General features: G+C 45.4%; 9 protein-coding genes across 12 annotated transcripts in view; 6 read left to right on the top strand and 3 right to left on the bottom strand.

The window, feature by feature from the left end:
• Nucleotides 1-2,712, top strand: part of LOC133918160 (amino acid transporter AVT1C-like) — a 7,143-nt gene extending 4,431 nt beyond the window's left edge. The window contains exons 5-12 of the mRNA XM_062361896.1: nucleotides 303-483; nucleotides 619-838; nucleotides 930-1,065; nucleotides 1,353-1,376; nucleotides 1,656-1,794; nucleotides 1,896-1,939; nucleotides 2,020-2,082; nucleotides 2,300-2,712. Of these exons, the coding sequence (XP_062217880.1) occupies nucleotides 303-483; nucleotides 619-838; nucleotides 930-1,065; nucleotides 1,353-1,376; nucleotides 1,656-1,794; nucleotides 1,896-1,939; nucleotides 2,020-2,082; nucleotides 2,300-2,392 (900 nt within the window). The 3' untranslated portion in view covers nucleotides 2,393-2,712. The remainder of the gene's footprint in view (nucleotides 1-302; nucleotides 484-618; nucleotides 839-929; nucleotides 1,066-1,352; nucleotides 1,377-1,655; nucleotides 1,795-1,895; nucleotides 1,940-2,019; nucleotides 2,083-2,299) is intronic.
• Nucleotides 2,713-21,105: 18,393 nt separating this feature from the next.
• LOC133917332 (transcriptional regulator SUPERMAN-like) lies at nucleotides 21,106-22,129 on the top strand. Its single transcript, XM_062361232.1, has one exon. The coding sequence runs from the start codon at nucleotides 21,238-21,240 to the stop codon at nucleotides 21,733-21,735; it is 498 nt and encodes a 165-aa protein (XP_062217216.1). The 5' UTR covers nucleotides 21,106-21,237; the 3' UTR covers nucleotides 21,736-22,129.
• Nucleotides 22,130-27,348: 5,219 nt separating this feature from the next.
• On the top strand, nucleotides 27,349-28,816 carry LOC133917331 (uncharacterized). Its single transcript, XM_062361231.1, has one exon. It carries the CDS (start codon nucleotides 27,579-27,581, stop codon nucleotides 28,626-28,628), a length of 1,050 nt encoding a protein of 349 aa, XP_062217215.1. The 5' UTR covers nucleotides 27,349-27,578; the 3' UTR covers nucleotides 28,629-28,816.
• A 12,373-nt stretch (nucleotides 28,817-41,189) lies between these two features.
• On the top strand, nucleotides 41,190-42,194 carry LOC133918159 (uncharacterized). 3 transcript variants are annotated; one of them, XM_062361895.1, is made up of 3 exons: nucleotides 41,190-41,677; nucleotides 41,744-41,827; nucleotides 41,937-42,194. In XM_062361895.1, exons 1-3 carry the CDS (start codon nucleotides 41,476-41,478, stop codon nucleotides 42,179-42,181), a joined length of 531 nt encoding a protein of 176 aa, XP_062217879.1. In that variant the 5' UTR covers nucleotides 41,190-41,475; the 3' UTR covers nucleotides 42,182-42,194. The 3 variants fall into 3 exon arrangements, with proteins under 3 accessions (XP_062217879.1, XP_062217878.1, XP_062217877.1); XM_062361894.1 differs by having other exon boundaries at nucleotides 41,741-41,827; XM_062361893.1 differs by having other exon boundaries at nucleotides 41,729-41,827.
• An 886-nt stretch (nucleotides 42,195-43,080) lies between these two features.
• On the top strand, nucleotides 43,081-47,764 carry LOC133918158 (uncharacterized). Of its 2 annotated transcripts, none has more exons than XM_062361889.1 (8): nucleotides 43,081-44,149; nucleotides 45,189-45,260; nucleotides 46,024-46,115; nucleotides 46,206-46,338; nucleotides 46,437-46,710; nucleotides 46,801-46,885; nucleotides 47,000-47,124; nucleotides 47,207-47,764. In XM_062361889.1, the coding sequence occupies exons 3-8, from the start codon at nucleotides 46,048-46,050 to the stop codon at nucleotides 47,290-47,292; spliced, it is 771 nt and encodes a 256-aa protein (XP_062217873.1). In that variant the 5' UTR covers nucleotides 43,081-44,149; nucleotides 45,189-45,260; nucleotides 46,024-46,047; the 3' UTR covers nucleotides 47,293-47,764. The 2 variants fall into 2 exon arrangements, with proteins under 2 accessions (XP_062217873.1, XP_062217874.1); XM_062361890.1 differs by lacking the exon at nucleotides 43,081-44,149 and adding an exon at nucleotides 44,172-45,006.
• Nucleotides 47,765-49,896: 2,132 nt separating this feature from the next.
• Nucleotides 49,897-53,181, top strand: LOC133917280 (uncharacterized). The gene has a single exon (XM_062361194.1). The coding sequence runs from the start codon at nucleotides 49,897-49,899 to the stop codon at nucleotides 53,179-53,181; it is 3,285 nt and encodes a 1,094-aa protein (XP_062217178.1).
• Nucleotides 53,182-53,642: 461 nt separating this feature from the next.
• Nucleotides 53,643-54,936, bottom strand: LOC133917329 (leucoanthocyanidin dioxygenase-like). Its single transcript, XM_062361230.1, has one exon. The coding sequence runs from the start codon at nucleotides 54,894-54,896 to the stop codon at nucleotides 53,733-53,735; it is 1,164 nt and encodes a 387-aa protein (XP_062217214.1). The 5' UTR covers nucleotides 54,897-54,936; the 3' UTR covers nucleotides 53,643-53,732.
• Nucleotides 54,937-55,599: 663 nt separating this feature from the next.
• On the bottom strand, nucleotides 55,600-56,617 carry LOC133918157 (NDR1/HIN1-like protein 26). The gene has a single exon (XM_062361888.1). The coding sequence runs from the start codon at nucleotides 56,421-56,423 to the stop codon at nucleotides 55,779-55,781; it is 645 nt and encodes a 214-aa protein (XP_062217872.1). The 5' UTR covers nucleotides 56,424-56,617; the 3' UTR covers nucleotides 55,600-55,778.
• Nucleotides 56,618-58,228: 1,611 nt separating this feature from the next.
• Nucleotides 58,229-61,738, bottom strand: LOC133918155 (FAM10 family protein At4g22670-like). The gene is made up of 11 exons (XM_062361887.1): nucleotides 61,522-61,738; nucleotides 61,372-61,423; nucleotides 60,864-61,022; nucleotides 60,626-60,713; nucleotides 60,446-60,526; nucleotides 60,269-60,333; nucleotides 59,953-60,093; nucleotides 59,755-59,871; nucleotides 59,330-59,665; nucleotides 59,185-59,242; nucleotides 58,229-58,631 (listed from the first exon to the last, which is right to left on the bottom strand). The coding sequence occupies exons 1-11, from the start codon at nucleotides 61,629-61,631 to the stop codon at nucleotides 58,534-58,536; spliced, it is 1,305 nt and encodes a 434-aa protein (XP_062217871.1). The 5' UTR covers nucleotides 61,632-61,738; the 3' UTR covers nucleotides 58,229-58,533.
• Nucleotides 61,739-69,201: the final 7,463 nt, after the last annotated feature.

The following is a 69,201-nucleotide window of genomic DNA, read 5'->3' as shown; positions in this document are numbered from 1 at the left end:
ACGCTCAACTCTGATGCAAATATACGCTTGTATGCATGATAGTTCTTATGTCGTGATACTTGATATTTAAGTTGAAATTGCTAGGGTTAGACAAGAACCAAAATAACCAACCGCTTAAACACTTATACGGCAATGCAATGTAGAACTGACAAGATTTGGGGCAGTTTTTGTAGGGCATAGTGGGATTTTCCCACCTTAATCTTTTCATTCTTTCAATAAATGAATACACAAGAACCAGAGTTACTGAAACATACTAGTATTTCTTGCTGTCTGAATAGTAACAGTATCATTGGTTAGTGCAGGCCTGTTGCATCGAGTACTTGATATTGGAGAGCGACAATTTATCAAAATTATTCCCCAATGCACACCTGACCATTGGGAGCTTGACACTGAACTCTCATGTATTTTTTGCAATCTTGACTACCATCATTGTCATGCCGACCACTTGGCTCCGTGACCTCAGCTGTCTGAGCTATCTTTCAGGTATCCATTTGCCTTTGTTTGGCCTCGCTATTGCATGTCACACAGTTGTGTGTATGCTCTGCATGTAGTTGAGATAGATCTTGTACCCTATGCATGTACCACGCATTGATTATCACAACGTTGTTGTGTCTGTAGCTGGAGGTGTCATTGCATCAATCCTTGTAGTCATCTGCCTATTCTGGATTGGGGTTGTTGATAATGTTGGCTTCGAGAACAAAGGGACTGCGCTGAACTTCCCAGGAATTCCTATTGCGATTGGATTGTATGGTTATTGCTACTCAGGGCATGGGGTGTTTCCGAACATCTATTCTTCTCTGAAGAATCGCAACCAGTTCCCTTCAATTCTTTTTACTTGGTAATCATCTTAATCAGGATGGCCATATTAGCCCATATTCGATAATGTTGTGCATATGCAGCACTCAGATTTGGTTTATGTTTCTCATCAGCATTGGGCTATCTACCGTTTTGTTTGCCGGTGCTGCGGTGATGGGATACAAAATGTTTGGTGAAGCCACAGAGTCTCAATTCACACTCAACTTACCGGAGAATTTAGTGGTTTCAAAGGTTGCAGTTTGGGCTACGGTAATTACTGCTGCCTAAACCATTTCAAATTTCCTTTTTTTTAGGTCAAAGGGCTTGAACCCTGTGGGATAATCATATCATGCCAAAGGAAGTGTGCTGTTGTCTGTTTCGAATTAAAACACAAGTTTTCGTCTTGTACAACCTACAGTTATGTCATGATAAAGACTTTCCGAAACTGGTCTTATTAGAATCTTTTGTCTGATTTGAGTAATTCTTTTCTACAATTACTTTTGTTGCCGTCATGCTCAATCTTGTCGATAATAATCGCACCTTGATTTTGACTGCAGGTGGCAAATCCAATAACCAAATATCCTTGGTGTGCCAATTATTTTCTTGAAAGTGGTTTAGTCTGAAAATGGAACAGAGGAGTGCTTTCTTGTAGCCATTTGCACAATAGATTTTTAGTACAATTTTTTATGCAGCTATAGTTGGCTAGATTGAGGATGAACCAGATATTGGCTTAATCTCTGAAACATCTTACTTAAGATGCTCCAAAATACACTCTGGTTCTTTATTTTTTAGGATACCAAAGTGCTTTTTTACGTCCTCAAACTTTTGAATTAGCTACTCCTTAACGAATAATCACATATGCACTAACCATAATTCCACTGGCTATGAGTTTGGAAGAGTTACTACCACCACATCAACAGAATTACTCGAACATAATCATGCTTAGATCAGCCCTGGTTGTGTCAACCCTCCTCATCGCTCTATCTGTACCCTTTTTTGGTAAGTTCATTTCGTGGATCTACTGTTCATGAACATATTAATAGTTGCATAAGATCCAATCATGAAACCATCCATCAATCTCTGTTTTTGAGCTTTCACAGGACTTGTGATGGCCTTGGTTGGTTCTCTGCTCTCCATGCTTGTGGTAAGATTTCATGTTCGTTTCTGATCTTATATACTTCCTTGGTTATCAATCGGTGCAACTAAAATACTTTTCCAATGTAGACCTATATTCTACCTTGCACTTGCTTTTTGGCAATCCTCAAGAGGAAAGTGACTTGGTATCAGGTACGAAAATATGCACATATTTGCATTATTGCATTCTTTCACGATTATATTAGCGGAATTATTCAGTGATATCCCAAGTGAAATAAGCATAAGGTTAAGACAAAGATATGGATATGATTGCATCGAAACAGGGTTCAATTAGAACTGTGTAGTACTCCTATTTCAGTATGGTTTAGAGAATCATGCTTGCGATTAATCGGATCTGTTTGATTCACAGATAGCAGCTTGCTCATTCATCATCGTGGTCGGCGTTTGCTGCGCGTGCGTGGGGACATACTCATCCCTGTCCAGGATAATCCAGAAGTACTGAGTGGACATAACACAGCTGTTCCTGTTATCCTACATATACACCCCCTCCTCCCCCCCAATAATATTATGCGTGCGATATGAGCCAAACATATACAGTACAATTTTGCCAGCAATATAGTCAATTTGATGTATAATAAAATTGCGGCATGTCAAGCTGCTTGCATGTTAATGGATCAATAGTATGTAGTGTTGTAAATACTCTCTTTGGTTTTTATAAGATAGTGCAGTAGGGGACTCCCCTCCTGATTCAGTAAAAAACAAACAATATGAAGTGAGGTTTTATCATGCATAAATAATAATATCTATTTATTGGTGCAAAAATATCAAGTCAATTTGGCCTTCTTGTAATTCTGTTAATTGAGCCTAGCTCAATTGGCTGTGGGTGTGGATCTACAATTAGATCATCCAGCTTTGTGTCCTTGGATGCAAAATTGAGTGTATATTTCTTCTTATTTATAATATCACTTTTTTCTAGGTCAATCGAGTTTTTTCTTTCTTTTAAGGTAAAATTGCAAAATCCACCTAGGTTTGTGAAAAAAAAACTCGTACAACTATTTTTTTTTATCAATCTTCCACCTGCAGGTTTTCTTTGATGCCAAAGACCCACCAAGTGTTGGTGGATTCCGGAGTGGTTAGGCATGATAGTATTGATACTATAGTGGTATCATCTAATTCGTATGCCTTGCAGAAGGGTGAACTAAAATCTCAAGAACGTCTTTTCATATATTTGCTCTTGGTTATTTATTTTAGCATATTTAATATCATAGTTAACTCCCGTTGCTTTTATTTACTTGTTGCTTTATTTAATTTCAGCATAGTTCCTTTATTACTCAATCACCATATCTCGTCCAATCGTAATTTATTCCTCAATTACTGGAAAACACAAAAAACATAGATTAGTGCATTCATGGAAACATTCTGCTCCTTGTGGATAAGATACTTTTATTATTGAAATAAGCTATTGGCACTTACCTAGACACTTGCGGAGCCTTTGGCCGTCAGTTGCCTACATGTGAGGGTCTCATTCCATGAAGAGTCTCAAGTTTATATGCATTTCTTGCATGATTTATGCTTTACATTCATGTCTATGAAATGTTTATTCATGCAAGTTGATTACCTTCCTGGTCTAGAGTACTATTATATACTCTCTCTCTCTCTCTACTAACTTTTTTGTGTTACCTTCAGAGTAATTGATAGACAATCAATCATATATCGGTATTAGATGGCACCGTGCACGATGCATATATAAATTTAGAGCATCTCCAGCAGCTTACGTATAATACTTTCCCTATAAATCCATATAGTGTGGGCTCTTTTTATGCGCCTCCTGCTTCAGCAGCTTACCTATATGCTCACCATGTATTTCTTTTTCTTCTATCTCTCTTTCTATTGTGCATATATACTCTATATTAACTTCATTTTCACATCACAATAATTTAAAATTTTATGTTTCTACCGCATACAATTCAACAACACTTCAAATCCATAATTTTTGAAATTCAATTTCAATTTCAAACATAACATATGGTCCAAATAAACCGAATAAAACATGAAGAAACATGAACAAAATATTGGCCATGGAGTTGCCACATATGCTCCACAAGATCATCTCGAAGTTGTTCATGTGTTGTGCCCAAACATGCCTTGACGAATCCTGACATGTCTAGAAACAGAACCACCATGTTTTGGACGCTTGTAGGACTCAATGTTAGCAAGCAAAGCAGCCGCCATCTTGAAGTCATCATCATCATCTGACGATGAGTTGTAAAAAAAATATTGCACAAGTGAACTCATTTGCATAAAATCCATTCGCAATTCTATTCAACTACATCGCACATCAAAATTTCCAATTGTCATTGATCATAGCAATTGCAAAAAAAAAACCTTACGGGAATTTGGACAAACACCTTGCGGGTGTCCACCTCAACTCCAGCCAGGGCCGACAGCGAGGGCGGCGGAGGGTGTGTCTGGGGTGTGGGAGCTCGTGCCGGCCTCGCGACAATTCGCGCCGGCCAAGCTCGCTACGAGTTGCACAAGGCGAGGACGGGATGGAGCTCGAGGATCTTGTCGCAGGGGCGGGGCTCTCCTGGAGGGCTACGACGGTCTTTCAGGCGCCAGACGGATGGCGGTGGAAGAGGGACATGGCTCCGAGCTTGGAAGCGGGAAGCGGCGGGTGGTTGAGGCGCTGCTCCGGCTCAATTTCGGTGGGGAAACGGCAGCGACGAGGGTGGGATGAGTTGCGGGGATGAAGACGGTTATTCCGGCGGTGGTGGGTAGCCGGGGGAGGCGACATGCGGCTTTGGGGCATCGGACAGGTGGCGCGGGCGGCGGCTCTCACACCTGATTTTTTTAAAGAATAACCAGGTGTATTCCACATATATACTAGGATCAGTTTCATCATACATGCGATGATATTATAAGTGATATACTGTTCTATATTGAATAAAATAATTTATTAAAATAAATACCAGAGTCTACAAGACAGCGGTAGAAGAACAGAAGAGGACTCCTATGGATCTTTTGGGCACACCACATGCAATCGACTAGGGGCAACACGATCTGGAATGCTCTATCGCCAATCAACGGTCTTTAGCTTCTGTCACGTCCTAAAATCCGTAATTGTGTGTTTTAATCCTAAAAACATGCAATTTCAGCTTCATGTTCCAGTTTGGGTCACTGGAGCACCTCACTTTGAATCAATGAGGTGGGAGAAGGAAAAACTAAGAGAAATAAAAGAGCTAGAAGCAAGTCTGGACTTTCCTCTAGGTGAATGGGGCCCACTTGGGTGGAAAATATCTCTCTATAGGTGGGCAACAACACTCTCTCTCCCCCTAAAAAGCTTGCCCATACGTACTACTCACCCACTCCACCAGATAAGGCTTTTTGAGGAAGCAAGTTGGAGTTGGCTGTCTCTCACTCTCTCTCTTAGGCTCCCTTTTTCCCTTTTTGGATCCCTACCTCTGGGAGCAAGATCAAGGTACGTATGTGGTACTCACGTGACCACCAGCTCAAGGACTACTCGTCCATCCAATTCATTTTCAGTTTCCCCGAAAGAATTCGAGCTGGTTCTGAACTTGTTTGGTGTTCTTTGGGAGAAGCAAGGAAGCAGCATTTTTTCCTCTCTTCTCCAAGCCATTTTCCGTCGTTTCCTCCTTCAACTGGCGGTCACCAACCTCAGCAAAGGACCTTGGGTGAGTCTGCTAGGCTCCCATGGTAAGTATACTCATTTTTGGTTGGATAGATCTTGAATCTGGAACTAGGGTTGCAAAGTTCTTAAAGTTCTGCAGTCTGAGAACAAATGAGGATTTATGTGGATTTGAGTTAGGAATCATGTTGCTAGGCGGTTGAGCAAAGTCTAGACCCTGTACACCCTTCTAGGCATTTTTACTTTTGATTTAGAGAGACTCCCAGGTTAGTTTAGCCCAGTTTTTCCCTTCGTAATGGCTGCTGTTCTGGAGCTGCGCGAGGCTGATTTTACTGTAGCGCGAGTACTGTTCACCCGAGCACCCTGGTACTGTTCACCCGAGCACGAGCACAGTCGCCCCGAGCACTCCCGAGCACCCCCGGGTACTGTTCACCTCGAGCGCCCCCCGGTACTATTTATCCCGGGTACCCGCGATTACTGTTCATCCCGGCACCCCGAGCACGGTTTATCAGGCGTTCCCGATAGCTGATAGCTTGTAAAATTCGTAGTTAATTCGTAGGGACTCCAAACTTTTTGAGACCACTTGAAAAATTCTGGTTTGGACAGTACGATCTTGGTATAATGTTGTCATGTATTGTGGAGCATATTTTTCTTACATGGTCGCATTTCATACATGCTCATTACATTGCACGCGTTGCTTTCTGTAGTGAACGCCGATCCGTCGATCCCGGAGGCCGTGGGCGATCGTGAGGCGTCCCACCTTTCTGATCCAGGGCAGCAAGGCAAGCATCGTTCATATTGCACCGTGTCTACTTGAAAATTTAATATGTTATCTACGCTTATGTATACATTGCATGTGTCGGGTACCGAGTTGGGTAGAACCTATGCCGATGCATTATCCCATTTCGGTCACGTGTCATGTGTTGTTCCTAGGAGCCTAGTGGTGTCGTCGCGGTCTAATTTTAGTTTGCTATGCTTAGTGGTACTTAGGCTTTCCGGTAGAAGTCGACGATGGCGTCCACCGTTGTCGCGAGCCTAGGACTTATTACCTGTTCACATTTGTGGTTGCGTTGATGATGAGTCGGTTTGGTGAGTGGTGAGTTGAGACGAGGTGTGGGCGGTGTTAGGGGTGTCATCTGCTCACGAGGAGTCCTCAGGCAGTTCGGGGAGGGAACCCGGACACCGTAGATCGCTTGCACCGGTTAAGCACCGATCGTCGGTGTAGTCGGCTTTAGCACATACCTTACTCACCACATGCTGATATAATGGTAGGCGAGCCGATTACCTTCGCAGACGTGGTCATGTGGGCCTCGTCATAGACGGTGTGAGTCCGGTTTGAGTCCGGGCTTTTAGCGGTATTAGTTTGCTCGGGGAGTAGTTCTAATACCGCCGTGCCGAGCTATGGTTGATCCACATGGTTGGGCCTGGTTGGGAAAGGTTGTCACGGGTACCCCCTTGTGCGCATCTTAGCGGGTGGCACAAGCCGTATGGTCCCTGTGTCGTGTGGGTCCAGGAGTATCCCCTGCAGGGTGTATAATCAGTTCGAACTGCCGCGCTCTCGGTCATGAGCATCGCTATCGCTTATCTCCACCGAGCGACCATGTTTTGGTCGTAGAGTTTCGATGTGGGTTGTGGCATGGTTGGTTTGGGGTGGTTTGGTCGGTGTGTGGTTGGTGGTTTGGTGGGAAGGGTTTGCTTTTATACACTTGTTGTTCATATATCTGTTCTGATCAGTTGGTTGGCAGGGTTTGAGTCGGTGGTTGGTTAAGTCAGTTGCTTGCACTTAGAGTCTAGGTTGCTTACCGCTTAATGAACTTAAACATGTCTTAATCCTTGCTACAGCTTTAAATGCATGATCCTTGGAGTCGAGAATATATATACTCATACTGTGTAAGTCTTGCTAGTACCTTCGTACTAAGGGGTGCTGCCCTTAAGTTGTTTTCAGGTCCGCAGGTTGGCGAGGAAGAGGCGGTGTTCGGCTACTTTGTGCCTGCCGATCAGGGTGGCGGGCAGGAGTAGCACCTTCTACTCCGAACTCCGGCGCTTTTGGTATGGAGCCTAAGGGCATACGGCTCCATACTCTTTTGTTGTATAGGTTTTTCTTCCGCTGCATAGTTGTTGTTGTTCCTCTTTTGTTGTAAATTGTGGAAGCAGTTGCATGTTTAATAATGGTAATCCAGTTTAATTATTTGCTCTCTATTAAACTGTGTTGTGATATTTGAGTTGGAAGGCATGTGTTCCGATCCTAGGCACAAAACACGTGCCGGGACTACCGGAATGGTATTCTGGTTAATCGTTGAGGTTGTGATTATGAATAATGATCCTCCTGATGATTAATTAGAATACTATTTGGACGGTTCCTCACAGCTTGGTATCAGAGCCTGGTTTAATTTAGTAGCCTAAACATAATTAGTGCGTTGTTTAGTAAGTGGACAACTTCACCTAAATAACCCATGATTTATGTTTATGCCTCTTCATGTCTAATATGTATTAAACTGCTATCGTTTATGCCCCTAAGTTAAAATGCGTATTATGAGTGACGTTTATATGTCTTATACCACATTGTTTTGCTTTCGACCCTGCATTGATTCATGTTGAGCATTGCATCTTCGGCTTTGCATCGTCGGAAGGTAAGGTACGACGCTCGGTGGCGGTTAATCACCGAGGGCTCAGCCGGATGCGAGGCAGGGGCCCGGCATGTTCCGTACGGTGATCCGTACGGGAAGTGAATACGCTAGCAATAGCGTATGAACATCCACCATGCGATGGGAGACATGGTTGTCTACTCGTGTGGCGTTTACACGAGATGTCCCGTAGGGTCTACGGGAAGTGAATACGTCGTTGTCGACGTATGGATTGTCGCTTGTACGGCATGTGGTACAAGGGCCGTTCGCGCTCTTACTCTTTCTAGCGCGAAGGGTACGTTCTGGATGTTATAAACTGCCTGTGATTTTGATGCTTGCAGGTGCGGTTCTTATTTTGAGAAAGAAGCGGTAGCTAGGTTCGAGCATGCATCATTTCATGGCATTCATGCATGCATTCATGTTTGTACATGTATTACGGGATTCTAACAATATATCCGGCGAATGCATTGTGCTGAGTCGGAATTTGACGTTTCCCCTTTTAGTTTTACATTTCAGAATGGTTGTCACTCGGCGTGGTGGGGAGGTTCTGGAGGGTTCCGGTCAGAACAACCCTCCTCCACCGCCGACCATGGCGGATGTGCTCATGCAAATCGAGCAGAACCGCCAAGCGAATCACGCTCTCCTCCAGACGAACCAAGCGCTCCTGGAGGCTCTCGTGCGCAACGCGGCTCCTCATGGAGGAGGTGGGGCCGTGCGCCGAGACGACTTCTCGGACTTTTTGCGGACTCAGCCGCCGGTCTTCTCAGGAGCTGAGGATCCTCTCGATGCTGATCACTGGCTCCGGACGATTGAGCAGAAGCTCGCCCTTCTTCACTGTGAGGATCACGAGAAGGCGCTCTTCGCCGCCCATCAGCTTCAGGGCCCGGCGGGTGCGTGGTGGTCCGGCTTTCTGGCCATGCACCCCGCCGATCACCGCGTGTCATGGGCGGAGTTTCGCGAGGCCTTCCGCTCGTTTCACATACCGAGTGGCCTCATGGAGGCTAAGAGGCGGGAGTTTGAGGACCTCAAGCAAGGAGGTCGGGCGGTGATGGAGTACGTGCAGGTGTTCAACCACCTTGCACAATACGCTACCGAGGAGGTCGACACGGATGCGCGCAGGCAGCGCCGCTTCGTGAATGGCCTGAACTCGAAGATGCAGGACCGGTTGTCCGCGCATAAGTTCGCCGACTTCAACGAGTTGGTGAGCACGTCGATCACGGTGGAGCTCAAGTATAAGAGCCACCAAGAGGAGAAGAGGCGGAAGAGGGGTTCCTCGTCTTCTGTGGGCGGAAGCTCGCAACGCGCCCGCTCTGAGAGTCAGCCTCCACAGTCTCAGGTGCCGTCGGCTGGCTACCCACGACCGATGTGGTTTGTACCACGTCCTGCGTTCTCCGCTCCACAGGGGCAGGCTGCACGACCAGCCGGCTCCCAAGTGAGCGTGACCGGTGGCTCAGGCGGTCCGTGCTTCAACTGCGGTCGCGTCGGCCATTTCTCGAGGGAGTGCCCGTATCCGAGGCCGGGAGCCGCGGTGAGTGCCCCGCGACCACCGCCGGCTCAGTCAGCACCGCAGTCTTCGCAGGCGACTCACGTTCCCAAGCATGGTCGAGCTCGCCACACTACCGCCGACGAGGTTCAGGAGGGTGACACCGTCCTAATGGGTACGTTGGATATGAGTTTCAACTCTGACATCTTTTCTGCAGTGGTTTTGTTTGATTCAGGAGCCTCTCACTCCTTTATATCTTCGGGTTATGTTTGGAAAAGTGGGTTGAGAGTCAGTGCTACCCACACACCGTACCTTATAGACGCCCCAGGGGCCAAAGTTTTAATCAACCAGTGTGTGAATAAAGCGGCGGTAATTGTCAACGGAGTTCCCTTCTTTGTCAATCTGTTAGTGATGAACTCGAAGGGAATTGATATTATTTTGGGAATGAATTGGCTCTCCAAGAACAAGGCTGTGTTGGACTGTGCTCGGCGGACCGTCACCCTCAATGGTCTGTCAGGTACTCGGGTCCAGTTAAAGCTAGAGGATGTCAAGTCCTGCCTGTTCGCCGTAAAGGCTGTCCCCACCAGGGTTATGGAGACCATTCCTGTGGTGTGGGAATTTCCGGATGTCTTTCCGGATGAGTTGCCTGGAATGCCGCCTGGTAGGGCAGTGGAGTTCTCTATTGATCTCGTGCCCGGTGCGGCCCCGGTTTCGAAGAAGATGTATAAGATGTCGCCAGTTGAGCTAGTTGAGCTGAAGAAGCAGATCCAGGAGCTGCTGGCGAAGGGTTTCATTCGTCCTAGTTCCTCACCTTGGGGATGCTCGGCTCTATTCGTGAAGAAGAAGGACGACACTCTCCGGATGTGTGTTGATTACCGTCCGCTGAATGCAGTCACTGTGAAGAATGTGTATCCGCTTCCTAGGATTGACATCTTGTTTGATCTGTTGACTGGAGCCCGAGTCTTCTCAAAGATTGACTTGAGGCTGGGCTATCACCAGATCAAGGTCCGACCAGAGGATATTCCAAAGACAGCATTCTCTACTAGATACGGCTTGTATGAGTTCACCGTTATGTCGTTTGGCTTGACTAATGCGCCGGCTTTCTTTATGTACCTCATGAACTCGGTATTCATGGAGGAGTTGGACAAGTTTGTCATTGTTTTCATCGATGACATTCTGATATACTCCAAGACTGTACAAGAGCACATTGGGCACCTCCGTATTGTTCTGGGCAGGCTCCGAGAGCATCAGTTGTATGCCAAGTTCAGCAAGTGTGAGTTCTGGCTCAGGGAGGTGGCTTTTCTGGGACATGTTCTATCAGAGAACGGAGTGGCAGTTGACCCGAGCAAGGTGCAGGATGTGCTCGACTGGGTTCAGCCCCAGAATGTCAGTGAGATCCGGAGTTTTCTTGGACTTGCAGGCTATTACCGTCGGTTCATCGAGAACTTCTCCAAGGTTGCGAAGCCGATGACTCAGTTGTTGAAGCAAGGCAGCGTGTTTGAGTGGTCAGATGCCTGTGAGTCTGCCTTCTAGACATTGAAGGAGCTGCTCACGACCGCTCCAGTGCTTGCTCAGCCTGATGTGACCAGAGGATTTGATGTGTATTGCGACGCGTCCGGCATCGGTCTCGGCTGTGTTTTGATGCAGGAGGACCGAGTCATTGCATATGCATCCCGACAGCTGAAGCGTCACGAGGAGAACTATCCGACACATGATCTTGAACTTGCAGTTGTCGTGCACGCTCTGAAGATGTGGCGCCACTACTTGATGGGCAACTTGTGCCGTATCTACACGGATCACAAGAGCCTGAAGTACATCTTCACGCAGTCAGATTTGAACATGAGGCAGCGCAGGTGGCTTGAGTTGATCAAAGACTACGAACTGGAGGTTCACTACCATCCTGGCAAGGCGAATGTGGTCGCCGATGCTTTGAGTCGAAGGGCTCATTGTCACTGTCTTGTAGCCTCGCCGATGGATTCCACGTTATGCGACAATTTCCGGCGTCTTGGGCTTGATATGGTGCCGGACGGTTTTATTGCCAATCTCGAAATCAAGTCCACGCTCATTGATGAGATTAAGGCTGCACAGAGGGATGATAAGGGTATGGCCCGAATTCGAGAGAAGAGGAAGATCGGGCAGGCCTTGTGCTTTACTGAGGATGATCAAGGCGTTATCTGGTTTGGGGACCGTCTAGTGGTTCCGAGGGTCGAGGCGCTGAGGAAGAAGATCCTTGATGAGGCTCATGATTCGTTGCTATCCATTCACCCTGGCAGTACGAAGATGTATCAGGATTTGAAACCCCGTTTCTGGTGGACTCGCATGAAGCGGGAGATTGCTAGGTATGTGTCTGAGTGCGACGTCTGCCGAAGGGTGAAGGCTGAACACATCAAGCCTGCCGGCACACTCCAGCCTTTGCCCATTCCATCTTGGAAGTGGGAAGAAGTTGGGATGGATTTCATTACCGGCTTACCGAAGACTTCGAGTGGGTATGACTCTATTTGGGTCATCGTGGACCGGTTGACAAAGTCCGCGCATTTCCTTCCTGTCAGGACCACTTATTCTGCTAAGCAGTATGCGGAGTTGTACCTCACTAGAATTGTTTGTCTCCATGGAGTGCCGAAGAAGATCGTTTCTGATCGGGGTACACAGTTTACTTCTCATTTCTGGAGAAGTTTCCAGGAGGCTATGGAAACCGAATTGTTCCACAGCACGGCGTATCACCCGCAGACGGATGGTCAGACGGAGAGGGTAAATCAGATTCTCGAAGATATGCTCCGTGCTTGTGTGCTCACTTATGGGAAGAAGTGGGACATATGCCTGCCGTTCGCGGAATTTTCGTATAACAACAGTTTCCAGGCTAGTATTGGGATGGCGCCATTCGAGGCCCTTTATGGTCGGAGGTGTCGTACGCCGCTGAATTGGTCTGAATCCGGTGAGCGGGCTTTTCTGGGTCCGGATTTGGTCAAGGAGGCAGAAGACCATGTCCAGAATATCCGCAGGAGTATTCTCACGGCCCAGTCTAGGCAGAAGAGCTATGCGGATCGACGTCGCCGAGAGCTCACATTTGAGGTGGGGGATCACGTGTACCTGAAGGTCTCACCTCTCAAAGGCGTTCGTCGATTCCAAGTCCGAGGCAAATTGGCGCCTCGGTATGTTGGCCCATTTCAGATTCTTGCTCGGCGTGGGGAGGTCGCATACCAGTTGGACTTGCCTCCATCTCTCTCCGTCGTACACAATGTGTTCCATGTGTCACAATTGAAGAAGTGTCTCCGAGTCCCGACGGAAGTCGTTGATATTGCACCCCAAGAGTTGCAACCGGATTTGACATATTGTGAGCGACCAATTTGTATCTTAGATGAAGCCGAGCGCAAGACACGGCGCCATTCTATCAAATTCCTGAAAGTCCAATGGAGCCACCATACAGAAGCCGAAGCGACATGGGAGCGGGAAGATAAGCTCCGCTCCGAGTATCCTGAGTTCTTTGAGGACTTGTGAAAGATGTCGTAATATGGTATATTTGGAATCTCTCACATGAGTGTGCTCATCGTTCTCTCCCCGACTCATACTGAATCTCGGGACGAGATTCTTTTTAGGGGGGGAGGTTTGTCACGTCCTAAAATCCGTAATTGTGTGTTTTAATCCTAAAAACATGCAATTTCAGCTTCATGTTCCAGTTTGGGTCACTGGAGCACCTCACTTTGAATCAATGAGGTGGGAGAAGGAAAAACTAAGAGAAATAAAAGAGCTAGAAGCAAGTCTGGACTTTCCTCTAGGTGAATGGGGCCCACTTGGGTGGAAAATATCTCTCTATAGGTGGGCAACAACACTCTCTCTCCCCCTAAAAAGCTTGCCCATACGTACTACTCACCCACTCCACCAGATAAGGCTTTTTGAGGAAGCAAGTTGGAGTTGGCTGTCTCTCACTCTCTCTCTTAGGCTCCCTTTTTCCCCTTTTGGATCCCTACCTCTGGGAGCAAGATCAAGGTACGTATGTGGTACTCACGTGACCACCAGCTCAAGGACTACTCGTCCATCCAATTCATTTTCAGTTTCTCCGAAAGAATTCGAGCTGGTTCTGAACTTGTTTGGTGTTCTTTGGGAGAAGCAAGGAAGCAGCAGTTTTTCCTCTCTTCTCCAAGCCATTTTCCGTCGTTTCCTCCTTCAACTGGCGGTCACCAACCTCAGCAAAGGACCTTGGGTGAGTCTGCTAGGCTCCCATGGTAAGTATGCTCATTTTTGGTTGGATAGATCTTGAATCTGGAACTAGGGTTGCAAAGTTCTTAAAGTTCTGCAGTCTGAGAACAAATGAGGATTTATGTGGATTTGAGTTAGGAATCATGTTGCTAGGCGGTTGAGCAAAGTCTAGACCCTGTACACCCTTCTAGGCATTTTTACTTTTGATTTAGAGAGACTCCCAGGTTAGTTTAGCCCAGTTTTTCCCTTCGTAATGGCTGCTGTTCTGGAGCTGCGCGAGGCTGATTTTACTGTAGCGCGAGTACTGTTCACCCGAGCACCCTGGTACTGTTCACCGAGCACACGGATACTGTTCACCGAGCACCCCCGGGTACTGTTCACCCGAGCACGAGCACAGTTCGCCCCGAGCACTCCCGAGCACCCCCGGGTACTGTTCACCTCGAGTGCCCCCGGGTACTGTTTATCCAGGTACCCGCGATTACTGTTCATCCCAGGCACCCCGAGCACGGTTTATCAGGCTTTCCCGATAGCTGATAGCTTGTAAAATTCGTAGTTAATTCGTAGGGACTCCAAACTTTTTGAGACCACTTGAAAAATTCTGGTTTGGACAGTACGATCTTGGTATAATGTTGTCATGTATTGTGGAGCATATTTTTCTTACATGGTCGCATTTCATACATGCTCATTACATTGCACGCGTTGCTTTCTGTAGTGAACGCCGATCCGTCGATCCCGGAGGCCGTGGGCGATCGTGAGGCGTCCCACCTTTCTGATCCAGGGCAGCAAGGCAAGCATCGTTCATATTGCACCGTGTCTACTTGAAAATTTAATATGTTATCTACGCTTATGTATACATTGCATGTGTCGGGTACCGAGTTGGGTAGAACCTATGCCGATGCATTATCCCATTTCGGTCACGTGTCATGTGTTGTTCCTAGGAGCCTAGTGGTGTCGTCGCGGTCTAATTTTAGTTTGCTATGCTTAGTGGTACTTAGGCTTTCCGGTAGAAGTCGACGACGGCGTCCACCGTTGTCGCGAGCCTAGGACTTATTACCTGTTCACATTTGTGGTTGCGTTGATGATGAGTCGGTTTGGTGAGTGGTGAGTTGAGACGAGGTGTGGGCGGTGTTAGGGGTGTCATCTGCTCACGAGGAGTCCTCAGGCAGTTCGGGGAGGGAACCCGGACACCGTAGATCGCTTGCACCGGTTAAGCACCGATCGTCGGTGTAGTCGGCTTTAGCACATACCTTACTCACCACATGCTGATATAATGGTAGGCGAGCCGATTACCTTCGCAGACGTGGTCATGTGGGCCTCGTCATAGACGGTGTGAGTCCGGTTTGAGTCCGGGCTTTTAGCGGTATTAGTTTGCTCGGGGAGTAGTTCTAATACCGCCGTGCCGAGCTATGGTTGATCCACATGGTTGGGCCTGGTTGGGAAAGGTTGTCACGGGTACCCCCTTGTGCGCATCTTAGCGGGTGGCACAAGCCGTATGGTCCCTGTGTCGTGTGGGTCCAGGAGTATCCCCTGCAGGGTGTATAATCAGTTCGAACTGCCGCGCTCTCGGTCATGAGCATCGCTATCGCTTATCTCCACCGAGCGACCATGTTTTGGTCGTAGAGTTTCGATGTGGGTTGTGGCATGGTTGGTTTGGGGTGGTTTGGTCGGTGTGTGGTTGGTGGTTTGGTGGGAAGGGTTTGCTTTTATACACTTGTTGTTCATATATCTGTTCTGATCAGTTGGTTGGCAGGGTTTGAGTCGGTGGTTGGTTAAGTCAGTTGCTTGCACTTAGAGTCTAGGTTGCTTACCGCTTAATGAACTTAAACATGTCTTAATCCTTGCTACAGCTTTAAATGCATGATCCTTGGAGTCGAGAATATATATACTCATACTGTGTAAGTCTTGCTAGTACCTTCGTACTAAGGGGTGCTGCCCTTAAGTTGTTTTCAGGTCCGCAGGTTGGCGAGGAAGAGGCGGTGTTCGGCTACTTTGTGCCTGCCGATCAGGGTGGCGGGCAGGAGTAGCACCTTCTACTCCGAACTCCGGCGCTTTTGGTATGGAGCCTAAGGGCATACGGCTCCATACTCTTTTGTTGTATAGGTTTTTCTTCCGCTGCATAGTTGTTGTTGTTCCTCTTTTGTTGTAAATTGTGGAAGCAGTTGCATGTTTAATAATGGTAATCCAGTTTAATTATTTGCTCTCTATTAAACTGTGTTGTGATATTTGAGTTGGAAGGCATGTGTTCCGATCCTAGGCACAAAACACGTGCCGGGACTACCGGAATGGTATTCTGGTTAATCGTCGAGGTTGTGATTATGAATAATGATCCTCCTGATGATTAATTAGAATACTATTTGGACGGTTCCTCACAGCTTCCTTGATCTCCTTGTAGTTTTCTCCAACTGAGCAACATTTATTATTGAAAATAGCTAGTGTGAGTACATAATGTACTCCGCAAGTGTAGGAAAGCATAACATGGGGCTTAAGTCAAGAAAAGGTTAGACACTGGTTTACTGCACTAAGCAATCTTAACCTATAACTCCAACAATAGACATCCTAATTACTAAGTGTGAAGATACCACTTAAACAAGAAGAACAACTCATCAGATACCATCTGACTACCAAGACTCATCAAATAATTTCATTACCTGGCTACTCGACCATCCAAACCAGAACTCTGATCCCAACTAATCAAGAAGAAGTCCAAGCCGCTCTTGACTATGAGCATGGCTGATCGATCGGTTTTATACTCTGCAGAGTTTGCACACTTTACCAATGAGTCGTTATCAACTCTTTTACCGGTACCCGTCGGTACCTTTACACACTTTTGAGGTGTGCACCGAGAGATCACTATAAGACCTTTATAAAGCTCTTGTTGACCTGTAAGTACTCACTGAGGTTTCACCGCTAACAGTGATTCCATTACTACAGAAGCCCCATCTTATGCCACTCATCCGTCCACTGGTGCCCACAAAACCGGAGGGATCGCTAATTAATTGGCCAGGTCGTACTCATATAAGCCTCGTGGTTGTACTGTTTAGCTAGGTTACAGGCTTCAAGAACCGATCCTTAGGATCCCACACAGGAACAACCACAAACCAACTGTGCATCACAGCACACGTGCATACCCGCACCATCATCATATATCCATCCTGTTATAATTCCTATACCATGTTGCTATAAAAGATTACCATTCCCGGTTCATGTTGTATAACCATTAGTCAAGTTTAACTCATAACCCAACCATGACAACAACTAGCATATCTACCCTTAATTTCTCATGACTCATTCAACGACGACAAGGATAATCATACAAATGCTAATAAACCCTAATCATAGGTTCCAATTTAGACAAGCATGCATGACGGATAAACAACTAACATGTAAATCCTAAAATATGTGCAAGATGTTCAAGGATACTTGCATGACGGCTACTTAGTGATCTTCGTAAAATCATCTCTGGCATACCTCGAAGCCTCGGCCTTGTAGCTCATCAAACCTTGAACTGTTGCTCCTGGAGATCCTTGTACTACTTCGGAATGTAGTCGTCTACTCACAGGAATAACCGACAAAAGAGAAAACAGAAACAACTAAGAACAGTACATCAACAGAGACATCACATCATAACAACTCTATGGTTGGATATGATATGAGATTAAGCGAATTCATGGAGTGCTACTTGGATTTGAATGAAATTCGCTGAACAAGATTTGAATAAATGAATTTTATTTGAATTATAAGGGCTAGAATAGAATTAACTATAGAAGGTAGGGGCTAACGTGTAAACATCCTAAATAGGAAAGTAAAGATAGAAATAAACGATTTTGGGAGGGGTTGTTTGGAATTCTCACCAAGAGAGAGAGAGAGATCAGAGAGCAGAGCAAGGGAGTTTTGCGTGAAGGAGTCGGCCGACGGTGGACTCTTGGCGTCGCTGGTGGGGGAAAGGCCTGAGGTTGACGGAGATGGTGTAGACGGGGTCGCCGCGCAACCATGAACTCGTGGAAGGCTCAGCTTGACCTGGGGTACAAAAGGACATGCACACCGGCGAGCTGAAGGCGGTGAAGTGCACGATTAGATGGTGACGGCGATCATTGATGTTGACATTGGGAAATAATGGTGTTTCAACAAATCAAGGAGAGCACGAGTGTCAAACGCGAGAAGACAAACTTAGTTTTATGGTTGGTCTTGCCAGAGAAGTTCTGAGGTAGCAGCAAAATAGAGATGAACGTTCTCAGCTTCGATGATGGTTGCGCACAAACATAGCAAAGAAGATGTGCGTGTTCTCGGAGATTGGCTGAGAACTTTGAGAAACCAACTGAATAGAAATATTCATATTTCTTGGGAACACAATGATATCTCACAGGTTTGGACAGAACATCTCCTGAGAAGGAGATCAGCCAGTGGAGATGAGATTGATGACGAATGCATCATGCTACGGTTGGTAACCATGTTCCGGCTGCCTCGCTGCATGAATGGAGAAGTGGCCCTAGGGCTAGATACATGGCTTTATGGGACACACCATGACATGGTATGTGCACTCATATGGTCGCTAGATCAACGGAGAACACGAACTAAACTCGCAATGCACACGCAGAACTCATCCAGATAGGGGCAGCAGCAACGCCGATGTGGATTTCGGTTCGCGCCCTGGACGCGAGCAAACGCAGAGCAACACAGATGGTGACGTAGATCTCGGTGCCATCTGTCCTCCTCTGGACAAATTATCTTGGGACATGGTGGGGAACAACCTTGGGCACATCTTGGCAAAAGATCAAGATATTTGGCTGGACGGATTGCCGGGAACATGGATGCCAACTAGTGATGGCATGACTGTCTGTGATGACGAACGGTGCCCGGAAGGTTAGCAGCGGCCACTAGGGTTTGGAGGAGAGTGGAAATAAGGCAGGGGAGGGTGTGCTGGTCCTTGTATAGGGCTAGGGGCAGCTGGCCATGAAGTGGGGAGAGGAAACGGCCGGAGTTAGAAGACGAAACGAACGGGTGGAAGATGAAATGAACAGCTCAGTTTGAGGATGATATCTTCACTGTCCGGACTCTAAATTGGACGTTTTTTACTCTATCTTGTAGTAATCGAAAAGATCTACAACTTTTGTATTCATTGGAACTTCTAAAAATGCTATATTGATTTCCAAAAATGTGTTACAAGATAAATTGTTTGAATTCAGCCTTATCTGTGCAGCACTGATCTCGGGGGCAATAACTCCTAGATCCATTATCCAAATACGGACTTCCATAAGTGCAAATCGAAGCTCTCAGCAAGACCTACAACTTTGGTATTGTATATTTGAATTTGAGGCCATCTTGAACACCAAAACTGCATGGGAAGATGAGGATCGACTGGGCACTGCTGACTGCGCTGACACATAAGCCAACTGGGCGATGTGGTGGCCACGTGGAGCGAGAGAGAGAGAGAGAGAGAGAGAGAGAGAGAGAGAGAGAGAGAGAGGAGAAGGGAATTGACGCTAGTTGCTCGAGTTCATGGCGGGGCATCTTCGGAAGGAGAAGGCGGGTATGGCTTCAATAGCCATTAGGGCCATTAGAGCTGCGGTTTCCACTCTGAATTGCTGAAAATTTTAAGAGTATGGAGTGGCAATCGGTTTTGCTTACTTGATGGATGTCAAAATGTTTTGATTGTGCACTTACTCGAGCTTAATTGGCCATCCAAACGTGAACAGAAAGAGTAGAGAGGAATTGGAGCCATATGCTAGAGAGAAAAATAATGAGGAAAGGTAGTGCATGTTGTGTTGGATCAAAAGTACGTGAAATGAGATTATCCATGGAGGATTTTTTTGATGATATAGAGATAAAGGAACAAGGATTTATTCAACCTTGAAATTCCTTAACCTATTCAAATATTTGATAAATACATTTTTCAACAAGGTTATTTTATTGTTTTAAAAAGCTCACAACCCAAAATCAAAATTTTAGAGTGTGACAACGGCGGCTGGAACCTGAAATGTCTGTGTGTCGTTTTTGGAGGAGGATAGGATGAGCTTGGTGTTCACCCTATATCAAAGGTGAGCTTAAGGATTATATAGTGAGCTCCTTAATTTTTTAGATATTGGTATCCATATAGTGGGATTACTGGAGCAACAAAAACTCCTATTTGACAGTTTTTAGATATTGGTATTTATATAGTTAAGTTGTTGGAGATGCTCTTAACGCATTGCATTGCCCCCAAAGTAGCGATTTTTTTAAGCAAATCAGTTAAAGTAGTGATCTGATGATACGTCTTCCTAGCAAGCTAAACTAGTAGCTAACTACTTTGGCTGGCAGTGCCCATTATATTACGTGTGTCTTGCTCTCACGTGCAGATCGAGATCGATCGCTCAACATGCACAGTTGCACACGACGACCAGAAGACCAGTGCTTTGACGGGGGCTGTGTTTTGGGATGACGAGATCGAGTTGCATGCATGCATATGTGCATGCTTAATTAATTGATGACGATCGAGCATATAAAGCAAGGAAGAATGAGGCAGGGCCTGGCCTCATGGTCTGCCCATTTCAGTGCTGGTCTATCTGAATCACTCGAGCAGCTAGCTAGCTATGACTCCGCTTGACAGTTACGTGCATTTTGTTTCCTGGCATGTTGATTACTAGGCAAAAACTAAACTACGAATATACATAAGAATAGACAGATAAATGGGTTTGCATTGAGTCTTGAATTATTTCCTGGGACCCATCATGCAGCTAGTCCTCCAAGGAGAGAGAGTCTTGCTCTGCTGCCTCAAGGTACAAGCTGATCATGCATCTTGGATTTCTGCATAGATTTGCACGTGGACCGGACGTACGTGGTCAAGCTAGGTAGCTGGTGATCGGAGAGAGGACGACTGCTGGGTGGTAAAGCTGATCGATGCATGGGTGCTGGAGTGGAGTGGCCGGCCAGCATGCAGCAGAGCCTGCAGTTTGTTATCTAAGGAAAGATTTCCACTGCTCACGTTTGACAAACGAGAGATGAGGATACCGAGGAAGCTATTTCGGGATGACAAGAAAGGCCCGCCCGGTCACGCATGCATCCCGATCGCCTTGAACATGTAGTCCAGCACAGAACAGTGAAATGCAACTCATAATCTACAGTCCTGGACCGGCCCGGAGTCTCGATCTCTGTTGTGGAGAGAGAGAGAGAGTCATGTAGCTTCGCCGGTCAAGTCCAAAGCCATCATAGCACTGCTCAGTAGAGAGAGAGAAAGAGAGAGAAATTTGGATCTGATAAATTATCCATGAAACCATCAAAGAAGAGGGCAGAGAGTAGTGCTGGTGGTTGCTAGACAACAGTACAAATAGCACCACGATTTCGTTTCACTTCACATGTCGTCCACCACTTAAGCTAGCTCCTCCTCTTCCACTAGTCTGGCTCCATCTCTTAGGTAGTTCAGAGCGATGGAGAGGGAGAGGGATGACACAGGAGAGCAGCAGCCATGGAGCTACAGCTGTGGCTTCATGGCCAGCTTCACCTGGCCGCCGAGGTCCTACCCCTGCAGCTTCTGCAAGAGGGAGTTCAGGTCCGCGCAGGCCCTCGGGGGCCACATGAATGTCCACAGGAGGGACAGGGCCAGGCTCAGGCACGGCTCCCCTCCTCTTCCTGCTCCTCCGGCTGCTGCAAGAGCGGCTAGCTCCAGGGCACCGGCGATGACTCCTCCTATTCCCAACCTCAACGATCCGCCGCCTCCACAGTACCATCGTCATCGCTGTTCCAGCAACAGCAGCAGCAACAAGAAGCATGATCGTGATGATAAGAGCTCATCGATGGCGGCGCCGACAACGGTGAGCTTGGAGTTGGGGATTGGGGTGGTTTGCAGCTGCAATGCAGCCACTACCACTCTAGGTGGCCCAGAGGATGACGGTCTCGACCTGGAGCTTAGGCTTGGCGTCTCATGATGATCCAATCGGCACATGCGCGCGCATGCATGATGGATCGATGTACCTAGCTCGCTACTGTGCTGTGCCGGCCTATGCCTCTGCATCGATCTATATATCAGGCCAGATATATGCAATTAATATGCTACATATGTATGTCGAATTCGAACTAATGTAGTTACAGCATGCAATGCAATTAGCTAGGTAGTTTCAATTCCCTAGCTCTCTGTTTATTTCAGCTTGGATATGTGTTGCAGTTAATTTGTAGCTTAATTGATAGCTATGTATCGTGGCCGGGCGGCGTTTCTCTGATCGACCCTGCAGCAGGCTGCAAAAGATTAATTGATTTTCGTAGCATGCATGATGATATATCTAATTGATCATATGCATGATGGTGGTTCCAATTTTCTTAAGCATGTGATGATCTTAGTTACTTTGTGATCAATTGTACAATATGCCTCCCTTCATTTGTAGTCAAGTACTGCCAAAAGGTAATTAATGTTGGTAAATTAGAATTTTTTTAAGAATTTGAAAGATATTTTTTTTGAGTGTCGACGATCAATAAATCGATAATGAATACTTATATACTAAGTAGGGATATCTACACTACCGGAATCGATGTGTATGCCGAGTGCCTACGTGTATGCCGAGTGCATTATATCGGGCACTCGGCAAACAACCACCTACGCCGAGTGCCCGACAAAAGCACTCGGCAAACAATTAGACACTCGGTAAATACCTCAAAAAACACTCGGCAAACATTAGCACTCGGCAAAATAGAGAAAAAACACTCGGCGAATTCGGGCACTCGGCAAACAACGCGCCACGTGTCCCTCCGTTCGGCGGCTGACGGCGAGTCGCCCCTTTGTCGAGTGTCGTCTAACGGACACTCGGCAAACATAAATGTTTGCCGAGTGCCCGATATTAAGCACTCGGCAAACTATTTTTTTTCTTTATTTTCTTTTTAGTTTCCTTTTGTTCTCTTTTCTTTCTCGTAATAACAACCAACCAAGGGTCGCCACACATCGATTCCGGTACTACTGCAGTATGGTTTAAGGATGATATTGTTATGAACTTAGAGTTAGAATTCAGTCGTGCTTCAAGATTGAGATGCAGCAGATGTGGACTCCTGGGAGTGGCCCTTGGAATCAGTTGTGCTCTGAACATGTGTCAAAGATGCTACCGTGTGATGAGCTGAGCTCACAAACAAAGGAGAATGACAATTCTTCTTCCTTGCCTTAAAAAAGGAATTTCTCTACTATATACTATCATTCCAGCTGTCATCCAGACAAAGAAGGAATTTTCAATGCTTGCCAAGTGGAAGAAGCAAAAGCAGATTAGCTTGACACACCAAGCTGCCCTTCTGATCTATGGGTTTTGCTTGGTTCATCGTTAAGTGCATCAGAGAAGGTAGCTGGTAGCATAGTGAGAAGTGGTGGAACAAAAAAGTGACTTCATTTGGTGATTCTTGGATGGATAACATGTTTGCTATGTTCCATCGAAATCCAACTCTATGGACAACTCTTTTGCATAAGAAATGATTTGATGGATATAAGTCAAATAACGAACAAAAATGGGTAGAAAAACATGAGACTTGCCATGGTGTCATGATATGATACATAGAGGCTGTGGTAAAAATTTGAGAAGGTTTCGCAAAAGCTGTCATGTACGATGCTTAGAAACCGAAGCATCTCCGAAAAAGAATCATGGTTTCGAGAGGGAACGGATCAGGTTTGAAGCCAAAGTGACGGTTGAATCATCGTTTGACCTTGAAACTTTTTCTACACTCAACATACAACATAGCATATTCCACTTTAAACTTTGGCATTTTTCTGGGTCTGTTTGCTATTTTTAATTCATTAAGTGTATTTCTTGGCTTTTAATGGATATAAGTCAAATTTGATCTGCAAGTACATGAAATAATGAACAAAAATGGGTAGAAAAATCATATTCATGTTGTTGAGTCTATTTTTAGGCCTTACCCAAGAAATGAAAAGAAATTTGAAACATCTGGGCAGCAACACTCGACCACCAACATGTAGCTTATTGGTTTTTTAATTCTAAAAAAAACAAACGAAGTTTGAAAAACATGAGACTTGCCATAGTGTCATGATATGATACGTAGAGGCTGTGATAAAAATTTGAGAAGGTTTCGCAAAAGTTATCACGTACAATGCTTAGAAACCGAAGCATCTCCGAGGAAGAATCGTGGTTTCGAGAGGGAACGGATCAGGTTTGAAGCCGAAGTGACGGTTGAATCGTCGTTTGATCTTGAAACTTTTTCTACACTCAACATACAACATAGCATATTCGATGTTAAAATCTGGCATTTTTGTGGGTCCGTTTGCTATTTTTAATTCATTAAGTGCATTTGTAGCAAAAAAAAAATTCAGGTGTTTGTCGACTGTTCTTGCGTTCACACTCGGCAAACAAGTGATTTGCCGAGTGTCCGTGATTTGGCACTCGGCAAACCTGGGCTTTGCCGAGTGTTCTAGATTTGAAACTCGGCAAAAAACGACACTCGGCAATTTACCGAATATAGGGTTTCCCCACCCCGGCCGCGCGCGGGGACAGATCTCAAAATATCCTCTTGCCTTCTCCCCGGCCGCCGCCGCCGCCGCCGCCGCCTCCCGCGCCCCCCCTCCGCCGCTGCCTCCAGCGCCCCTCTCCCCCTCCTCCCAACTCCCCCTCCTCCGCTGCCGCCCCGCCCAGCGCCGCCGCCGCCGCCCCGCCCCGCGCTGGCCAGCGCCGCCCCGCGCCGCCCCCCCTCCGACGCCGCTCCGCGCCGACCCACTCCACCTCGCCCCGCGCTGCCCGACGCCGCCTCGCCCCGCTCTGCCCGACGCCACCTCGCCCCGCGTCGGCCCGCTCCGACGCCGCCCCGCGCCGGCCGACGCCACCTCGCCCCGCGCTGGCCAGCGCCGCCCCGCGCCGCCGCTGCTCCGACGCCGCCCCGCGCTGCCCCACGCCACCTCGCCCCGTGCCGACCAACGTCGCCCCGCGCCGCCCCCCTCCGACGCCCGGGGTACAAGGTACCGCCACACGCCATGCGCCGTTGAAGCCATGTGCTCCTCCCTCCTTTTACCCCCTCCTCCGGACAGTATTGCCATGAGGACTTCATATGTGAATCATGTCATTGTGGGCATGTGTTGCTGGTAGCACATGAAGTAGATCATATGGAGTCCTCGTGGCAATACTATCCGGGGAATGGGTTATGAAAGTTGATTCAGATTTCAGTCTGCGTTGTCCTCTAATTAGTCTTTAGATGGTTGTATTCTCCATATTTGTCATGCCTGTGTTGTTGTGTTGTTATGCCTGTGTTGTTATGCCAGTTTTGCTATTTATTACAAAGGAGATGCCGCCGAAATTTTAAATTTTGGCTAATTTAGGCTTTAGGATGTGCATGTCGCGTAACCTATGCGTCTCCCGTTTGAAAGAGTTATGGTTATAAATATGCAAGTCTTTGCATATCTATAACCGTAACTGTTTCGAATTGTTCACATTTTTTGGACAGCCCGAGGATGTGTAGATTGGCTTCATTTCAATGCTCTACTTAGCATTTCTGTTTACTTTCAAATGCATACTTCTTACTTAGTGTTTCTGCTCCTTGATTGATGCAGGTAAAGGTGGTAATCAAGTGTGGAGTCCGTTACGGCCTGCAACATTTTCTTTTTGTTTGGACTATGTTTTGTTATCTTATCACGACAATTTGTGATGTTTGTGTCACTTGCGATGTTAATGCGATGGTTTATGTGATGTTTGTGGCATATGTGATGTTTATGCGACGGTTTATGTGATGTTTGTGTAATATGCGATGTTTATGCGAAGGTGGTAATCTGTGAAATATATATAAATTATTTTGAATTGTAGCGACAGTTTTGAATCTGGTATGGATCAATTGGCAATCTGGTATATAACAGTTTGCCGAGTGTAACACTGGGTAAACAAGGCTATGCCGAGTATAACACTCGGCAAACGTGACACGTGTCGCAAGACTGTTCAATCTGGCATTTTGGATGCCAGTTTGCCGAGTGTGCTCTAATACTCCTCCCGCTTGCCGAGTGTGCTCCAAAAGCCAGAGAAGGGAGGCGGGGCATGGTGGCGTCACCACGCCGCACACTCAGCGCGAGGCCAACAGCAAAGCAGAGAGGGAGCAGAAGTGCGCGAGCGTGTAGAGGTGAGCGGATTCGAGCGAGGGGATAAGGATGAGAAGGACAAGCGTATGAGAGGCGGCATGGTCACGGTCCTTAGCTGAGACGAGCACAGGGAGTAGCATGGCGAGAACGATGATAATGGCCGAAGCATCTTGTGCCGCGGCAGTCGATTTGAGTTGGGCCAAAGGAAAGGAAATAGGTTAAGAAAGAGAAAACGTGGCCTGTAAAGTACGCATCTATTTTTAGCTAATAAAACTTTGATTTTCAAAAACCTATTTAGATGCGCTCTAAAAATTCTACCAAAATTTACTAAAATACTGCAAACCATAAGGTGTATCTGGTTAAATTATTATAACTTTTGGCTAAGCTGGTTTATCTCAAAATTCAAAACAAGATGCTATGCATATAAAATATGATTTTTGATGAACAGAAAATCTCAAGAAAATAAAAGAAAGAAAATCTCATAAATACATTAACACCAAACAAATTAATCATCACAGATTGAACACACCAAACGAATTATGAAAGAATCAAATTTATATTCTAAAATTTTAAAGAAACTCGATCTCTTAAAAATTAAACCCGTAGTCTCACATTAATAACAATTAATTATCTTAAAAACTACAACATAGGATTTTAGGATGTTACAGGGATAATCTCCGTTTTGAACACGACTAAGTGGTGGATATTTTAACACATGCCTTACTTACCCGAATGGTGGTTGCAAACCAAACTGAAATGAGTAAAGGACACATGTATAATAGATACCCTTTATGAATATTCTATATTTATAGTAAATATATAATAAATAATTATATATCCTCATTATGAGTGAATTGAAAAAATTGTTATGCAGAGGTAAAGACTATATATATAGATATAGATATGAGGTAAAGATCTGAGGGCTGCCTTTTTTTTTTTTTTTGGAGAAACCGGGTTATTTTATATAGATATGTAAAGAATTATATTGTAGTTTTTACACTGACACCCTTGATAAAAAGAAGAGATATATCGTGATCCTTGCTGGGATTCCCCGATCCTCTTCATCATCGATGATCAGAGCAGCCACTCAGCTAACCACCACTGTGCTGGCAGTGGGTCACGCTGAGCTTGTAACTTGAAGCCGATACCTTTCTCAACGAAGGAGCTTCGAAAAAAGTTTTAAAGTTTTTTATTTTCACGAGTAGCATATCGAAAGACATGCTTTTGAATCGCTAAACGCTCAGGCACTTCATCAACGCTAGCGATGACGTCAACACTGAAGCCTTTGCAAAGCTTAGGGCTGCCTGTTGGTTACTACTTTGTTTGGTTGAAGGCATGTTTTGTGCCTGGCCTGCCACAATGGCCCATGGGCCCAAAGTCGATGGCCTGAGAGTAGGGCCCACATGGCAGCGTCCAAAGCCAACGGAGCAGAAGGGAGGAGCCAGCCAACCCAACGGCTACCTCTTCTCTGCGACTGCGAGTCAGCGAGTGAGAGTGCTCGTCTTCTTCCTGGCTGTGGCCTGTGGCTGGCTTCTTCTGTTCCCCACTTCCTTCCCCCGACCAGACCAAACGGAGCCGAGCCGGCGGTCGGTCGACCAGAACCCTAGTCTTCCCCGGTCAACCCTCGCTGATTGATCAAATCTCCGAATAGAGTCTCCGTTTCATCTTCTCGTCAGTCCAAATCTATCCAGTTCCAGTTCCAAGACCAATCCGGCAATCCCGATCCGGATGGGCAATGGGGCCGATGGCGATGCTGCGTCGGCGTCGAGGAGGAGGTGCCCGAAGCACCCCTCGGAGCCGCCCTTTACCGGCTTCTGCTCCGCCTGCCTCCTCGATAGGCTCCACGCTACCAATCTTGTTCTGGCCTCCCCACAACCTCTTCCTTACCTTGCCCCGCCGGGCCTGCAGAGCCTGGACCTGGAGGAGGAGGAGCCGTCGCCTCCATGTTCCACAGCAGGAGCAGGAGCAGGAGCAGGAGCAGGGCGGACCACGCTCCTTCACCTCTTCCAGTTAGAGGACCAAGGAGCAAACCAGCAGGAGCAGGCCTCGACCAGCTGCGGCGACAGCCAAGATCCGGCCCCCGACCTGCAGCGCAAGCGATCCCTTCGTCAGTCCTGCAGCGACTGGATGGCCTGCTGCGACACCTCCGCCGCCGCCAACCACTCCTCCTGCTTCCCCTCCCGCCAGTCCTTGGATGCCTCCTCCTCCACCACCGCCGCTGCTCCTGCTCATGTTGCTGCTGCTGCTCCTTGTACGACAACCACTGGCGTTGCTGTGGTCGAGAGGAGGACGGGGAGCCTCAGGTGGAACCAAGTGTGGGCAATCAGGGGCTTCCTCGCCAAGCCTGCAAGCCGCCATCTGCTCAACAGGTCCTTCTCCGAGTCCTCGAGGTCAAGGTACGCCCACCACCCGGGCAGTGCCGCCGTTGCAAGTTCCTCCTCATCACAGTCGCAAGGTATTCGCCTCAACAGCAGCCACTCCGCGTCTTCCGCTGGGAATGTTATGGAGATATCACTCCCCGATGATTCTGTTGGGCATTGCCGGCCCCGGCTCAAGAACAGACTCCACTGGCTCCGCCGCAGCCACAGCGTTCACTATTCTTCACCTACCAGTCTGGTAGATGCTGGCCTCACTCCTTTCAGAAGCAGAAGCAGAAGCAGAAGCAGAAGCAGCAGCAGCAGGAGCACGGCAGACAAGACCCAACAAGTCAGGCGCCTCAACCTCAACCTCGACCTGTTTGCTGCTGGCTTCTTTGGCACCCAAAGACATCAACACTGATCGATTTTTCCGCTGCCATACATACTAGTTAGTTTATGACAGCAACGTTACACAGCTTGTAGTTGAATCAGTAAATTATAAATTGTAAACTAGCATGGTCTCCGGTAAGTTGATAGTGCAGATATTTTTTCTCCCTTCTTTGTACTATGTATGTTAAAGATAGAATAAATCGCTCAACTTAGATACTCCTAGTACCATGCATGTTTATTCCATTCCTCTCTGTCATGAGTAATGAGCAAATTCTGAGCCTGTCTGCTTACAATTGGGTTGGTTGTGGATGTGAGTTTCCTTTCCTAACTGATACCCATGTGTATTGTAACCAGTTTTAGTCTATTCCAGATTTAGATGTCATGAGCTCTTGGGCAAACTTGCCATGTAATTAAACAGGTAAGGAGCATGAATCTGGATGGATTCTAATTGCATCCAGTAGTAGTTGTTTGTTGGCTTCGTCTTCCTTCTGTTTTGGGCTTGTAGATCACTGGCTCGTGTCCATTTTGGTTGGTTCTGAATCGATGGTTTTCCATGTTAACTTGTGTTCATTCCAGGTCTAGGCCAATTTCAGCAATTCCATTTTATTTATGAAAGTGTGCGCTCTCCAGCAATCCAGTATGGCTTCAGTTTTATGGGAAATTTGTTTTGTCCCTTTTTATGTGGTTATATGAGAGTTTGAGTACATTATTTAGCTACTATATATATCAGCAGTACGTGATACTGATTTTCAATGTTCTAGTTCAGTGACTTCAGTAAATTGCATATGATCAACACATGTATCTTGCGGATTGTGCACGCTGGAGTTAAGCCCAGTCTGCTACCATATATCTGGGCTCCCTATTATCATAGCCCAGTCCAAGTCCAGTAGTAATCTCAACACAAACACATGTGCTTACTCCCATTCCTTTTCCTTTGACAGTCTCCTCTTCTGTGCGAGCTCTAAGGTAAGGTAACGTGTCTTTCTTCAAGTTTTCTTTACATTTTCTAACATTAATATTTAAATAAATAGACCTCCTGATGAAAAGATTTGTATAAATAGGAGCCTACCGTCCTCTGAAAGAATTGCAACTCTTTCACGGAGTGGTTAGCATGCCACGGTGACACGGGTATCTGTTACCACCCTTTCAGAAGGCGGTTAGGCCTCACACTCCCTTTACTGCCCTCTGAGATGACGGTTAGCGCTCGTGTTAGACCCCCAGCGCCCCTTTACCACCCTCTGAGAGGGCGTTAGTGCTCTTGCAGCCCTTTCAGGGGACGGTTACCCCTATTTTGTTATAAAAATAACAAAAATCTCATAAGTTATCTAAGATAAAGATAACAAAAATCTCAAAAAATATTAAAGTGAAGATAGAATAAATACATGTAAGTGAAATGAATAAAACCACACTGAATGTTAGATAGAATGCGTACATGAGATGAGTACATAGAATTTGAATATTACTAATAGCATGTAACATATAGGCTACATCTAAGATACATACACAACTTAGGTAATAGATTAAAAATGATATAACTACCTTGAATTCAACAAGTACAACATTTAGTAGCATAAATATTACAGACGAAATGGCCCTTAAAGTTGTCTGTGCCTTCATCCAATGGTAATCGTATTCTGGGAATTTTAGTCTATGTGGCATATACGGAAAATAATCAAAGTTAGGATCCTAGTCATCTGTCCTGTCGTTAGAGAATTCGCAACGACGTGGAGTTCTCTAAGGAGTAAGCACGAAGTCATCATCCTTGAAACCAACCCATTCGGTTGTGGTGGAAGTGATAGAAGCACGTCCTCTTGTGGTTGTTGTTGAATGACCGCCTCTTTCACGGTGGCTCGAACCACTGCCTCTTTCACAACGGCGTGAAGGTCTTGAATGGCCGCCTCTGTGTCTCCAGTTATGTTCGGATAGGCAGCTGTCACCGAATAGTAGATGCAGCCTAAAAAAGTTCTCGATGGGTTTGTTCAGCAACTCTTCATCACGAGGGAATACCTAGTATAAAAAAGAGTATATGAAAATATAAACGTATCTTAGAAGTGCAACATAACAATTAACTGAGACATGTAATAATGATGAACATACTTTAAGGTGCTCCTCGTACTGCTGAGGGTGCATAAATATCGTATGTGCTCGCTTGCTAAAATACTTTGCTATGTCAGCTAGTTCGCACACTATGATATATCTATGACGACGCTCTAACAAGTGCGTCTTTAGGTCCATAGAGGTCACAGAGCTTACCATTCGCCGTCATTCCTCCATGGTGAAACAAGGATAACGAGTCATGGTCTGCCATTTCGACATCACTTTGTTCAGATTCTCCTCCTTGAACACATCGTCACATTTTGCCTAGGTCTCGCTCATAGTCTATAGGGCTATCATTGAGAATTTGGATGTCCATGAAAAATGTCTACTTGAGGAGTCAGCCATGGTTTGGTATTAGGTATCAAATAATAGTGGTGTTTTGAAAAACTGTGATATCATGACCTTCTCATTGCCTCGGCCTCGCCTTTTATAAGCAGGGATCGATGGTGTGCGCATCGATTGTAGGTATGTAATTTAGAAACTATACATGCATTCGATATCTTCCCGTAGTGAGCAGTCATTGGACTATGAGTAGTCGACAGCATGTGGTCACATCGGTCTAAAAAGGTGGCATATGAGCGATTTCTTCAGTCTAAAAAGTTAACGGCTAGGGGTCGCATCTCCCTAAAAAAGTGGCAGCGAGAGGTGACTTCACTCTAAGAAGATGGTAGAGTGATGTCACATGGGATTAAGAAATGCACCAATGACATGATAAGTAGTAATGTCTAAATTTGTAATACATAGAAAGCAGATGTGCGGTCACATCGTTCATAAAAGGCGGTAGCGTGCGGTCACATCTTTCATAAAAGGCAGTTTCGTGCGATCACATGTAGTACATAGAAAGTAGACACGTCCGAATATATAGGACTAGTTTGTGAATCGAACATGCATCATGAAACAAACATTTAAGTTACGAAAGCAAATATAAAATCCTACTACTGCCTCCCTCGCTGTCGTCAGTTGTTACCACCATCATGGTCCTATCGCCGCTACCGCTGGTTCGCCCTCACGTGTCCCCTAGAGTAGGTCAGGTTGTCCGGTGGAACAACCTGCCTAGTAGGCCTCATAGCGATCAAGGGAGTCGAGGCCTCCTCCCGGGTCTGCTGCGACGATAGTGGAGCAGTGGGCAACTGGAGACCACGTGACAAAGTCGTAGTCCGGTGTGCCCCCGAAGAAGTCCCTCATGAGATCGAACGGGGGTCGGACCCAGGCTCATCTTCTTGACTCGAGTAAGATGACTACGATGGTGCCGCTATCGTCCATGCATAATCACTAGAGGGGCATGCGAACGGATGAATATATTAGATACAATAAATGTGGAAATGAATGTATTAGTAAAAATGCAATGTTGTACCTATATGGTATGCAGGGGCAGCTATAGACGGCCAGACCTGAGTGCCGAAGTAGGGTGCGAACGGTGGAGGTGCAGATGAAGACATCCTGACTTCATCACTATAGTAACCTGCAGAATGATGATTACATTAGATATACTATTGAATATATTTAATACTGCAGTATGTTGGCACCCATTACCTGAGAGGCTTGCGAACGGTGTAGGTGTCAGCACTTGCCATGGTCTAGGTGTCAGTGTTGTTAACTGTGTAGGTGCACCTCATCAGTAACAAAAAAAATTGTTAAACATCATGCGTATGAAAAATACGTACTTGTTGTTACCGTCCTTGGAGGCTGTGATCGAGGTGGCAGTGTGGATGCTGGTCCCGGTGGAGGTCGTTGCACATCAGAGCTTCTGGACGACTCTACGTGGACCCCACTGGACCTGGAAGGAGCACTGACGACGTCTGCAGTGGATCGGCATGAGGTAAGCTTCAAGGCCTGGGTAGTCTTGTTGAAAACCTGCTTCACAAATCTTGCTACATACGGCGCACTAAGCTGAATCCTTGCCTGAGGAGTTCCATGGCTACAGCTGCATCCCTATGGATATCGTATATGATATCAGTCTGTTGAAACAAACATGAAATGGGAATTTCAGTTCATAGCAGTTCATATGGGATTATATGATGACAAAAAGATACGTTAATTAAACATACCGCTAATGCAGCGTTCTTGTCCCAATGGACTAGGTAGGCCTCTGTAGTCGAAACAACGTGCGGCCGGACATTACCTGGGGTGTAGGTGACCTATGTACGTGTATGCGGGACGTACCACCATAGGTACTCCTTGAAGCTCGGGTCGGTGAAAGGACGAGGCTCCTTGATGACATCCTGAAGGGCATGGGCCGACGTCGAGACGTATGGCGCCAAGCGATCTGCCCATAGGTTGCCACCTGGTTGGCCCTTACATGTATACCTGCAAGTTAACCACGTTAGATAGACTAAAAATGAGATTAAGCATGCTATGGATTATGTATTTGATTTAAGTTACCTATGAATGTGGGGCGGAGTCGTGCGAACATTGATGAGGGGGAACGTCTAGAACACCATAGTTACATGAGTAGATTACAACATATAGGTACACAATCAAATAGAAATGTAAGGTCCAAATACAACGTACATAGGTAAGGTGATCAACTTACAAATATAAAATCGAGATACACTAAACACATTCACACTTGACCACCGTCATGACCCCATATACACAGCAGGTGTATTTTTCGGATAGTTTTTGTATGTGTGACCATTTTCATCACACTTGCTGCATCACTACACCCTTGGACCTGCCTCGGATTAATCCATATCGTTCCGAATTCGCCGTCATCATTGCTTTGCCTACCACGTACATCCGCGTGTGTCGGTGTATCAGGAACCAGGGGTCCCTGAGTCCCGAGACCGGGCCGGCCATCCGCCACGTGTCACCATCCCGTGAGGTCTACCCTACAGGATGAGAAGAAACTAAGTTTCGGGAGAAGGTGCTCGGGGCCGCAGTCTCTGGTTCCCGAGCACCCCAGTTCCCCGATGACCCGCAGAGTCCAAGTACCGGGAAGAAAATGCTCGGAAGGGTTCTCACTTACCCCCGAGTACTGTAGTCCCCCAATGATCCAAACAGCCAAGTGCTCGGGAGAGAGTGCTCGGGGCTGCACGTGGCAGCCCCCGAGGACTCGGTTCCCCGAAGATCCCATCGAAGTACTCGGGAGAGAGTGCTTGGGGCTGCACGTGGCAGCCCCCGAGGACTCGGTTCCCCGAAGGTCTTACCGAAGTGCTCGGGAGAGAGTGCTCGGGGCTGCACGTGGCAGCCCCCGAGGACTCGGTTCCCCGAAGGTCTCACCGAAGTGCTAGGGAGAGGGTGCTCGGGGCTGCATGTGGCAGCCCCCGAGCGCCTGGTTCCCCGAAGGTTCGCGCAAGATCGCCCGACGACCCGAAGGGTCCCATCAGCGGGGTGTCAGCCAGTCAAAGGTCCAATGCCGCATTTAATAGGCACGCGCGACCTGACATCCTGACATCCTGACATTGTCAGCTGCCCACGCCCTAGTGTCAGACCTTGCCATGCTTTGGCAGGGGGGGCGTTGGTCCATTAAATGCACGGGTCCCGTCCCGTTTCATCCGGGTGCCTCGGGATAACGTTGCCAGGGTCGAAGCGCTCCGCCTGCCACCCTGCCCCGGCAGAAGAACAAGACAGGGTGGGCGCACCGGGCGCCTCTATGGCTTCCCGGTGGGCCCTCTTAATGGCGCCGAAGGACATCCACAGTGGCAGGTGGTCGGATGCACGCCGCAATTTTCCACCGCCCCTGTCACTTCGCCAAGACGGAATGATGGCGCCTTTCTCCGTGGCACCTTGGCGCTCGCGCCCCCTCTTTCCCATTCAGGATAAGTCGAGGTCGGCGCGCCTATAAAAGGAAAGGATGGAGAACACATGAAGACCACGCCAGATCAGACGAGACAGCACAAACAGGAGACATAGAAGCGCGACGAACACGATAGAACAAGAACATCTCAAACAAGCTCGAGCAGGGCTAGAACACGGGAGCCTCAAGCTCTCTGTAGACAGCACACCCTTGTAACCAGATATATCCTTGAAGAATTCCCTTCAAGGAAAGATATAGCGCTCACACAGGAGTAGGGTGTTACGCCCCCGTGCGGCCCGAACCTGTCTAAACCCCGGTGCATCTATCTTTTTTGCACTAGGTCGATCATCCCCCACCACCAACCGTTGCATTTATTTCCGTTTCCATTTATTTCCCGGACGAGCTCGTTCAGGATCATCCCCCCGGCCGAATCTTTAAAAAGGGGTCTCTCGGGATCCTTGCGACAGGAGTTCATCCTCCGACAGCGTGGGACCTGGATCACTTGTAAATGTGTCAACAATGCCATAGCCATACTGCTAATGATTCCATGTCTTCAGTATATGATGCTTCATAAAGTAGTGTGAAACATACTGTCGGGGCAACATATTGGATTCCCCACATGCAGATATAATGTGTGTACATGGCCTATATACCAATTGTGGCTTCTGGCATGTAAAGATACATGTTCCATTCCCAAGCATGCACAATTTATTGAAAAGATTCATCAAGTTCTTATTTTTTAATTGTATGTAAAAGTTTACACCACTATGCCTCATGCACCACCTGCTCTTCAAGTCGAGCCACTTTTCTCTTACACACCATCGAACACTGTTGTATTGCATATCCAGCAAAGCATGCAACATCCCTGAATGTCTATCATGAATCAAGCATACATCAGGCTGGTCCAGAACAATAGCATGCTTGACCCGCTCATGGAACCAATACCAGTTGTGCCCATTCTCACTCTCCACGAAGGCAAACCCCAGTGGCATGACTTGGTTGTTCCGGTCTACCCCATTGCAGATAATATCTGTCATTTATACTTTCCAGTGAGGAACGTCCCGTCCAAGCAAATGATGGGTCGACAGTGCCTAAATACCTAGATAGTTGCCGCAAATGCAAAGAAAGCACGCTGCAAATACTCGCTTTCCAGGCTTCTCACTCGAGGGGTAATGCTTGATGTCAAAGTAATTTCTAGGATTTCTCGCACATATTGTGGCTAGTTGACATGGTAAGTTATCATATGAATCTTCGTATGTCCCAAACCTCATCTCAATAGCCTTCTGTTTCACCCGCCATGCCTTGGTATAGTTTATTGTGTACTAGAACATTTCCTCAATAGCACAGATTATTGAACATGGCTCATACTTTAGATTGTCCATGTCACACCCGGTTTTAAGACCAAAACCAGATGTAGACTATATGTATGCCAGGATCAGTTATTCATACATATAGTGACTTCATTAGTGTAACATACACAGTGCTTCTTATTACAACGCTAAATTATTACAAAATGATCACACTCGGGTCTAAAGAAAAGAACACACAGCGGAAAAAGGAACGGCGCAGCTCCAAGCCAACAGGCAGCCGACCGAGAGTTCCACAAGCCTAGAACTCGGCATCATCCTCGGGGAAGTCGTCCTCAGGAAATTCTTCAAAGGTTTCACCTTCTGAAACAGCAAGCGTGAGTATTTCCAATACTCAACAAGTGGGGAAACATTTAATTTGATATGGTGGCTTGAAACAAGGCTTCCTATTCTCTAGGGTTTCATTTGCATAAAAGCCGATTTTTAGCCCTGAACTATGGAAAATAAATTTTTATTTTTAACCGGGAAAAGATGTACCAAATGTTTTCTTTAACCTCTGGGAATTCAACCCAATTCCCAAAGATTTTCTTTAACCTCCGGGAATTCAACCCAATTCCCAAACCAAGAAAAACAACCACCCGACTAATCATGTGAGGGTCCATGCTGCTCATAACCGTGAGCTCGGCCGAATATTCAGTTTGACACTCTGCAGAGTTTGCACACTTTACCCACGAGTCGTGATCTTCTCTGTTGCCGGCACCTGATGATACCTTACACACTTCCGGGGTGTGCGCCAAGAGATCACTACGAGGCTTTTTCAAAGAATCTCCCAGTATGCACTCGCCCACTGAGGTTTCATCGCCGTACATAAGTGGAGTAACCCTCCACCCTAGAAGCCCCCTCTTGTGCCGGGTAGAATCGGGAAGTAACCATTCCTTATCTACACATCCGATTGGCTCATACAACACTGGGAGAATATCTAGTTACTAGGCCAAGCCGTACCATATTGGTCTCGTGGTTGCTCTGTTCGCCATGTATGTTCGCTCCACGAACCGGTCCTTAAAATGGTCTGGGCAAGACATCCAATAACCCCATAAGGGTATACTACCAAACAACCAACCATGCTGGGAAAAGTAGCCCTTTCTTACCCAAAACTCCAATTATCTTTGTTGTTAACTTCCTTAACAACATCAGTTTCCATGATATTCTTCTTGTACCAATTTTTAGTTCATAACTCAAGATTCATCACCTACATGCTACATGTTCATCTAAAGCATGGCTAAGCATAAACATGATGATCTTGTATGGATAAAGCATCTATATCTAACACTAGTATTTGCTATACTACCCATTTTTGTAAAACAGCATGCATATTTGGCAAAGACTCACTTTATGTAAAAACTGGGTTTGCAACATGGTCAAGACACTTGCCTTCATCGAAGTGTTGCATAGGTCCTTCAAAATCTTCCTCCTGAAAGTTGCCGAACTCCTGGACTGAGTCGTCTACACGAGCACACAATCTAACATAAGAACAATACAACAAACATTCCTAAAACTAGATAAAAACCCTATAAACAGATTCTACGCGATGCTACGATTGTTTGAGCGTGAAAATCGCCTAAATCGGAGCTACGAACAAAAAGTTATGATTATTTGAAGTTCCAGGGGTGTTTCTGCAAAATTTCCTTAATATCAGAGAAAATCCGAATTGTTTTTATACTGAAAAATTGGATTTATGATGTCATAAAGCGAAATAGATTTATTTCTTAAAGGAAAAGGTGTGGAAAAGGTTCACGGGGCTTGTGGACCACGGAGGATACACTGGTCCACCGGTCCATGGTGGACCGAAGGGGTATGCCACCGGCCGGTCTTATCCTGGCCGTTGGTTGGAGATCCGACGGCTAGGGTTTGAAACAGCGGTGCCGGTGGCTTCCAACAGCGGCGGCGAGCTCACCGGCGATGCGCCAAACGGCGCATCCGGCAACGATACTCAACGGTGAGCGGCGAAAAAGAGAAAGGGGGAGAAAGGGAATCTCACCACGGGTTTGACGGTGGCAGAGGAGTACCAGAGATGGCTGGCGACGGTGAGGGAGGCCGCCGGCGCTTCGGTCTTCGGCGGAAGTGGAGTCCGGTCACGAGAGACACTCCAAAAAGCGCCGAGGGACGAAGACCGAGACCCTACGGAACCGTTTGAGCAAGGAACAAGGTCAATTGAGGCTCGGCCATGGAAGAAACGGGCGGCGGCCGTGCTCCTTACCGTCAGCAATGGAGGACTCAGCGCTGGCTTAAACCCGAACGCAAATCGAGGGGAAAAAGGACGGTTCGGGTGGGGAATGAAGCAACAATGCCGATGGAGGGCTTAAATAGCCGAAAGGGGAAGGGAGGCGGCTGGATTCGAGAGGATTGGCCGGCGGCCCCAAATTTTATTCCAACTACGGTTTTCATGCAAGGGGAAGGGGAAACAGTCGGAATCAAGAGTGGGGAGGGGGAGGATCACGGCCATGCAATTGATTTCGTGATTCAATGCGCGGGGCGGCTTCGATTTGAAACGACGGCGACAAAAGAGAGCTCGGGCGTCAGGCGTCGGGAGGAGGAAGAAGGCGAGCCGACGGCTTCGAGGCTCGGCGCGTGGCTTCGGCTCAGGGCTCGACGGGTCCACACGTCAGCGAGAGCGGGGCGACGGGCCGGCTGGAGTGGGAGGCGGGTCGGCTCGACGCTGGCTTGGGCCGGCGCTGAGAGGAATTCCGGCCCACGTGGGAGGGGAAGAAGGGAGGGGGAGAGGGGAAAGCTGGGCCGAAAAAGGGAGAAAAAAAAAGGTTACTATGATCGGTCTCAATCTTGGCCGGTGGGGGAACTCTTGTAGGGTAGTATACGCCTGGTGCGTGAGTCGATGGAGGAGTTGTTGGGATCCATCCAAGTCTACCATGGTGATGGCAACGACCCCCGCCACTACCTTGATCCATCGCCCTAACCCTAGCGGGTAGAGGGGGTGGCGGCGTACATCAGGTTGTGCTGAACGGGGAGGATGACGGCAGCGTTGGTGGCGAGGTGCGAACGGCGAAGGCGACGAGAGGAGGAGGCGAGCGACATGAGCGAAGATGAGAGTTGTCAAGAGAGAGAGAAATGGGCAGATAAGAGTGGTCGAGCAGAAATTAGTGACGGGTTATAAGGATATCCGTCACTAATGAGTCAATCATTAGTGACGGTAACAACTACAACCCATCACTAATTACTTTAATATTATTGACGGGTCTCATAACGATCCATCACTAATGAGTAGGCTATATTTAGTGACGTATGCCTCATATACCCGTCACTAATGACTGAATAATTAGTGATGTATATTAATGTGACCCGTCACTAATACCTTTAATGACGGGTCGTGACTGGGTTTCGGCCCGAGCCTCACATTAATGATAGGTCGGCACTGGACTCGTCACTAATAGTGTACTAGTGACGACTACTGAGGAACCATCACTAATAATGTGTCTCCTTTGATGGTTTTTGCGTAGTGTCGTTCAAGTGCGGAAGCCGAGTACAGGGGTTTTGCAAATGCGGTGGCTGACGCATGTTGGTTGCGACAACTCCTTCACAAGCTCCACCAGCCACTCCTCGCGCTACTGTTATTTATTGTGACAACATTAGTGTCATGTACCTACCTTCAAACCCGATTCAACACCAGCGGACAAAACACATCGATATAGACCTACATTTTGTTCGGGAGAAGGTGTCTCTCGGTGGTGTTAAGATCCAGCATGTGGCTACCGCCCAACAGTTTGCGGATGTTTTCGCCAAGGGTTTGCCATCGGCTCAGTTCAACGAGTTCAGGGCCAGTCTTCACATTCTACCCGGTGCAGACTGAGGGGGTTGTTAAGCGACCGCTTCTTCAGCTTCTGCGGCTCCATCGGTTGCACGACTCGCTCCTTCTAATGCAATCCCAGTCTTATGGTCTCTCAACGGCCTTCAGATGTGCACGCACTCCTTCAGCTTCGGGTCGTCACTGAGCGACGCTCCGTCAGCATCGGATCACAGCTGCACATCGCCCAGTCTTGTAGACCTGAGTCTGTTATACATCTGTACTTGTTGTAATCTTTAAATATGCCTTGTATGCGATCAATACAAATGCACCACTTGAGAATATAATTCTTATACGGATTAGCAGCGGCAGCGGCAGGCAGTACTAGTCATCAACCCAACCGGATTTGGAAGGAGAAGCAGGACGATGCACTGCAAAGCGGGAGGGGAGCTGGCTAAACACAAGCTACTACTGTGGAGCACAATGGCATGCATACATCGCGCGCGCGCCGCCTGCAGCCATCCATCCATCCATCACCCATGTTCCAATGGCATGCATGCCTCCGTGGAGGGTTGCATAATTTCCTGCTTCCTTGGGAGAGAGGACCGGCCGGGCAGCTAGAATAGATCGTCTAGCTAGCTATCGATCGAGCTGGAGGCGCAGAGCAGGATGCATGGAGCTAGGTGGCCGGATGCACATGGATGGAGGCGCAGAGCAGGATTGAGCTGGCCCCGGGATAGGTCTGGGTAGGAAAGGGGTAACTATCCTCGGGCCGGCGGCCTCCCTCGCTCCCGCCAACCTACCTACCTATCTCCCTCTACCTGCTCCACGCGTGAATCCATCAAGCAGCTGAGCGGGAGTAGCTAGCTAGTCGGAGCATGCAGGTACTATACTCAAATTGAGGAACAACTCTATCCAATGGTAGCTAGGAACATGCAGCTATACTATACTCTTATGGAGTATATATCCATGTGATCGATGGACGTGTCTAAAGATATCTAAATGGGTCGTATCTAGTGGATCGGTCTGAGACACGGTACTGTAGGTATGGTCTAGGCACGGCACGACCCGAGTCGAGACGAGTCAAGTCGGCACGGCAAGAGGCCACGGACTGTGCCTGGATCGAGCGCGTGGCATGACGGGCCGGCACGGCACGGCCCGACTGAGTCGGGTCAGTACGGGCACGGCCCAGCCCAGGTTGGCACGATCCGACCCAACACGTAAATACCCGGTTATTTTCTATTTTATATATATATATATTTAACTTTGTAGCTATTTTTTTATGTATTTTTTTTATATTTTTTATATTTTATCTATTTTCTATATATTTTTTATATTATATATATATTTCCATCTTTATATATATTTTTTATCTATTTCGGCCCGTCGTGCCCGGACCGACCCGGCACGGTACAGTAACCGACGGATCATGTCGTGGACCGAGGGGGAGGCACGCAGGCCAGCGCGGCACGGTCTGTTACAGTAGATGGGCCGTTCGAACCGTGCTGTAACCGGACCGTATCGAGATGGGTTCGTACCGGGCCGATCCGAATAGCCCATTTAGCCATATTTGATGTGCCTGCAGCACCCCACCAGGCCACCACCACATCTAGCTAGCTACCTGTAGATACTTGACACTTGACAGCAGTCTCTACTCCTTTAAACCACGAGTTTCGTCGTGCGTATAGGCTCCCGCATCTTGACGCGCCATCGGGCCCAACAGAAAAAAAAAGGCCGTCGGCCCCAGCCTGTCACGCTCCAGCCGCAGTCGTCCGCCAGCCCAGCCTGTCACGCTCCAGCCGCAGTCGTCCGCCAGCCCTAAGGGAACTTGACATCCCCTCGCGCCGCAGGCAATCCCCTCGCGCCGCAGCCGCCCGTCGACCCTCCCAGTGCTCTCCCACGCCATGTCCGCCGCCAGAGCCGCTGCGACCTCATTGCCATGGCCACCGCAATGTCAATCCCTGCCCTCCTTCTCCTCCTTGCAACGCCGGTGTTCCGCTGGTGTTGCTCGACGGCGGGGCAGTCCAAGGCGAGGGGATGGTTCTTTGGTCAAGTAACCGCCATGCACACAGCACGTCTCCAGCACCTGCAGCAACTGCTCGTCTCCGGGGCAACCGCCGAACAATGTGCATTACAAAAAGGTTTGCCCACTCCTTCCATTCTGCTAAAATCTGATTCCACTCTTACACCAGTTTGCCGTGAAGTAGGCCGCCGGGAAGAAGAAAAGAGCCGCTGTGCAGAAGGAGGGGAGAAGGGTAGCGACCAATTTCTTCCACAAATCTCTGTGTTTGGTACGATTGATTGCTCCTTCATTTTCCCCCTGTCCATCATTTTCCCCCTTCTGTATTTGTAAAATGGGATTACAAGAATAGTGTCTTACACCTGTTTGCCGTGAAGTAGGCCGCCGGGAAGAAGAAAAGAGTCGCTGTGCAGAAGGAGGGGAGAAGACTAGCGACCAATTTCTTCCACAAATCTCTGTGTTTGGTACGATTGATTGCTTTCTGAATTTTCCCCCTGTCCATCATTTTCCCCCTTCTGTAATTGTAAAATGGAATGTTGTAGCACATTATCTCCTTGTCTTCACGGCCATTTGTTGTCTTCAATATGTCATTAGCATCCTTTTGTCGTTAAACATTGTTTTCTGAATTATTCTCTCTCTGCATTTCTTCCGTACTGTGAAAACTGCAATGAATGTACTGTGTTGAAGATGTTACAAATCCAGTAACACTTCATGGACTTGTAATACATGTTATAGCTTCTAGGATGTTTATGTGATGCTATCTCTGCTTTGTCAACCATGTTATAGCATCTAGAAGTTAAAATTTATACAATTCAGATAGACTGGCAGCCAAGCTTTAATTTGGTTTTTGATGCATGAACTTTCTCAATTGATTTTGGTGCCACTCCAATTTGGTTTATTTTGTGGAACAGAAAATCTGGATTCATAGATAAATCTAGATAAGAATGTGAGCATTTCATACAGGCATACCTCATTCTGTTAAAAAATTATGTTAACAAATTTCCTATATGGTCATAGAAGGTATATGGTCCCTTTGTAGTTGGGTGCCAAAGTGTGATTGACCAGCAGAATGGAACACTCAATACTCAGGTGAATAAAGTCAATAAACAAATGCAAATGATCAGTACTGCAAAGAAGTTAAAATTTATACAATTCATATACAAATTTGTTGCATGGAAAGGAACAATTCAAATTATATACTCACGATGTACTCATAACAATTCGAATTATTTCCAAGCATTCAAGCAAGGCTGCCTTTTCATATGGTCATAGAAGCAACACCAAAACAAAGGCTGCCTTTTCATATGGTCATAGAAGCAACACCAAAACATCAGTACCTGATTACATGGCACATCAAAGCAGTAAGGTAGTAAGAAGCTAGACCAAAAATAGAATTTCAAGGCATTTAAACTGTAAGGAACAGAGGCCTAAAAAATAATAGTCTGGAGTAAGTTTGTCACCAAGTGTAAATTTCTCATATTAGATACATGTGAAAAACAGTATATTTCTCATATTAGATACATGTGAAAAACAGTAATTAAAAAGAAAAAATATGCCCCATTATAGAAGGTCTACAGAACATTGTATAAAAACAATGGACTCTAATGTCCCTGAGGACAGATTGGTAAAGGGCCTTTATTATTAACTCCTTCCATTTCTAAATGCCAGTGCATTTTATTGGTATGCATTGCTTTACAATGCAAGTCCACTTAAACTACCATATACCTTGTCAAAATTCCTGCAAATCATGGTTGAACCTTAATAGTGTAAAAACTTCTTTAGCTTAAGCCAAATGTGAAAATTTCAGAATGAATGCAACATGTTATAGCAGACTGGCAGCCAAGCTTCAATTTGGTTTTTGTTGCATGAACTTTACCATTTGATTATGGGGCTACTCCAATTTAGTTTATGTTCCAGAACAGAAAATCTGGATGGTTGAACCTTAATAGTGTATAAACTTCTTTAGCTTAAGCCAAATGTGAAAAATTCAGAATGAATACAACATGTTATAGCAGACTGGCAGCCAAGCTTCAATTTGGTTTTTGTTGCATGAACTTTACCATTTGATTATGGGGCTACTCCAATTTAGTTTATGTTCCAGAACAGAAAATCTGGATGGTTGAACCTTAATAGTGTATAAACTTCTTTAGCTTAAGCCAAATGTGAAAAATTCAGAATGAATACAACATGTTATAGCAGACTGGCAGCCAAGCTTCAATTTGGTTTTTGTTGCATGAACTTTACCATTTGATTATGGGGCTACTCCAATTTAGTTTATGTTCCAGAACAGAAAATCTGGATGGTTGAACCTTAATAGTGTATAAACTTCTTTAGCTTAAGCCAAATGTGAAAAATTCAGAATGAATACAACATGTTATAGCAGACTGGCAGCCAAGCTTCAATTTGGTTTTTGTTGCATGAACTTTACCATTTGATTCTGGGGCTACTCCAATTTAGTTTATGTTGCAGAACAGAAAATCTGGATTCATAGATAAATCTAGATAAAAATGTGAGCATTTCATACAGGCATAACTCATTCTGTTGAATTAATGTGCAGCTAGAGATCTACTATGGAGGAATGAGCTTCTTCAGAGTATGTTTCCCTTTACCATGAGCTATATCATCTTTTTTCGGCTATAGATTTTGTGTATGAATGCTGGTCCCTTAAAATATTAGTGTTATTATCACTATATTTGCCATATATGTTTATTAGAGGTAAAATAAAAGACTGCACAGCACCACTAGCAGTCTAGAAAAGAGCAGGGTACAATACATCGCAATGATTTGAAAATTACAATACACGGGTATTGATTATGTAGTGCTTGCATACACTACATTTGTAGCTTCATAAGCAAGTAGTTTGGCTTCAGATTTGAAGTTGCCAACAGTGATTAGCATGGTCACCATTCTTCAGTTAAGAGACACTGTACAGCAGGTTCTCCATTTAGTAAAAACTGAATTGCAGCTACTTCAAACCAGGGGCGTAGCATGGTCACCATTCCATACCTTCTAATCTGGTCAGAACCCAATAAATCTGCGTCCAAGTCTCACTCATACTAACAATGTGTCTTCTTACAGTTTAGATATTCACATGTCCTTTGGAAATAGTACTGAATTTTTTGAGTTCAAAGCTATTTTCAAGTAGATCAATCTGCAGTTTAGATATGCACACACAAGTTTTGTATCATCATAAATCTGGAAATTAGCTTTATGTTACACAATTGTATATGCCTGGATTTCTTGCCTGATTTGGATGATGGATGCCTTCAAATTTTATGAATTGATTTCTTGCCTGATTTGGATGATGGATGCCTTCAAATGTATATACCTGTTCTGTAAATAGTACTGAATTTTTTGGGTTCAAAGTGTGATGGTCTGATCTCTGATGTGTTGTCTTCCATGCTGAGGCTTGCACTACATGTATTCAAACTGGAGCCAGTAGTATCCAAGGTTTTTCATTTAGAATCTTTTATTTATAATCTCTTCTTTTTTCTGACTTTTTTTTTCAATAAAAAGGCATGCTGTAATCTTCATGGACTTGCAGCCACATACACTTGACAACCGCGCTCTACCAGTTTTAGCTAAAATGCCCATGAGGATGCCGAGATTATGAGAATGCATTTTTTTTTCAGAATTGAGGAAAGAAGAAGAAAGAAATTGTAGCGAGTAGAGTGGGACGTTACATGAACCATTGAGCTCAAGAGGTAAGTCAAATTCTTTCCATTTAGCTGATTAATGGTGTGAATTGTTCCATATCTTAGTTAGCTTCAAAAAGAGGATGCTATGCTGTTACATGACTTGTTCTTCATCCTTGCCATGGTTATATTTTAGTTAACATGATTTAGAATTGCTTATAATTGGGTTAACATCTTTGCTATTCTACCTTGTTATGCTTGGAATTGCTATACAATAATAGTACCGAATAATTCATGTAGAAATTTTCTAAGTACAAAGCTATTTGCTAAGTTCAAAAACCAAATCTTTGCAAATAGTACTGAATATAAATTAAACTTTGGAGATTTTATCCACATCATAAAAGAATTTTAAAATTAACTAACTTAAACAAAGTGGTTGTAATTGGGTTAACATCTTTGCTATTCTTGCTTGTTATGCTTGGAATTGCTATACAGTAATAGTACCGAATAATTCGAGTAGCAATTTTCTGAGTACAAAGTTATTTTCTAAGTTCAAAAACATATTCTTTGCAAATAGTACTGAATATAAATTAGGCTTTGGAGATATTATCCACATCATAAAAGAATTGTAAAATTAACTAACTTAAACAAAGTGGTTGAGAAGTACTTGCAATTTTAATATGTGCAGTTCATTCAATTTTGCTATACTAAAACAAACAGCAACTTTTCTATATGAGCAGTTCAAACAATTCTTATATGAGCTGTTCAAAAGACGTCAAGACTTTGCTTCCAACCAATTATATATATTTTAACAATTTTTCACTTTTCGAAGCCATCAACTTGTGCTGCTAGCTCAATGGTGCCAAAAAATGTTACCCGAAAGAGAACTTACGCAGATTTTTCTCATCGCCCAGTGGTTCCTAGGTGAGTTGTTAAGAAGTAAAAGCTAAAATAATTTGTAAAACTAAAATGATTTGTTAAGAAATAAAGCTAAAATATATTTTTATGATACAGATTCAAATTATTCGATGACATTGATATTTTGGACTTGGAGACATCATGGAGTGTCGTTGTTATGATAGATGTCAAGTTCCCTATCCAGCCTCGTTATCGTGATAGCCAACACTTTATCCTCATGGATACCTGTGTAAGTCACTTGTATTAATTGATTCATATAGAGAATAATAATAGTGTAATAAGAAATTTTCATCACTACATAACAATGGTTGTTATTAAATTTTAAAGGGGTCCAAAATGGAAGCAATTGCATCGAACAACAACGTTGAAAGATTCAATGCTTTACTTGCTGAAGGATGTGTTTATACCTTACATGAAGTAAGATTCGATCCTAACTGGGAGGAGGCGTTGCAATTTCGAAATATTGGACATCAGTATGAGTGTGTCTTGAACAATCGCACTAGGGTTGAGCCGTATACCATGCCTATTCAGTTTCCGCTCTACCCAAAGCACCTTATGTCATTCCCTGAAGTGTATCGCCGTCCTAATAAGACTTTTGTAGGTAAGTTTCAAGCTTTCCATTTTAGACTTATAAAAAAAGTAAAGAAAAAATGAATTTACACAAAAAAACTGACCAAGAATAATGGTGCAGATATAGCTGGAGTAGTTGTGCATTGGGCAGCAATTGAGCACATTGGTTGTAGCCTCTATAGAGAGGTCACACTCATGGACACAAGGTATCTTCGAGTTATGTTAATAATAATTTTGTTAGTACAAAAAAGGTGCATCAGGATAAAAAATGCTATAACACAATATGCAAAAAAATAACTAAAAGTTTTCTATGTTTAAAGGTGCAACTTGATTGTTGTTGGGGTTTGGTCCCACCATTTGACCCAACATGCACGTAGCTGGTCATTGGCTAATGCTAACAATGACATAGTCTTGTTAACTATGCTTCAAAATAACAGGAGACACGGTAATTGGTTTCTTATTAATCAAGGCATACTTAACCATTATACTTGTTAAGTTACTTCATTAATAAAAAATTTTGAAATCAGGGTGTTTGGAGACTTCAGAGCATACAACTTTTAAATTCAACCCAAGTCATTGCACTACACGTGCACTGCAGAGTGAGTATTTCTAACACCATCAAGAAAAGTCAATACTTGACAAATATTCTCACTAAGAAATTAAGAAATAATACAGTTTTATCAAATATTAATTGAAAATATCCTATTCGGACATGCAGGCGTGCGCGGATCGGTGATCACAGGATCACAGGATCTCCTTTTTGTTAACAGATTTCTTGAGAATAGATGGGCGTACCTAGCAACCGTGGTTTGAGTGTGATGGCTGCAAGTACTAATATAGTTCTTAGAAGACTACTATAGTAGTTCTTAGAAGACTACTATAGCTAGACATTATTCACACATGTTAATGTGTCTATCGGTTATCAAGTTTTTAGTTTTATTGTGATTTTTGTGTTGTTTAAGTAATTATACCAATGGATACTGGCAGCTACCTTTCTCATTATGGTGTTTTTATGTCTGTAATATATCCTACTACTTTTCTCATTATGGTGTTTTTATGTCTATAATATATCCTATAGTTTGTAATGATGTCTTGTAATTATGGTGTTCTTATATGTCTGTAATATATCTTATTTCTAGACTACTTTTCAATGGATGTGTATTTGGGACTGAATAAGAAAAAGTGCTTTGAGATGGTTCAAAGTATGTTGAGATGGTCCAAAGTATGTGGAATTCTCAATGCATAACTTACTCTTTAATATGCCATAACTAAATAAACAATTAAGCACAACTATGTGAAAAAAACAAAAGTATGTAATTTAATATTGTTTGTTTATAACATAATGAATCTAGCACTGTAAGATACGTTTCTGAAATATTTTCTGAACTATTAACTTGTCAAATAATATATTCATATTTTAGGGTATATATATCACATTACCAACAAATTGTCAAAATGTCGGAAGACCAAAACCAGTCAAGAAGAAAAGGAAAAGAAGGTATGCATTTTAACACGACTAATTGTAATGTTAGCTATATAGCCCATGCTACAACGCTAAACTAATATAATAAAAACATATGTGCTACTCTCATTTTTTTTTTTATATATATAGTTATAGATGGACACCGCACAAGAAAGAGGTCTCGCAACAACTATATGCCACATAGCTCTTCTGGAATTTCTATTCAAGAACCATCATATGCTTCATGTGATAGTTCATCAAACGATAAAGATGGGACACATCGACTACCATCCTCGTTTTTAATTTCAACCCAAAGTACCCTCACATCAGAGGGGCTATTACGAGGCGAAGGCTCTAATGGTAAAAGATAGTATGAATTTTAGTAATGCTACTAGCTTAAATATGCCTTTGAATATGCGGAAAAAATAACCTTGATTTTATGGTAAATCCAGCCATTGCTACACTGGAGCAGCAACAACAGACACAGTCAGAACAAACAAACACTCCTGGGAGGACAGTGGACCGTGCAGAAGCAAGGCGACAACGTGATAGAGCACGTCGAGCAAGCATGACGCCCGAGCAAGTTGCAAGCAGACGGGCTTGTGCTAGGCAACGTTATGCAAATATGACGCTTGAGCAGAGGCATGCAAGGCGAGATAAACAGAACCAACGAAACATGGCAAGACGAAGCACTCCCCGAGCAAATTGTGTCATGGGTACAAATATTACCGATGCAACAAATAGCTCTGTGGTTGGCTCCAACAATATTGATACAACAGAAGCTATCTATCAGAACCTACCAGATAGCACTCATATGTTGAAACCTCAGCCAAACTGTCACCATTGTGGTGCGAGACGGTTCGAATATGAGTCATTGGGATTTTGTTGCAAGGATGGGAAAGTCAAACTGGAGATGCCAGAACCACCAGAAGAGCTTCAACTACTGTACACAAGTGGGGATCCTGAATCACAACATTTTCCGGACAGCATTAGATTTTTCAATGGTCATTTCTTGTTCACCACACTCTATTGTGATTATGACAAGGAACTCGCAAATGCTAGAGATGGAGTGTACACATTTAAAGCTCATGGACAAATGTACCACAATATACACTCATTCGGACAACGAGATGATGACCCGAGCCATTTGCAACTATACTTCTATGATGACGATCCTTCCTTATCACATCGTTTTCGATGCGCCCGAGATGAAACATATAGAGCAAGAGATAGGAGTGTCATTAGAAGTTTGGTGGGCATCCTAAGAGACAACCCTTACTCTGAAACATTCAGGAGCCTAGGACAAGTTGAAGACATGGACGAATATCGTATTGTGCTAAACATTGAATACAAACTAGATCAGAGAGTATATAACATGCCATTAACATCAGAGGTGGCTGCTGTGTGGGTCGAGGGGAGCGAGTTGCACAAACATTTTGATCGCAGCATAACTCTCTTTGCTAATAATGACACATATTATTCAATCAGACCACATCATGGATGCTATGACCCTTTGTCATATCCTCTCCTTTTCCCGAGTGGGGAGCTTGGTTGGCATCCAGAGATACCAAAACAAGGTGTTGATATTAGACAGATACGAAGATCTCATTCCGTAAATCCCGATAACCCAGGTTAGTTAAGTGATATATAGTTGCATTACATTCATTTTCTCATGGTACTTATCAATCTTCTACTAATTAACTGATCATGTATACTCTTTTCTTGATAGACACTAATAGCACGTTGTGCGTCACGATGCGCGAATATTATTGCTACAAGTTCCAGATGCGCCGTGGAATTTTCAACACCATCTTGCATGGGAAGCGCCTATTCCAGCAATTTGCAGTTGATACCTATATAAAGCTTGAAACATCGCGTCTGAACTATATTCTGCACAACCAATCAAGAATACGTGCAGATCTTTACCAGGGCTTAGTGGATAGTGTATCTGCAGGCGAGAATCGAGCGAGTGCAATGGGCAAAAGATGGGTCCTTCCAGCGTCATTTATTGGTGGCCCGAGGGATATGAGACGACGATACATGGATGCTATGGCCTTGGTGCAGAAGTACGGTAAACCAGACATCTTCCTCACCATGACTTGCAACCCTAACTGGGAAGAAATACTTAGAGAGCTTGAACCTGGCCAGACACCACAAGACCGTCCTGATCTTGTTGTGCGAGTATTTAAAGCTAAATTAGATGATCTTAAGTTTCAGCTCTTCCATAATCACATCCTTGGAGTTGTTGCAGCGCATGTCCATGTCATCGAGTTCCAGAAAAGGGGTCTACCGCATGTACACTTCCTTCTTATCATGAAGTCAGGCTATAAGCTTACATGTCCAGAACAGTACAACACTGTCATTTCCGCAGAGCTTCCAACCAAGGAAAGGTATCCTGAGCTTCATGAAATGGTTGTCAAACACATGATGCATGGTCCCTGTGGTTCTTTAAATCCTGGTAATGTATGTATGAAGAATCAAAATCGCACATGCAAGAGCTATTATCCACGCCAGTTTACTGATACAACTCTCCAAGGCAATGACTCTTACCCCATCTACAGAAGACGGGATGATGGGCAAAAGGTACATGTAAGAGGGCATGTCTTGGACAATAGATGGGTTGTACCATATAATCCTAAGCTACTAAGGAGGTATGACTGCCACATCAACGCCGAGGTTTGTTCAAGCATTAAGGCTGTCAAGTACCTTTACAAATACATCTACAAGGGTCATGACAGGGTATCTGTTTCTATCAATGATGCCAATGACAACCATGAGATTAATGAGATCGATGATTACAGGGAAGCTAGATGGGTAGCCCCACAGGAGGCATTGTGGAGAATCTTTGCCTTCGATCTTAGTGGGATCTTCCCCCCGGTGCTCCAGCTGCAACTTCATCTCCCTGGCATGCATCTCGTGTCCTACAGGGATAACGCAGATGTACGTCAGGTTTTGGACCAACAAAGTGCCTCTGAGACCATGTTAACTGGGTATTTTAAGGCGAATTGTGAGTTCCCGTGGGCACGAAGCATACTATATAGGGAATTCCCAGAATATGCAGTTTGGAACCCTACATTAAAGAAATGGAAGAAGAGAAAACAACGCACACAGGTTGGAAGGATCATCTCAGCGCATCCTGCGGAGGGAGAAAGATACTATCTAAGGGTACTACTAAACCACGTGGCAGGTGCTACTTCATATGAAAATCTAAGGACATTTGATGGTGTTGTCTACCCTACCTTCCGAGAAGCTGCTGAGAAAAGAGGTCTTATTGAGTCAGACAATAACATTGATGATTGCCTAACAGAGGCTGAAATATTCCATATGCCATCATCTCTCCGAAGGCTGTTTGCCACAATATTGGTTTTCTGCGAACCCAACGATGTCTGTGGGATATGGAACAAACACCTAGAGGCAATGTCCGATGACTTCCGACGAGACCAAATGAACTCACATGTAGTTGAACAAATGGTTTTGTTGGATATTAGAAATATGCTACAGTCAATGGGTAAAGACATATCATCATTCCCTCTTCCTGAGATCGAAGAGGAGCATGACAACATGTATGGAGAGGTAAGGGAAATATTTGAAGAGAGATCTATAGAGGTAGACCATGAATTTGCCTCGGTCATGTCATCTCTCAATTGTGAACAACGGTATGCTTATGACAAAATATTATCCTATGTTGACAGCGGTAATGGAACTGCATTCTTTGTTGATGGTCCTGGAGGGACCGGAAAGACATTCCTATACAAAGCTTTGCTAGCGAAGGTCCGTAGTGAGGGAAAAATAGCAATTGCTACTGCAACATCTGGTGTTGCTGCCTCAATCCTGCCTGGAGGCAGGACTGCACACTCAAGATTTAAGATATCATTGGGCATACAAGAAGGAGGAGTGTGTAACTTTACAAAGCAGAGTGAGACCGCGAAACTTCTTCGAATGGCTTCACTTATATTATGGGATGAGGTCTCTATGACAAAAAGGCAAGCAATTGAGGCACTTGATAAGAGTCTGAGAGACATCATGGAAAAGCCAGATCTACCATTTGGAGGAAAAACAATTGTTTTTGGAGGCGACTTCAGGCAAGTCCTTCCAGTTGTGCGAAAGGGTACAAGAGCACAAATAATAAATGCAACATTACGCAAATCTTACCTATGGAAAAACATGCAAAAGCTGAGGCTTGTTCGTAATATGAGGGCTCAATCAGATCCATGGTTTTCTAAATACCTACTACGTATCGGGAATGGCACTGAAGAAACTGTGAAAGATGACTATGTAAAGATACCCGATGAGATATGTGTGCCTTACACTGGTGCAGAATCAGACATTGATAATCTTATTGATAGAGTGTTTCCTATGTTAGCAACACACATATCCAATTCAGACTACATCACATCTCGCGCTATTTTGTCAACAAGGAATGAGAACGTCGATGACGTAAACATGAGGCTTATCGAACGATTTCCTGGTGAAGAGATGGTCTATCACAGCTATGATCTTGCAATTGATGATCCAAACAACTACTACCCTCCCGAATTCTTGAATTCTCTAACCCCAAATGGATTACCACCGCACATCCTCAAGTTAAAGGTCAATTGCCCTGTGATTTTGCTCAGAAATCTAGATCCAGCTAATGGTTTGTGTAATGGGACAAGGCTGATAGTCCAAGCATTTCAAAGGTACACTATCGATGCAAAAATTGTGCTAGGTCAACATGCTGGAAAAAGAGTATTCCTACCAAGGATACCTTTGTGCCCATCTGATGATGAAATGTTCCCCTTTAAGTTTAAGAGGAATCAATTTCCTATCAGAGTGAGCTTCGCAATGACGATCAATAAAGCACAAGGACAAACAATCCCTCATGTTGGAATCTATCTACCTAATCCAGTATTCTCTCATGGTCAGCTCTATGTCGCCCTGTCGCGAGCAACTGCTAGGAGAAATATCAAAATACTTGCTGCATCGGAAAATGATGCTAGCGTACATTCAGCCTGCACCCTAACAAAAAATATTGTCTACAAAGAAGTCCTAACCTCGTAAATACATATCATGTTCGACACAAAACAATTTATTTGTTTCTATAACTATGTAATCTATGAATGATATACTATTTTAATCATATTATTCTTCTTTTTTTTCATGCTATCGAAATAATAAAACACACGTTCGAAATATTTTTACCGTAGCAACGCACGGGTACCTTACTAAGTATCCTATCATATAGAGGAGACTAGAGCGAGGTCAGGGTCGCCACGCCAGTAACTAGAGAAGCTAGCCGACCAGCCATGGGCCACGGCCTTATTCTGGCTTTGCTGCCCTGCCCTGCCTGGGTTATTCCGTCACTGATGGGCCTTATTGGACCGGCCTAAATAGACTGTTTTCTTTTTTAACCAGGGTCCACATCGAATCGAATTTGCAAATAAAAGGGTTCCCGAAAGCAAAAAGAGAAACACGGAACACCTCGACACAACATGAGCAGTTAAGCACATGAATCTCTGTCATAGTACATTTTTATTTAGATGGATACATCTAATTAGGGACGATCGTGTTTAATTCGATTCATACGCGCAGATTCAGTTGGTTGTCGCTGATCAATCGATCGCGTGGTCGTGCTCCTCCAGCCCATCTAGCTTCTGCTGCTTCCTGAAGAGCTTGCGGTCGAGATGCTGCTTGAATGTGCGAGGCGTGAACCTTGCGGACTGGGCGTCGGTGACCAGCTCCGGCAGCGGCCGCAGCAGCACCGCTTCGGGTGGTGGCTCGCAGAAGACGACCCAGGAGACGCGCACCGCCTCGCGGTTGACGAGGCCGCGGTGCAGCACGCTGGTGTAGCGCCCGTTGCTGAGGATCTCCAGTGCGTCTCCCACGTGCACGATCATGGTGCCCGGCTCCGAGCGCGCCGTCACCCACCGCCCGCCGTGCCAAACCTGCAGGCCCGGCACGCCGTTGTGGAGGATGAAGGACAGCGCGCTCACGTCCGTGTGGGCTTCCACGCCCACGGCCAGCTCCGGCTGCGGGCACCTCGGGTAGTAGTTGATCTTCAACTGCAGGAGGAGGTCCTCTGCTTTGGCTCCTCCTGACTCTTCTCCTGCCTGGGTCTGGGTCTGGGTCTGGGTCTGGGTGAGCTCCTTTTCTAGCCTGTCCTCATTCTGCAGGCCGAGCCCCAGCGAGAGGATGGCGAGCAGCCTTGATGCCACCTCCCGGACGCGGTGACCGAACTCGCGGGTGGCGGCGACGTATTCTGGCGGGTGCGCGGGCCAGAGGGCGTGGTTGGCGAGGCTGTCGGGGTGGAGCAGGTGGAAGAGGTAGTCCTCCCACTCGCGCTGGCCGCTGGCGTTGGTGGCGAGGCGGCTGCCGTATCCCTGCAGGCGGCCGGCGGCGGGGTCGTTGGCGTAGGCCTCCTTGGCTTGGATGGGGAGGGCGAAGAAGGCGGTGCCGGCGGCGCGCAGGCCGTCGATCAGCTCGGCGGGGATGCCGTGGCCGGTGATGTGCATGACGCCCCACTCCGCAGCCGCGGCGCGCACCGCCTCCACGCACTCCTGCTGCTGCTGCTTATTGGTGATGAAGGGGGAGATGTCGACGACGGGGATCCGCGGATGGTCGTCAGCATGGGTGCGCGCCAGGTCGAAGGCGTCGCCGAGGTCGGCACGCTCGTCGGCAGGGCGGACGTACTCGGGCGGGATGGCGGAGAGGCCGCTGAGGCTGAGCGCCTCGACGCGGGCGGGCGCCGGTTGCTGCAGCATGGTCGACGGCGCCATTGAATTTGATGGATGGAAAGATCGATTTCTGTGTGGGGATCAGAATTCTGCAAGAGGTGTATCCATAGATCCATCCATAAGAGCTTATTATATGGAGTAGAAACAAGAACAAGATACAGGCTCGGTTCGGCTCGGCTCAGCTACTAAAAGTGATCGTTGCTTGTGTTTGACTGTTGGGTGTGACTGGTCGTTGCACTACACCATGCCATGCATGTCCGTCCATCTGGATCTGGATCGGAATGTGGTTGCGCACGTGCCTCGACTCCTTCGATTTCCGGCCCATGCAATCCAGCCCAGTACCTAATACATGCATGCGTGGACTGGGCTGGGCTAGGAAATGCCACATCTGCCTCCTCTCCTCTTCTCTCCTTTTCTGAGCCGAGCATACGTACTAACATTTTCTGCAGGCAGGCAGGCAGGCAGGAAGAACTACGCTAATTTGAAGAGTTGTTGCACAGTGAATGATCTAATAAAAGAGCATGGTTTTGAGCAGTCAAAGCATATTTAAACTTTAACCATCAATATCTTTTTTAAATATTTCGGTTTAGCTTTTGGAAATGGTATATTAGTCTAGCTGTCTTGAATATTAGTCTCATAATAATGCAACTTTTTTGCATTTGGCGTATGTTTTATGGTGGTAATTAGTGGTCAAAATAGTATCGACATTAAACGACACTCTTTTTCAAGTGTAGGGAGTACTTGCTTTTCTAAAAAAACAAAAATATATTCAAGAAGAACAAGGGATTACATACTAGAGTAGCACTCATGTATCGATCTTACACTGGTTAGATTATTATTTATTTATTGACGATGTCCACTACTACTACTATACGACACACGACGATATCGTACGGTGATGATTGATCATAGCTAGTGATGGAGTCATATGACGTGGGTGGCGCACTGGGAGGAGGAGGACCCCTGCACGGCGCCAATAGCAACCCTCGGTGACAGCGACGGCGACGGCCGCAACAGCACGGCGGCGATGCAGTCCACCGCGAGGCCATGCCTGCCGGACACCCAGGCTGCCACCTTCCACCGGAGCTGCCCCTCGATGCGCACCCTCAGCAGCGCCTGCCCGCCCACTGCCACGGCCGTCGTGGATGGCGACGTCAGCAAGGCCGACAACACCACGTCGCCTTCCGGCTGCTCCAAGGGCGGCAGCGGCGCACCGGCGCCGAGGGGCACGCCGGCGTATGAGGCGCTGGCCTGGAGCTGGTCGTAGAGGGCGGCGGCGTTGGCGTTGGGGTTGCGGGCGGTGAAGGCGGCGTCCACTATGATGACGGAGGCGTTGTTGGTGGCGGTGGCGGTGGCGGTGGCGGCGAGCAGCGAGAAGTGCGGGCTGGCAGGGCGGAGGGTGAGCCACAGGATGAAGGCCAACGAGAGCAGCGACGCCACCGTCGACGATGCGGCGATCAGCGCCCGCCGCCCACTACTCCTGCTGCTGCTGCCGTGGTGGTGGTGGTGCTTCCTGGATCTGGAGCAGTCCCTCGGGGACTCCTCAGGATCATCCGTGATCAGAGACATATATGGATTCTGGAGAGAGCTAAGAGACCTGGATTATATATTAATTCTGGTTGAAGCTGCAGGTGGAGAGGTCAAGAAGCCAAGCTTAGCTATACTAGCTAGCTTGTGGTGTAAGAGGCTCGCTCGCTCTCTCGCAGTCGCAGATGGTACTGAAGAGTACTCAAGGCCAAGGAAATGAAGCTAAGCTAAGCTAGTCATTAACGACGATAGCACAAGGCTATACTGTGTACATGATTGCAACGTTAATTTGTTCTAGATTAAAGTAGATTTGAATCGATCATGCATGCACATTACAAGTTTGTTTCTTAATAACAATTTCTTACTCTCTCAACTCTTATACATCATTTAAGAAACAAGACATTGAGAGTAGCCTTAGTTAGGGATTTCAATTTCGTTTTATAATTTTTTTCGTTCACCGATTAAAAAACCGAAATTTGTTAAATTTCATTAAAATTCAGGTCATTTTTCATCCTTTGATCTGTGAGTCTCACATATTAGTAAAAGAAAATTCTGAAATTAGATATTTCATTCTCCTCTGAAATTACCAAAATTCACGAATTTTCGTTGAAATTTTGGTGAAAGTTTAATCCCTGGCCTTAGAACGTAATTTCATCATTCCTGCGGCATGATCTATCCCGTTTAATTATTTTGACCAATCAGATTAATATACAATTAAATTTTGTTACGGAGCGACCGAGTGGATGTTTGGCTGGATGTCCACATCTCATGAGATGCTAAAGTTGTATGCAGTGGGGGAGGGGAAGGCTCGAGAGGATATATGGAGGAAGATGAGTAAAGCTGCTACAGATATATACATATATATAGCAGCCAATCAAGATTATTAGACATGACGGAGGTGAGGCCTAAAACGGAGCAATCATACATACAATGAAAAGAAAGAAAGAAACCCCGTTCCGATAGATCCTTGCAGGAAGGGATCCCGATCGATGAGCACCTTTAATTCTCTTCTTTTTTTCGTCGTCCTGTTTAATTTGTGTCCCTGCCCCTGTGTATATACATGTATCTATCTTCCTTTTCAAAAAGCAACTTCTTTGGGTGTGATGCGAAGATGGAGAAGAAAAAGTGGAATCCATCGGGAACATTCAAAGTCCACTCCCAGTGACAGTATGTTCTCTGAGATTGAGAATATGCTCTTTTTTTTGGTTCAGTTGGCTCCACCTGTGAGCTTTACACATCTTCTTTAGCACCAAGCAACACTTTTGAGCTACTCTGAAGACAACGATTGTTTTCCTTCTGAACATTCAAAGCCATTGATCCCTCATTTCATTTTTATCTAAAATTGAGGATCAATCCTTTCTACCCTATCTCCTCCTGCAGATTATAACCACTTAAGGCAGCCAAGATAAGCACCCCTTCAGCAGTTGGATTAGGATCCATCTCATCTTCCTGCTCTCCTTCATGTGCATTGGCTCACATCGCGCTCTTCCATGTTTGCAGCGCTCTTCCATGTTTGCAGACACGTCAACAAAAAGTGATCACCGGCTCATTTATCAATACCACAAAATTATTTTTATACGAACAACCAATCACAATCTCGACTCATATACGCTCATACGACCTCCTGCATCTGAAAGACCAAGTTGCAAACATATATTTACATCCGCCAAACCAAACTAGAACACTACATTCAAGTAACCAAAACACACTTATCTCACACTTACCTTTAAGATTATACGCATACCATAAGTGCAACCAATCAGACCCTGAGTGATCTTGCACAGTGCGCATGAACATGCTTGACCCATGTTCAATGCGTCAGAATCGAGCAGCATGGAACCAGTACATAAACAAGTCATACTTCAGCATAACAGGTAAATAGCACACAAGTAGAAGAACAATGAAGCAGAACTGGCCTTAACCGTCACATCTCCGAATCAATAACTGGTGGTATGTAGGTTCTAACAGAAGTATCCCCACCGATTAAAACATCTTTCTGCAAGGTTCCAAAAAAAAAACCCCCACCTATTGATGGATGTTTTCACAAGCTGTGCACCTCCAGATGCACAAAAAGAAACACCTCCAGTCCAGCAAGCTTTTGCTACTCACAAAACCTGACACTACCATCAAGTAGCAAACGAGCTCACATCGTTCACTGCGACGCATTGAACTTCCCCATCATCTTTGCTATGATAGGGCCCACCTTCGGATTGGCTTGGTGCCGAGCGAAGCTGGCAGGATTGTTCATCACTGCAACCAATTAAAACACTGGGTGAAATAACTGAATGTGTATGAACAGGAGTACAAATATGTAGCCTTGAACATAACGCATGTAATTCTATAACCAAGGGAAAAACCGGTGGCCCAATGCACCTTCATGTTGTTTAGACATGCCTTGCTAGTCATATTTACTTGGGGCTTGCAAGGGAACTGTTATCCTAGGATTTGGATCATGCGCCATGAAAAGTTGTCATTGATGAACATACAAGTCGTTGCAGGGCACCAGTACTGTTCACAATAAGGTGAAGAGCATAGGTAACAAATTCTTCTGATAAGATCTTCTGAGACTAATCAATAAGATGGAACCAAACCCATCGTTGATTTGCACTTATATAACCCTCGTGAGCACTTTCTGATTTCGTGAAGCCATATCTAGTATATATAACATTACTCTTCAGGGGATCTGAATAACCAACCAGCAGCTCCAGGATCGACCAAGAACATTGATTTTATTCAGATACCATGGTAGACAGGAAGCTGGAACTTCTACACTAGCATCACAAGATTCATGTGGGAAGCTTACCATCTTGAAGAGCCGCCATGACCTCTGGGTCACTGAATGCTGCCATCAGATCAGGGTCCTGTTGAGCAAAGAAACATTCTTCCACTGTCAAAAGTGGATCATAAGGAACAAAACCAAGGAAGGCAGCATGCTTTTAAGTACTTACGTCCAGGATTTTACTCATATCGACGTTGCCAGGAACACCCCCGGGCATGGCACCCCCGGGCATGGCACCCCCAGGGAAACCCCCGGGCATGGCACCCCCAGGGAAACCCCCGGGCATGGCACCGCCAGGGAAACCCCCGGGCATAGTACCCCCTGGGAAGCCACCAGGCTTAGCACCCCCAGGAAAGCCACCAGGCATAGCACCCCCAGGAAAGCCACCAGGCATCCCTCCAGGGAAACCTCCACCGGGCATCCCTCCTGGGAAGCCCCTGGGAGACGCGCCTCCTGATGAGCGACTTGACGATTGCTCCTTCTTCTTTGCCTTGTCATAAGCAGCCTGGTGGAAAAAAATACACAAGGCACTAGTTTACATACAACCATAAGAACTAGAAGTAAATGCCTGGAGGCTGTATTAGTGTGAATTACCTGTGCCTCTGCCCGTCGACGAAGCCGATCACGCTCAGCTCTCTTTTCTTCCCTCTCTTTTCTCAGCCGCTCATACTTCCTACGATGTTCCATTATCTTGTGTACATTAGGTTCCACCTGCAAGATAACCCAATTCAAGATAATATGAGCTTGTAAGCTTGCCATGTAATTAGAGAACCTACTTCTCAAAATGTTCACCTTCTTGACCACAGCATTGATCTCCTCATCATAATCCATGTTTGATGCTGTGTGCAGATCACGAGCAGCTTCCTCCCATTTTCCAAGCATGGCATAAGCCATTCCACGAGTTTTATAGCCTTTTGCAGAGTCTGGGTTAATCTGGGGGGAACACACAAATAAAAGGTTAGGTACATGGTGTCCAAAATTATCAATAGAATTAATGCTTTCTTAATTTTTGTAGGTTTCAATTCTGCCTCTTGACATCTTCTAAGCGCATGCAACATAGCATTTTGCTTGAGAAAAAATGAAATACAAGATGAGATAAATGTATCACCTCTAGAGCAGCATTTGCATCACGAATGGCAGCAAGTGGTTTCTTCATTTTTATAAACACAGATGCTGGATAAACATAAGATTTCCACAACATGATTAGTACTCGTCACATGAGTAATGCATCATGTATAGGTGGTAACATTTGGTATTTATGGAGCATAAAATGCCTGCCAATTACCTCTAGTACCATACATGATTGCTGAGAGCGGATTCAGCAGTATTGCTTCGGTAAGATGTTCAACAGCATCTTCAAGCTTCCCTGAGATTACAAGACGAGCAATGCCACAAATTGGAGAATCAAACATAATCCAGATTGCAATAAGCCCAGAAAAGGATCAAGAAGGAAAAACAAGAGTACCTTCTGACATTGCTTCCATAGCCTTGCCTTTTGCTTCTTGTGAGGCATCACGATTTTCTTCCGTCACCTCAACTGAACGATCTCCCATCTGCCATAGCAAAAACGGACTTAACAGCTCAATCACCTCTACATTTCCTTTGTAGTTTGTACAACTAAAAAGGCGCAGGCCATCACGATCATGAGTGGATGAGACTCAGAATTCCACACGTTGGTGCCTAGAGAATTAATTAGTAGCTACCTTCTGTGGAGGGTCATCATGGTCAGATTGTACAATGTCACCTTCAAGCTCAAGATCAGACTCAACAATCTCTTCATCGAGCTCATCTGGCTCAGGAGTGGCATCCCTCATATCCAGAACTTCATCATCTTCATCGTCAATGTCATCCATGGAAGATCTCTGCATTGCATGTTTTATAATTAAAATGCTAAATAGGGGTCCATGAATCGGGAGCACAAGAAAACAACATCGGAAACAGACATACTTTTGACTGACATGGAGAAGAAAGAACAAAAAAATTCATCTACTTCAAAGCACAAAAATGTAAATAATTCATTATGCACCAAGTAATTTCACTAAGGGATAGCTCTGCAAACAAGAACATTCCTAAATCCTTTGAGGGTTTCTTTTCTAATTATTTTTTTTTAAAAAAAAGAGGCTATAGAATGAAAAAGGACTTTAAAAAGAAGGGATCTGAGGAGGTACCATAATTACAGGTGGATCATGGAAGGGGGAAAAGGGAGGGTACCTTGGGCTTGTCGAAGGTGGAGGCGGAGGCGGCGGGGATCTTGGCACCCAAGCTGCACCAAGGGCCAAGTCAGACTCCCAATTCAGATCAGAAGGCGCGGACGGCAAAAAGAAACAAAAAAGCAGGAGGAGGAAGGGGAAGGAACCTGACCTGAGGAGGTAATCCCGGAAGAAGGCGAGGTCGGGGTCGGCGAGGAGGGAAGGGTCCTTCTTGCACGCCTCCACGAACTCCCGAAGTTCGCGGACCTTGGAGGCATCCATCGTCCTCCTGATGCTCTTCCTCTCTGTTTCTTTGGGTTCTTGGATCGGGGCTGTTGTTTTAGGGTTTCTGCTCTGCTTTGCTTTTGTGGGATTGGATTTAGATGCTCTGCTCCTTCTAGTGCCTTCTTGACCCACCCGCCCAGTGTCAGTGACTCACTCACCCACACACGGTCTCTCACTCGCCAACTGACTGGTGGACCCGTCCTGTCCTGTGGGAGCCGTCCGATGCTGCCTGTTGGAATCTCTTCTTCCCAGGGCATTTTGAAAGGAAAAAACTATACGGCCTATCGGAAATCAATGCAGACTAGGTGAATATTGGTGTTGCTAAATCTAAATTTTACGCATAAATGATATATCAGAATGATTTTATTGCTTTTAGTACCCTCTAGAATAATTTTGCAGCATAGCAACCTGCAGTCAGGACCATCCTCTCATGTCCTTAAGCATGCAATCCACACCCATTTTTTTATCTATATTTGATTAGCATTTCTGTAAGTCTAAAGCATCTATCCGGTCATCTTGTAAATAATCATCAAGCTTAAGACACACAAAACGAAGCAGTACACTGGATGCACGTTCAAATGAAATTTGACCCATTGATATCACAAGGTGTCCTCAACCACCGTTGACAAAGAAAATGAGAACCCAAGTTTGACATTGTCCCAATTAAATGAGATCATGCGGCAGCTTCAAGAAAGTGTTTATTCTGTAGATTTTCGTCACTGTTATATGCACTTGCAGAACTCGAACACTCACTCTCACTTGTCCTGCTCCTAGAGGCTCATGTACTGAAGTAGCCGCTCAACCTTGCAACAGCACAGAGCAGAATAAGTAATTTGGTTAGGGAAAAAATACTACAAAGGAAGGGCCAATTTTATATAACAATGTAGCTAGCTATTTAAGGAGACCCTGCCATACCTGAAACTTACATGAAAGCAAACCATTTGAAGAAAAGATGGGAGCTGTAGCAGTTCTGACTTCCAACCCATCACCATGTGCATTCAACTTCACTCGTATGCGGTCGGTAGAAACCAGCATCTTAACAGGAAAGAAAACCTGAAACATGAACCTCTTTTTCATCTAGCCTGACCATACCCATTTTGCTGTTGTTTTCCCTAGTTTTATGTTAATTGGAAGATGGGAAGACGGAACTCAGTATCTTTACAAAGCATGAGATTGTAATGCAATAAAATAGGATTAATCATCATGCTTCTACAAAATACTAAAGCCAAGAACATCCAGGTGACCTGGGTTGAATAAATAGATAAAAACAGCTGCATTAATATAATAACATTGCAGAAGGAGAAACACTGAAGGCTCAATTTTGTTTTTCACCGATCATTTTGGAAACTAATGAAACTCTATAAAGCGAAGTTAAAAAAGCATGTACCTAAAGATGGCCAAATGGGCCAATCGGGCCGGCCCGGCACGGGCCCATCTCGGCACGGCCCGATTGGCCCATTTACTGTTACGGGCCGTGCCGTGCCGGCCCGCGTGCCGAGCCGTCGGCCCACGGCACGACCCAACTGTCACCGTGCCGTGCCGGGCCGGCCCACGGCACGGTCGGCACGATGGGCCCGGCCGGCACGATGGGCCTGTTCGGCACGGTGGAGGCACGATAGGCCCGTTTGGCACGACGGGCCCGACCGGCACGGTGGAGGCACGACGGGCCAGGTCGGCACTGGAAGGCACGACGGGCCCGGCCGGCACGGTGGAGGCACGTTGGGCCCGTCAGCACTCAAAAAAATAGAAAAAAATCAAAAATAATAGCTAAAAAAATCCAAAAAACAATAAAATATATGGAAAATAAATACATAACATCTTTATTGATTGGTTGCCTCGTTAAAAACCTTTCTACTAGAAGGAAAAAAGAGTACAACCAATGATTATGCTCCGAAAATTACATGGTTTCATTAGAAACCCCAGAATTTTGTTTGCAATTTTTAATATGCTTCCTCAAGTGTCCCGTTCCATGTGAAGATCTGGCACCTATTTCTATACTGCATATATTACACTTAGCAAATCTTACCTGTTCCCCGTTAATTTCTTTGAAGACATTTTCAAAATGTTGCCACACTTGGGACCATACACCTGAGTTCTCGGCGTCTTGATCCATGAATTGAAATATGGAATTAGTTTCTTGATGTGAAGTGAATACTGGCTACTTGGCTAGCAAATAGGAAAAGAGAGATGGGTGGGCAGGGTGGAGTTTGAGATGGAGTAGATGGTATTTATAGGGATGAGAGGAGAGGTAGGTGGGGGTGGGGCCGCGGGGGTATTTTAAAAAAATAAACAAAAAACATGAATAAAAAAACTTAGAAATAATAGGGGCACATGATTAATTCTAAAAATGAGCTTTATTGATAGGTTGCCTCATTAAAAACCTTTCTAGCAAAGGAAAAAAGAGTACAACCTAGCTCAGAAAATTTAAAATTACACGTTCTCATCAGCATCTAGATACAAATTTTGGAATGATTCTTCAAGCTCAGTATTTTCTGCAGTGTGTTGCATTCGTGCTTCAGCTTGTTCCCAATCCTTTACTATGGTGAGTATTTCAACCATCTCACTTGACAGATTTGTTCTTCTCTCTTCGATTATCCTTCCTGTAAGACTGAATGCAGCCTCAGAAGAAACTGTAGATACAAGAACCGTTAACAAATCTCGCGCTAACAGTGAAAGGACTGGATAATTCGTCTTGTGCTCATGCCACCATTGCAGTATGTTGAAGTTTTCTTGTTCGTGGCTGATAACGTCACTGTCGATGAAGGTAGTTAGCTCCCCTCCGGATGTTGGAATTCCGGTGCCCGTAGACGATCGTGACGAAGAGTCTGAACTTCTTGATGAAGAACCTGCACCAAATATTTCCCCCCACGTTGTCGTCTTCTTACTTGTTGTGGGTGCTAGTGGAGGTCGTTGCAGGCGAACTCCGCCATACTTTGTTTCATATTTACTATAAACTTCGAATAACTTAAAACGAACATTAGTATAATAATTAGAATAATCATGGCCAAGAGCATCACCTAGAATTGCGAGAACTCTACAAAAAGCTGCAATTTTAGCTCTAGGATCTAAAATAAAGGCAAAAGCGTATAACAAAGGAATTTCTTTCCAATACTTTAAGAATTTAGATTTCATAGGAACTACACAATCTCTTAAAAGATTGTCATTTTCATAGTTGTTTAAATGAGTAGCAATTTCAACAATATTATGCACTACTAAACAAGATGTTGGATAATAAACTCCTGATAAACTCACAGTTGAATCATAAAAAAATTCAAGAAACTCCAGTATCCTTTCAGCAACATACCAATGCGCTTCCGTGAGTAAAGTTTGACCCCCATGCTGATGGTAATGTGTATGAATAAACACACCAAATGTGCTCTTATATGGTATAATATTTTTAAGCATCAAGAAAGTAGAGTTCCATCTCACCGGCATGTCCAGAGCAAACTTACGTGGACGCACACCCATTGCAACACAATACTGTTTATATGCTGCAATTCGTTGGTTAGAGGAGTTCACAAAAGATATTGCAGTACGAAAATCTTCTAAGTATCGCGATAACCTCTTCAAACCGGATTTTACTATAAGATTGATAATATGACAAGCACAACGTTGATGTAACAAGAAAGATTCAGCATAAGTACTAAACAACGGAGTAAGAATATCCATTGCTCTAGAATTTGCACCGGTATTATCTAAAGTGATAGAAAATATTTTATTCGTGAGGCCAAAGTCTGCAACTACTTGAGATATTTTTTCAGCAATATTTTCACCGGTATGCGCGTTGTCAATCAAGCGAAAACCTATTATTCTCTTTTCTAATTCCCAATCATTATTAACAAAATGAGCAACCACACTAAGATAATCCTCTCTAGCCCTACCTGCCCATATGTCCGAGGTCAAAACAACTGAAAATGTACATGTTTGCAACATTTCTTTAAGTTTGCTACGACACGTATTGTAGTATTTTACCATATCCCTACTAGTTGTCTGTCTAGAAACATGCGTGAACCTAGGATTATGAGCTTGCTTAATGTAATCTTCAAATGCAGCAGACTCACCGATATTGAGCGGTAGATCCGCTCTTGCAATGAAGCGACATAGCTCTTTTCGAGCATTGGCAGAGTCGTACTCCCAATGATGAACAGAGCCGTCGGGGTTGTACTGCAACACCGTTTGCTTCATGGCTGCTCCACTCTTTCGCTTGCAACTTATGGCGTGCCTCTTCAAGTGCCCCGTTCCACCCGAGGGCTTTGCAGATAATTCATTTTTACAAATATAACACTTAGCATACCTGACACTTACCCCATCTTCCTCTTTGTAGATCCTTTCAAAGTCTTGCCAAACTTCGGAAGTACCGACTCTTGATCTTTTAGACCCGCTGCTTGCTAATGTGTGCGCACTTGTAGAGCCTGACGATGGCACTCCTGCTGCATCACCTGGATCTGGATGTGAACCAACCGGAGGTTCACCGTCGGGTCCATCATCACCTGCAGCACTAGTATCAAAGGGGCCGTAGTCCCCTGTGAGTCCTTGGAGAAAAAAATCATGATCTATGGATGTATCATGATCACCGGCATCCATGATCAATGTCGAATGACACTACAAAAATTGCAAATATTCAGAGTTAGAAATAATCAAATAATAAAACTAATAATAAAATAAGACTCAACAACGATGCAAAAAAAATCACCAAGATTTCTTCAACTTCAAGATAGCAAATCAGCAGGATGACGATTTTGGAATTGCTCGGATTTTTTTGCAACAATTCAAACTAATTTTGCCAAATTATCGCTAATTCTCATGAACTTTGAGACAAGAATGAGAGGAGGAAACAAGAGAGAAAATGGTGTTGCTGGTGTGGAATGGAAGGGCAAGGTGCTCCTCTATTTATAGGTGAAAAATGGTGATTTTTGCAATTTTTTTCGATTTTTTTGGAGCTCAAACGGTCACAAAACGGCTATAAAATTCAAAAATATCGGGTTAACGGGTTAAACGGGCCGTTCCCGGCCCGTTTAACCCGTTAACCCGCGTGCCCCCGCCGGCCCATCGTGCCCCACGTGCCGGCCGGGCCATGCCCCCCGTGGGCCGCCACGTGCCGAGCCGGCACGGTGGGCCGTGCCGTGATGGGCCGGCCGTGCCGTGATGGGCCGCCACGTGCCGTGCCGGCCCGGCCTGGCCGTGCCTCCTGGGCCAGCCATGCCTGAGCCGGGCCGTGCCGGGCCGTGCCGTGCCCGTGCCGCCCGTGGGCCGGGCCGTGCCCGTGCCGGCCCGACTCGGCCGGGCCGTACCGTGCCGGCCCGCCGTGTCGCGCGCTCGGCCCAGGCACGGCCCGTGGCCTCGTGCCGTGCCGGCCCGGCCCATCTCGGCTCGGGCCGGGCCGTGCCTGGGCCGTGCCTACAGTTCCGTGCCTCGGACCGGCCCAGTAAGCATGACCCATTTGGCCATCTTTACATGTACCCTACATGCCGGAACAATAATGCTAACTGGATGCCACTGTCCTTTCCCGCCACAACACCTCGCTCATGCAAAAAAGCAACCTAAATCCCATCTGCTTGTAGAATGTCGAAGCTCATTATTGCAAAATTTACATTACTGCAAACTTCATTCACAGAAAAGGTTATTGTAGTTCTCGTCGGCACATCCAAAGGCCAAGGAACTAATTAAACAACATGGAACTTGCCATAAGGTAATTGCTGCCTGATGATATATATCAGAGCAACATTGGCAGCAGACTCGACAGATTAAATCTTTGCTAATCACGAGCAACAACTAGAAACTAATGCAACAATTTAGATATGATGAACTAAATGATTATTCTTCGCACAACATAAGAAGTAATTAGTCATTATAGGAAGCACAAAACAACGTATAGGGCTTCAGGCTCCTTTTCTCCCATGATATATAAACAGTGAACAAAGGCAACTTAAGAACAGAAATGGTTAGTCCAGTGAAAGGATCGAATGGTCCAAGAGAAAGGTGAATTTGGCACAAAATTAAAATTTTTACCGATTTTTAGAACAAGTAGCAACTTTAACTTAGATGAAAAAAAATACAACTATACGAACAAGTTAGGACAAGACAACTAAGTAAGCAAAGAAACTAAGAATATGAGAAAATAAGAAGCTTGCAAGATAGAAATGCTCAAAGTAAATGCGGGAATGTAAAGAGATTGGCAAGAGGACACTCGATTTTTTCTCGAGGTATTGAGGAGTTGACACTCCCCCCTAATCCTCGTTGGAGCATCCACCAATGATATAGCTCTCCTTTAAGCCACCAAGACTCAAGTGCTCTCTCATGATTACCACTTCTTCATCTCTGGATTAGCGAGCATCAAACCAAGCACAAACTTTCTCTTAGGGCTTCTACAAGATCTCCAATAGCTCACCAAGACACCTCCAATTACCAAGACTGACTAAGTGTTAACAACCACCAAAAGTAACAAGATATAAGCTTCACTTGATCAAGATCAAGTCTAAACTACAGTTAGACGAACACTTGCTACTCTCCAAGCACAAATGAAGTCCTTAATCTTCAAATAAGACTTTGCTAATCACCCAAATGCTCTCCTTTGCCTTTAGATGACACACTAAGTGTATTGGTTTCTCTAGGGTCGCAAGAGATCGCAGGGAGAAGATGGGGGGGGGGGGTATTTATAGGCTAGAGGTCCAAAACTAGCTGTTGCCCAACAACCCTAATTTTCTGTGAACGCCGAAAGGTCTAGCGTGCTCTGTTTACCCATCACCGGAACATCCGATGATAACTGCTCCGAAATTTAGCCATTAACTAGCTATTGGAATCTTTCATTAGCCATTGTAAGACACTCCAGTGAAGCATAAGTTCCTACACTGTATCATCCGGCGAGCAGAACTCCGTCAACTACAGCTGATGCAATCTTCTTTGCAAGATTTACTCCGGCGTCACAACACCAACTGCCGGACTATCTGGTGAACATAACCACGCCGAGTGAGCTACTGCAACCCTCTATGGGAAAAATACTCTGATGTGTACTGCACCTCAACGCTGGACTATCTGATGAATATAACTCTTCAAACTGGCTACTACAAATAATACTCTAGCAATATCCGAACCGATCGCCGGACCATCTGGCACAAACTTCAAAAAATTTCAGTTCCAAAATGCATAGGAAAAGCTCCAGCAATAATGAATCGTTAAGCAACAAAACATCATGTGATCTCACTGATTTTCTGACTTGAATACTCTGGTGAGTTCAACTAGAAGGTCGCCGGATATTCCGATGAAGACAATTTCCTTAAGTTCAACCAATTCAACCTTTCTTTAGCTCTATCTTCTCAACACTTCAACCATGGGCTTCTATTAGCTACCTAGTGCTAGAAAATCATAAGTGTGCATCCAACGAAGTCTAGACACACCTAGGTCAAACTACTACTCATAGCCCCTCTTTATAGTACGGTCAAAAGACTAAAGAAAAAAGAGACATATACTACTCTAAGTGTACTTCATCTCCTTGTGACACTTAGAACTAGAAGATCCTTAATCTTGATGCACATGTCATTTGATCGTCCATAGAATCGACATAGGGACC

The sequence above is a fragment of the Phragmites australis genome, chromosome 5, assembly GCF_958298935.1.
Source record: "Phragmites australis chromosome 5, lpPhrAust1.1, whole genome shotgun sequence".
Lineage (NCBI taxonomy): Eukaryota > Viridiplantae > Streptophyta > Magnoliopsida > Poales > Poaceae > Phragmites > Phragmites australis.
The sequence above is the reverse complement of the archived record's forward strand: the minus strand, read 5'-3'. Positions and strand labels throughout refer to the sequence as shown.

What these genes read in the sequence shown, in the direction of transcription:
- LOC133917332 (XM_062361232.1), top strand. Translation starts at nt 21,238, where the DNA reads ATGGAGAGGGAGAGGGATGACACAGGAGAGCAGCAGCCATGGAGCTAC.
- LOC133917331 (XM_062361231.1), top strand. Translation starts at nt 27,579, where the DNA reads ATGGGCAATGGGGCCGATGGCGATGCTGCGTCGGCGTCGAGGAGGAGG.
- LOC133918159 (XM_062361893.1), top strand. Translation starts at nt 41,476, where the DNA reads ATGGCCACCGCAATGTCAATCCCTGCCCTCCTTCTCCTCCTTGCAACG. An exon ending in ACAATGTGCATTACAAAAAG is followed by an intron (nt 41,678 to 41,728) that starts GTTTGCCCACTC and finishes CTCTTACACCAG; the next exon opens with TTTGCCGTGAAGTAGGCCGC. An exon ending in TCCACAAATCTCTGTGTTTG is followed by an intron (nt 41,828 to 41,936) that starts GTACGATTGATT and finishes GCCGTGAAGTAG; the next exon opens with GCCGCCGGGAAGAAGAAAAG.
- LOC133918158 (XM_062361889.1), top strand. Translation starts at nt 46,048, where the DNA reads ATGGTGCCAAAAAATGTTACCCGAAAGAGAACTTACGCAGATTTTTCT. An exon ending in GTCACACTCATGGACACAAG is followed by an intron (nt 46,886 to 46,999) that starts GTATCTTCGAGT and finishes CTATGTTTAAAG; the next exon opens with GTGCAACTTGATTGTTGTTG. An exon ending in TCAAAATAACAGGAGACACG is followed by an intron (nt 47,125 to 47,206) that starts GTAATTGGTTTC and finishes TTTTGAAATCAG; the next exon opens with GGTGTTTGGAGACTTCAGAG.
- LOC133917280 (XM_062361194.1), top strand. Translation starts at nt 49,897, where the DNA reads ATGCGCGAATATTATTGCTACAAGTTCCAGATGCGCCGTGGAATTTTC.
- LOC133917329 (XM_062361230.1), bottom strand. Translation starts at nt 54,896, where the DNA reads ATGGCGCCGTCGACCATGCTGCAGCAACCGGCGCCCGCCCGCGTCGAG.
- LOC133918157 (XM_062361888.1), bottom strand. Translation starts at nt 56,423, where the DNA reads ATGTCTCTGATCACGGATGATCCTGAGGAGTCCCCGAGGGACTGCTCC.
- LOC133918155 (XM_062361887.1), bottom strand. Translation starts at nt 61,631, where the DNA reads ATGGATGCCTCCAAGGTCCGCGAACTTCGGGAGTTCGTGGAGGCGTGC. An exon ending in TCAATGCTGTGGTCAAGAAG is followed by an intron (nt 59,872 to 59,952) that starts GTGAACATTTTG and finishes GTTATCTTGCAG; the next exon opens with GTGGAACCTAATGTACACAA. An exon ending in GTCGACGGGCAGAGGCACAG is followed by an intron (nt 59,666 to 59,754) that starts GTAATTCACACT and finishes TTTTTCCACCAG; the next exon opens with GCTGCTTATGACAAGGCAAA.